At 38.7% G+C, this 72,089-nt stretch overlaps 2 protein-coding genes across 3 annotated transcripts; both read left to right on the forward strand.

Moving 5' to 3' along the window:
- Window positions 1-3,052: 3,052 nt before the first annotated feature.
- Window positions 3,053-14,217, forward strand: LOC149290355 (septin-5-like). Of its 2 annotated transcripts, none has more exons than XM_089489560.1 (11): window positions 3,053-3,151; window positions 5,634-5,730; window positions 7,164-7,250; window positions 8,127-8,250; window positions 8,336-8,470; window positions 8,863-8,980; window positions 9,374-9,475; window positions 9,820-9,916; window positions 10,915-11,050; window positions 13,225-13,327; window positions 14,161-14,217. In XM_089489560.1, exons 1-11 carry the CDS (start codon window positions 3,062-3,064, stop codon window positions 14,215-14,217), a joined length of 1,146 nt encoding a protein of 381 aa, XP_089345686.1. In that variant the 5' UTR covers window positions 3,053-3,061. The 2 variants fall into 2 exon arrangements, with proteins under 2 accessions (XP_089345686.1, XP_089345685.1); XM_089489559.1 differs by having other exon boundaries at window positions 3,062-3,150; window positions 5,600-5,730.
- Window positions 14,218-21,543: 7,326 nt separating this feature from the next.
- LOC149290356 (platelet glycoprotein Ib beta chain-like) lies at window positions 21,544-22,170 on the forward strand. The gene has a single exon (XM_089489505.1). It carries the CDS (start codon window positions 21,544-21,546, stop codon window positions 22,168-22,170), a length of 627 nt encoding a protein of 208 aa, XP_089345631.1.
- The last annotated feature ends 49,919 nt before the right edge of the window (window positions 22,171-72,089 follow it).

The following is a 72,089-nucleotide window of genomic DNA, read 5'->3' on the forward strand; positions in this document are numbered from 1 at the left end:
AATGTTTTTTTCATATTTATCCTCTAATCTTTAAATAGTAGGTTTTGAAACATAGCTGTTCATTCAGTTGTTTGCTGTTCAAGCCTTTGCTGCCCCCTGGTGTACACTTAATATACTTCCATGTTAACATACACCATATGACCAAAAGTATTGGTACACCCCTCCTAATTAATAAGTTTCGATGTTTAAGTCACATCCATTGCTAACAGGTGTATAAAATCAAGCTCATCGGCAGCCACCTCTCTAGATAAACGTTGGCAGTAGAATTGGTCGTACTGAAGAGCTTAATGGCTTCAAACGTGACACTATCATAGCCACAAACCAGTTTGTGAAAGTTCTGCCCTCTCAGATTTGCCTCTATTTACTGCAATCGCTATTATTGTCAAGTGGAATTGTCTATGAGTAACAACATCTCAGCCACAAAATGGTGGGTGACACACACTCACACAAATAGAGTGGGGCCACTGAGTGCTGAAGCACATAAGTGCATAAATATCTACTGTCCTCTGTAGCATCACTTGGTACAGTTTCAAACTACTTCTGAAAACAACATCAGCACAAGCACTCGGGAGCTTCATTAAAAGGATTTCCATGGCCAAGCAGCTTCACACAATCCAAAGATCACTATGAGCAATGACAAGCGTTGGCTAGAGTGGTGAAAACCATATCGCGAGTGGACTCTGGAGCAGTGGAAACACGTTCTCTGGAGTGCTGAATCACACTTCGCTATTTGGAAGTCTGATGGATGAATCTGGGTTTGACGGATGCCAGAAGAACACTACTTACCAGAATGCATAGCTCCTACTGAAACATCTGTTGGAGGGATAATGGTCTGGTTTTTCAGGGTTTGTGCTAGGCCCAATAGTTCCAATAGAGGGTAATATTAATGCTACAACAATTTGCACAACGCTATGCTTCCAATGTTGTGGCACCATTTTGGGGAAGGTCCTTTCCTGTTCCAGCATGACTGTGCCCCAGTTCACCAAGCAAGGTCCATAAAGGCAAGGTTCGACAAGTTTGGTGTGGAGGAAATCGAGTGGCCTGCACAGAGCCCTGACTTCAGCCCGACTAAACACTTATGGGATGAATTGTAACGCCGATTGTGATCCAGACCTTCTTATCCTACATCAGTGGCTGACTTCACAAATGCTCTTTCAAGTGAATTGGCTCAAATTCCCACAGACACACTCCAAAATCTTGAGGCAAGCATTCCATGAAGAGTGGAGGTTGTTATAAGCACTAAGCGGACCAACTAGATATTACGGCTTTTGATGTAATGGGATGTGTGTTCTGTATGTACTATATATGTTATATCCCATGTACTGCAAGGTAACACTTTATGTGCGATGGTCAGCAACATGTGAAATGCATACCTGTCCTGGAAAAAATGGCTTCCGTGACCATCCTAATTACATTGAATTAGCCATTCCACTTAACAAGTAAAACATTATGTGATAAAGGTGGGGGATGCATTTACCAGGTGGTTACAGAGACCCGTCAGATTTTAGAATATTCCTTATTGTTTTATAATGCTAATTGATTTTGAATTCATTTTTTACTTTAGCATGAACTAAATTATGTTGTCTAGCTCTGTATGTAAGAGCTGCCATCTTCCTGCAGCACCGCACATTTTTAATTAGTGTTTCTCCCTAAAATATTTCTGGAAACAGCTTTACAGAGGCACTACAGAGTCGTCACCAATCTCTTACACTAAAGGTACTAACATAATGACAGTAGAACAGAGGGAGCTACCTGCTTCAATGGGGAATAGTGGGACATGAAGATAAAGTGCGTAATACAATTGTGTCATGTATCAATTATGGTATTATTATTAATATGTTGTTTCTTTTGGATGCTGGTCTTTCCAATATCCAGAATCGACATAATTCTGCTGGGATTGATAAAAAGATCCATGGCAACAGATAAAAAGATCCATGGCAACATTTCTAATCTATGGAATGGAAGATACTGAATTTCTGGTACATTTATCTGAGGTACAAGAATCCAGCCATGGACTTGCGGCAAAGCTGAATGCTGCAAGGTTTTCCTTTATCTACAGTGTTGCTAAATGTGATGTGAACTTGCCACTCTGTATTTAAACATGGACGTATCTAGGCCTATTGTTTTTGGAAGCTCTGGAGCTCCAATCTGAGACTGTGCAGTTAATAGCTGTACTATGTGTATGTGACTTGGTTCTAAATCGCGGTGGAATTTTATGAATGAGGATTACAAATTGCCAACTGTCTTAAAAATAGCATTTCCCTGATATAGCTGTGTTCCAGAGCAGCTGTGTCTGTGGCTTTGTTACTGCGACCAAAATGGCGTTTTCCCGAAATAATTGCCTTTCCCACAGGCCTGTAAGAGGGTTTTGTAAATAATGCATTTTCAACCCACAGCTCAAGTATATCTATTAAGCAATATTTATTATAGTAACGTCACATATATCAATAATTAATAATGCTGAATATAAAATTACCATCGTGGCAACACAAGATCATTTCTGTAAAGTTCCCTTCTTTTGGGACCCAAGTATTTGCTCATGCTCAGCATGGCAGTGGTGGGTCTCAAGAAAAAAAAAAATTCTGGGCCCCGCCTATACAGTAAGTTAAAGCAAACATCCAGAATTCTTATCATGAGGGTTTTGTTATTCATTATTATAGGCCCACACCGGCAAGTTATATATATAAAAATGTATGCGTGATTGTCACTGAGTTATAGTAAAATATAGCAGACCTTTCTTCTATTGAAAAAAAATTAACTCTTTCAGAAGTGGAGTGTGGCTGGCACATCAGGCTGCACAGAGTTAATGACTTCCTTCCTACTCACTCTATCTCTCTGATTATCCCTCTCATATAAACTGAGATTTCTTTCCAAGGGGGAACTACAGGAAATTCCAGAGTAGTGGCCGGGGAGGGCAGTAAAACATACTCCAGCACACACACACACACACACACACACAGACAGACAGATATATGGATGTGGTCAACTGTGGGAAGGGGAGGGATATGCGTGTGTGTGTTTGGTGAGTCTACTCCTGTGCTAACAGCCGTTGCTTGTGGGTATGGATGCCATCATAATTCAGGAACTTTTGGCTGAGAGACTGCTGTCTCCTACTACTCTGACTCAGAGAACGTACCCTATGAAACTAAAGGTAAGAAGCGGGACAGGGGGTATCGGAGGGAGATGTAGGAGACAGGAAGGGGAAACGTAAACAGCCTTCCATTAAAATTCTAATGTTATATAAAAAATTTGATAGAATGTTGTTTTGTGTTATTTTGCTTCCTGCATTTCCTCCTGGCTCTGAAGCACTAAGTTGAGATGACACCTAGTGAGACATTACACTTAATGAGACCTCTTAGAGAGGACAAAGGTTTACATAGTACAGTGACACTATGCAGGGTTAACAAACAACCAAGAGGGGAGGGGTGATCTAGCAATGGAGGCAAAAGCCAGGAAGAAGGGGAAGCGGCAAGAGATACAGACTGTATAGAATGAGAGGGTCTCCAGCTGCTGTGGATTCCTCCTAACAACTTTTATGCTAAATGGTTTGCTTAGGAACTAAAGACCAAGATGATTTGCATGTTCCTCTTCAGTTATATAGAAATGACAAGGGAAAATGGCAGGGGATAAATTGCACTGGATAGCCCGCAGATTGAACATTAAGCCTGTAACGGAGCAGAGTCGTAGCTAACAATGCTTGTAATTTTGCTGGGCACTCTTGCCGGTCAGACTTTACATGGAGCTTTGTCCAAGATATAATCAGGGGACTTGATGTAGTTGGTGGGAACAAATGTGTTTCATGAAAGGGCTGGAAGTGTGGCATAGTGCCCTTCACTTCTGTGATTTGGATCACCACCAGTTTTTTTTTTACTAGGCCATTTTTGTTTAGGTATGCGTGTGTGTTTGACTACCAAATGTGTTTTGGGCTTCCTGTACTATTTTACAACATTTGGCCCCAACGGCTCAAAGTTGCCACTCCGCCACTCTGTAGTTGTACACGCGCACCTCAGGAATACCCTACTTATAACACCCCTTTATATGGCTGGTAATAAAAAGGAATCTTAGATACTCATTATTTAGTGGCAGTATAAAAAAATAAAATAAAGCGGTGGTGTTCTTTCCCAGAGATCACCTAAAGGTAATTGGTAATTTTGCTCACAGAATCATATAACTATATATCAGTATGTTTGGACAGGACTGACTAAATGATACAATTAACAAAAAAATCTTAACTATCTCTGGTGGGGGAGATCAACATATATATAATACAATCCTCGGTGCAGAAAGTGTATCTAATAAAAAGTAACATTGGCTACATGAAGGACAGCCTGTTGAGGAAAATAAGCAAGTATCACAAGATATATCAAGTTATGGAAACCTTGATAAATATCCAAAGTTATAGTTGAAGTGTCCCAGAGTTGTCAAAGCGGGCCTTGGGACCAGGGTTGTCCCACTCATAAGGGCCACATTTATGAAAACCGCTTCACTCTGAGGAAAATACTGGATACCAACTAAACACTATTGCAACCATCTAGTAAACACCCATGCAACCATCAAAAGTCTATTTTATGTCATTTGTAGTAAAGGCTAAATGTGTGGCACGGCTATGGACCTTGCATGCCTCTAGGGATGCCATAGCTTAAAGTGACCAAAATTTGTTTTGTAAAAAAACACCACTTCCAATCAGCCCTATATTAGGCTCTTTGATCGCCCATTATTAATGCAGACGCAGTACAGTCAAGCAGAACAGTCATCTCTATGGTTGCCCATCAATATTAAATAAGTATTACTATTGCAACAATTTACACAGCATTTGATACAGTAAATCTATTGTGAAACAACCTCAGATTGACAGATAATACATCTGGCCTCAAAGACACTGCTTGCAAACCCACGGTCTGCTATGTATGAGCTCATAACTGCTTGAGTGATCTACTTCTCTCGTATGGGTAAGTGGTTACCAGGGGAGCATGAGGTCTGTGCTTCCTCTAACTTGTCATAGGAGATCGAGACCTCAAGTGGTTTTCTGTATACAGAGTTGGTTTTGGGAGAGCCGTTGCTGACAGGTCAGTCAACCCCTGTCTCATATATAAGTTCTGTGGTGCTTGGATTACGTAGTTTTGGAGAAGAAAGGAACCTGTTTGTATCAATCTTGTAATCTTGTAATGAGTGGCTAGACCTCGAACACTAAAAGAGGGGTAGGGTGTCGTGTGATGAGACAGTTAAAAATTGATGGGAAGGGTTGGAAGGAATTTTGTTCCGGAAATTATTTTATTAGAGGGATAGTTTTCGGTGGGATGTATTTTTATAACAGACGTCTGATAAATAAAAGTGGTAAGTTGTAATAACATTTGTACAATTAATTTGCTAATCACTGAAATTCCTGCAAAACAAAGCAGGATTAGCTATATATGCCGGAAGTGATGATTGTTGTGTCTGTATGTAAGGGCACCCAACTAAACATGATAAAATATGAAGAATATTGATGTTAAATGTCATCTCAGCGCATTGTCTTTTTCTAGGTCAGGAAATATGTGATTATGGGTTTATAACAATACACTTTTACTGTACTGTCTTGGTTATATCTGTACTTGGTATCATCCTGTTACTTTCTCCTTGTGTTTCCCTGACAGGATCAAGAGAAGCAATATGTTGGCTTTGCTACATTACCTAATCAAGTTCACCGGAAGTCTGTGAAGAAGGGATTCGACTTTACTCTTATGGTTGCTGGTGAGAGAAATAGTAACAAGTCATTGTAAAAGAGGTTGGGATTGTGTTAATGAATGAGACGAATGTATACATACAGTACCATACAACCACTTAAAGCAGTTGTGAACAAAAATGCAAAGTAAGAATGCTTTCAAAAATAGAAAAGTTTATTTTTATCATTTAACAAAATGCAAAGCAGCGAAAAGAAGAAAAATCTAAATCAAATCAATATTTGGTGTGCCAAAACATCATCAAGTCTTCTTCCTTGCACAAAGTCAGAGATTTTTTAGGCATTTATCATGATTACACAATTATACCAAACAGATGCTAATAATCAACAGCTGTGTGTGAGGAAAAAAACTGGTTGAGGAACAACAAAACTCACTAACAAGGTGAGGTTTCTGAAGACAGTTTACTGTCAAAAGTCATTGTTAACTTGTTGATGCAGTATAATTACGCAAGGCAGTTATACTACATCAACAAGTTATATCCCAGGCAGGAATGTCAAGGCAGATAGGGGTTTCTGGATGTTCTGTGCAAGCTCTTTTAAAGAGACACAAAGAAACAGGCAAAGTTGAAGACCATAGACATGGTGGTCGGCCAAGGAAAGCGCAGAAGATGAAAGACACTTCATGCTTACTTCCCTTTGCCATCGGAAGATGTCCAGCAGTGTCAGCATTGTGATCAGCTGAGCATTGGCAGAAAACAGGGGGACCCTGTTACAATCATCTAGTGTCGGAAAAAGTCCGATGTAGAAACAAGGCCAAGTGACTCAACTATTCACAAAAGCACAGGAACTGGGATGCAGAAAAACGGCAGCAGGTGGACAAATTTTTAAATGTTTGTCTGTAGCGGAAGGCAGTTCGTTCACCGAAGGGCTGGAGAGCGGTACAAGACCGAGTGGTTATCGGCAACAGTGAAGCATGGTGGAGTTTCTTTAGCGTTTCTGTTAATGGAGTTTGGTCAGAATTAATACAAGTACAAGTAGATACTTATCCATCGTTATTACCATCAAGGAGGCATCTGATTGACCCCCAAATGTATTCTGCAGCATGATAACGACCCAAACATACAGCCAAGGTCATTAAGAACTATCTTCAACGTAAAGAAGAACAAGTCCACAGATGAACTGTGGTTCTCCAAGATGCTTGAACAACCTACTTTCTGAGTTCCTTAAAAAACTAGGTGGAAGTATACCTAGAAGAACTGATGCTGTTTTGAAGGCAAAGGGTGGTCACACCAAATATTCATTTGATTTAGATTTGTCTTCTTGTCAACTTTACATTTTGTTAAATGATAAAAATAAACTATAAGCATGTCTATTTTTGAAAGCATTCTCACTTTACAGCATTTTTTTCTCATTTGCCTAAACTTTTTGCACATATACACACACACACACACTTTGAAAAATACTATGATTTTTGTCAATTAATACGATTTATCTTCTATCTCAGGAGAATCTGGCCTAGGAAAATCTACCTTAGTGAACAGTCTGTTTCTAACAGATCTCTACAAAGAGAGGAAGTTACTCAATGCAGAAGGTATATGATTTCCCCTCCTCTTTTATGCATATCAGAATGTGAATCACAAAAGTTAAAGCTGATTTACTAAATGCTATCCTACCACTTATATTTGTTTTTCTCATTTACTAGTTCCTGTCCTGGTATATATTATGTTAAATTATCCACAAATTATCCATAAATCAAGGACTTTACCTGCTTATATGTCTATATATTTAAATTATGCATATATTTAATACATACATATATATTATTATTTATTGTTTTATATAGCGCCATCGTATTCTGCAATGCTGTACAATTGAAAACAGGACATAACAAGTAGTATATAACATAAGCCGTAAGAAGGGCCCCAAGCTAGAGGATATGCATATATAAACATTATCTATGTAAAAGGCTACAGCAATTATTCAGAATAATTTAGTTTTAATACAATATCTTGACATTTTTATGAATGAGTGAGATCATGGGAATATTTTTGTATGCGTTTTCTGTAATAGCGACTGATTTATGAGTTCCTATATTGCATGATATATTTCATGTTATAGAAAAAAAGCCAACCTAGAATGATGTGATAATATGATCTGGCTTTACATGGACAGGACTAGTTGGGACTGGTGAAAAGCGTAATATACCCTTTGGTATTTATATATATTTTTTCAATCAGGTTCCACTATTTTTGTCATTATTTTGACTGTATATATTTGCCTGCACCCGTGTTTGTATCCCATATTTCTATAATATTATTATATTACTGATTGCTTCATGCACTAGTGGCTCTATATGAAAAGGTTTTGGCACGTAATGATATTAGAGGGAATATTCAAAAGGGTCTTTTTAACACAGATATCGAGCTGATGTTGTCGCTTGTCTAATGTTCCATTTGTCCCATCTTAGAAAGAATTAGTCAGACGGTGGAAATCCTGAAACATACAGTAGACATAGAGGAGAAGGGAGTGAAATTGAAGCTGACCATAGTAGACACGCCAGGGTTTGGAGATGCAGTCAATAACACTGAGTGGTAAGCCAAGTTGTGGTGTCCTGTATATATACTTTCTGAGTGGTATTAATGCAATGCAACGAAAACACTGTTCCTTTCACTACAGCTGGAAGCCCATTACTGACTACATAGACCAGCAGTTTGAACAGTATTTCCGCGATGAGAGTGGACTGAACCGGAAAAACATCCAAGATAACAGGGTGCATTGCTGCTTGTACTTCATACCACCTTTTGGACACGGGTGAGAGATACAAATTCAGCCATGCATAATGTGTTATCTCTGCTATGTCTTTCTACTGCGTGAGGCCATTAGTGACTTCTACAGCAGTGCTAGGTCCATGTGTAGGTTTGTCTTGCCCAGCAAAGAGTCTCCCCACTGTACTCAAGATTCCTAGAACAAACTCAAGATTTCTAGTGCCCTATATTCTAAAAATAAACAGTTTTTGCATGTATTCTAACAAACAACATTAAATGCCCCACAAACAAATACACTTATGTATGTAAATGTAACTCAAAACCCAAGACAATACATCAAGGGCTTAATAAACTTCATAAGCCACTTATTGCTATATGTGTATTGTTCCTCCCTGTACTTGCATCTGGTCACATCTGGTCATTTGTTGTCTGTTATAGGCTCCGGCCTGTGGATGTGGCATTTATGAAAGCTCTACATGAGAAGGTGAACATTGTTCCTCTGATTGCCAAGGCTGACTGCCTGATACCAAGTGAAATACGCAAACTGAAGGAGCGGGTGAGTCTTCCAGGATATAACCTTATTTTCTCTGCCAATTTTTTCATGTCACCCTCAGTCGCCTTCCAGCCTGTGCACCATAAACGTATAGTTAATAAAAACACAAGTCAATAGAGATCTCCATATGCTGTTACATTACATTTCCATATACCTCCACTAGCCACTTACCATCTCTATGGCCAGCAGATGCTTGTGGGAGTTGTAGCTTCAAGAAACTGGAGACCAGACTTTGCTTAGTCAGCAACATTAAGTTTTTTTTTTATAGTATTTTTATTACTTCCATTTGATCTGTTTTATTCATCTTTGCATCCCCTGCCACATACTTGCCCCATTTCCTCTTTTATAAGTATATGTTTGTTTCCCCCTCCATGCCCCTTTTGCCCGTCTCTTCAGATCAGAGAAGAGATAGAAAAATTTGGAATTAAGGTGTATCAGTTCCCAGAGTGTGACTCTGATGAAGATGATGACTTCAAGCAACAGGACAGAGAGCTAAAGGTATACACAGTTCCAAGTAATCCATCTGCTCTGCCCTATCAGTCTGTACTGTGTGTGTCCTTTATCCATTGCCGCTAACTACCTCCAACACAGTGGATGTTTTGTTCAATCACTTTTATGTGGCTCCAGGTCTAAACAAGGATTAATCAACCTTTATTGATCCTCAGACATATGACTGTATGTGTCCTTTAAATAATTTACAAAGAGTTTTTTATTCAGTGGCATTTCATCTATTGGTAAATCTTGGCACTTTCATGCAAACTCTTTAAATCACGGGAAAGAGTCTTTTGAGGTCCTGTCTGACTTGCCGTGGATTTTACCCACACTCTCTTTCTGTGCTGCAGGAGAGTGCCCCTTTTGCAGTCATTGGTAGTAACACAGTAGTAGAAGCCAAAGGTCAAAGGGTACGAGGTCGTCTATACCCATGGGGCATTGTGGAAGGTGAGTTTTCAGTGAAACAAAGAATTTTCCTCTTCTTACTTCATTAACAAAATATCTGCATTTCAAATAAATAAGGCAGTTCAGATATTAAAACCATGAAATTGTCTAGAACTCCTAAAACAGTAAAACTACACTAGGTTCTATTATAGCCGCTGAGTGACTTTTAAAATATCTTTCTTTCTCTGTAGAGTGGCATTCTTTAAATAATGCTTCTTTTTAATGGGTATTCGTGTGGCTTTTGGTGTATTTAACTTATTGTCAGTGTGGTTTGTCAAGGTTCTGTCAGCCTTCAGGAGAGGAGGACTAGCGACTTGGCAGTCCGGGGGCTAGCCTGGACCAGTGACCCAGTAAATATAGAGGCTTGAAAAAAAAGGCAATGCACAATACACATTTACCCTATGATGTTGAAGACATTTAAAAAAAAGAACAAGCGTTTTGTAGTGGCCAAAATCTTCAAATAAGAGCAGACCAGCCGATAGCTGCTCCTCTATCCCCCTTGCCAGAGACCCCCTTTAATATGACTCCCCATAAAACTGATAAGTTACCTTCTCAAGGGGTAACCTTGCTAGCACATCCACCTTATTTTAATACAAAACATTCCTTCCTAATTATTCTGCCATTTTTGTTGTCAACTCTGCTCATAGACCAATGAGTTTTGAGTAAGTTGCTGGGAGATAAAGAGTTTAATCCCGGGAAACTTTCCTGCAAGAAAAGGTCCTGCACAATATATATATATATATATATATATATATATATATATATAGTTAAATCTTTGAATTTCCCCCTTTTATCTGTGCATTTTGCAGAGCTAGCTATGTCTTTTTACAAGAAACTTACCACTGCCTACCCTTCATAATTTTGGTTCACACTCTTAGGTAAACATTTTCCTCCTACCAAATTCACTCCAAATCCAGGAGTAATGTGCACCGCTTTTGCTGGTTGTAAGTTGCGCCAGTGGTTGGTGTTGACACTCATTAGTGTTCCCTGTCTGTACGCAGTGGAGAACCAGTCTCATTGTGATTTTGTGAAACTGAGGAACATGCTGATCAGGACACACATGCACGACTTGAAGGATGTCACGTGTGATGTACATTATGAAAACTACAGAGCGCAATGTATCCAGCAGATGACCAGGTTAGTGCCTTAACATTGCTGCACTATTATACTCGCTTTTCTTAAGGTCCCAAGAAATTCAACCTTGTGGAAATATACCTTATCATTCAACAGGTAGGAAAATGTTTGGAATGCTTGCCCAACGCCTGCATCTCGCTTGTTTCTCCATAACCAACTTGACTAATTTATCGCAAGGCTAATTGTCTAGTAATCATATGCACTAATAAACACCAAAACAAACTGATCTTGATAATAACCATATTTACTAATAAACCAACACGCTTACAGCCATGTTCTCTAGTCACCAAGCCTAACAATAATCACTGTTACTAATAATAATTCGTGTGATTTACAAGCATCATCAAATGGAAAAATGTTAATAAAAGATTAAAGAAAACATTATTTCAGCATTAATTAGTAGAAAAGTCATTTTTATACTACAAAGAATAAGTAGGGCCAAAACTCTTTATTAAATGTTCAGATTTCAAGTTCCTTCGGAAGCAGACAGTATCAACAGGAATTTAATCAACAGGAAATCAACAGATGTTAAGAAAAAAATAAATATTCAGTGTTTCAGGGGTAATCTCACCACAAAATAAATAATTTACTTTTTCCAGTGTTAAGGTCCAAGGGTAAATCCCCTTCACAACTTTGCCTCTTCCAAAGTAATGTTACATCGACACAAAGTTACTAATACGCCACCACTAATACTATTAACCCTTCCTATCCTAGATAGTTATTCTTTGTAATTATTCTTTGTAACTGAGTGATGATACTTGTCACTTTTTTGTCTTTTTAAAGGTACGAAGAAATACAGAACACTGCACCAAGGTTAGGGTCATCTCTACGCTAAATACCAATAGTGTGAAAACTCATGCCTATTACATTTGGAACTGGGAAATGATAATAGAATCCCCCATGGCCGCCACATGCACCTCTGGATGTGTAGTCCTCTAATCAGGGCCGGCCTGACAATGGAGCCGAGTGGGGCAACCGCTCCAGGCGGCACTTTTGAAGGGGTGGCACTTTGCCGCCCCAAGCCCTTTTTTATTTTATTTTTAAAGCGAAAGAGAGAGAAAGGGGCGCCGAGTGGTTTTCGCTTACCAAGCTGTCAGTACCCGCTCGGTGCCCCTCTCTCTCTCCTCTGCGGCGAGTCTTCCTGTTCGGTCTCGGTGCCGGCTTGTAATGCTGAGTGCCGGAAGATTTCCTCATTTCCGGCACTCGGCATTACAATCCGGCACTGAGACCGAACAGGGAGACTCGCCGCAGGACTGCTGAAAGGTAAGTACAAGGGGGGGGGATAGGAAGGGTAGATAATGGGGGGGAGGGCGGCATTTTGCCTTGGGCCGGCCCTGCCTCTAATATAATATTTACTCTTATCCCTCACACAATCTTTAATCTTTCTAAATGTAAAAGTGTCACACCGTCATATACTAAGTAATAGCTTCCCAATTATTTAATTTATAATTCTATTCTTGAGTAAAGGAAATCCACGACTGTTTGCCTCATAACAAAGATTTTATACACTCTTTCTTTTTTAAGATTTTTTAAAGCCAATCAATAAATGAAGGTATACAAATAACCTATAAAATCATCTAATCTGATTTCCATTTTTTGCTAGTCCAGGGTTACAATTTTTTTTAGAGCTAGAGAAGTAACACTTGTCAAAACAATTGCCCTCCAATCAAAAAGCCAAATAAATCTACCAATATAACAAATCTACTAGTATCACAAATGATTGTACAAGATGTGAGTCTCCAGAGGTCTAGCTTTTGTGTTGTGTATGGTTATTTCTTATCCTGGTCCTGGAGATAAGCAACTGTGCTGATATTTTCATCTAGGAATTCTTCTAAAAGCTCGTCTGGGGGTTACATGAGAATTGAATATTTCAACTCCCTAATGTCACTAGGTATTATCAAGGTCAATAGGCTTAGGTGTGCGAACACTCGGCCGAAAGGTGCAGAAAGGGTAAAGGAGTGCAGAAGGGAATGAATGTGTGAGCATCAGTGTCTATGGATAAGTGTATGTGAGCACGGATATCTATGTATACGTTTATGGGCCAGATGCATTTCCCTGATAAGACAATAGCCATACGCACAGAATATTATTGATACGCTTCAGCTTCTTCCCAAAACGTAAATATAATTTGTATTGTAAATAAATAATGCTAAGATCTTGGTCTGTCTCATTTACAGCAAACTAACTCAGGATAACAGGATAGAGAGCCCAATCCCAATTCTGCCATTGCCAACACCTGACGCCGAGACAGAGAAACTGATAAAAATGAAGGATGAAGAGGTGAGTGTTATTTGGTTCCCAAACTCAACACTCGACAAGCCGCATCTGTTTTTTCTCTTTTTCTTTATGTCAGCAGTAGACATATTTCTAGCAGATAATAACAGATTTTTACCCCTGGACTATAATTGACGTGCCATATCACGAAAAAAGGACAGTTAATGACATTTGATGTGCCTGGCGTGTCATGACTGTATACAGGTGAAGAAAGTGATCTACTGGTGGTAGAATTAGTACATGGAAACAGTTAAAATACTAGCATTTGAAATACCCTGGGGTCTCCCGTTTTCAAAAATATATGGTTTGATGGGATACCTTGGATTGGACAGATTCAAAGATGTTCCAAATAGCAAAAAATGGTTTTGAAATAGTTATATTTAGCTATATTTAGCAGTTTTTTTCATGAGATTTTATAGATGAGTAAAAGATTGAAAGTATAAATCAGAAAAGTAATTTTTTCGCAATTTTTCACCATATTTTATTGTAGATGATATGATACAATCAAAATAATGATATCTAAAGATGTATATAGTATATAGTCATTCTCTCTTTATGTTATATGTTAATGTTGCACTAAAAAGTCTTTAGAATTGAGCGAGCCTTCTATTGGGGGAGCACACAGAGGTGGATGCGCTGTGTCATCTCATAAAGGTTTTTGAATATTTACATTTTCTTTCAGAAAACAAATGCATATTAAAGTACTTACAAAGTACTTTGCCGGGGCCAATGGAGCATCTATTTAATGATGTTGTTACTGTTCTATTTTGTTAGCATAATAAGTGTTTCTTTTTTCCTCCTTATCTTATCTCTTAAGTATTTATTTCTTCTTTCCACAGCTGAGGCGGATGCAGGAAATGTTGCAGAAAATGCAGCAACAGATACAAGAGCAGTGAGCATCATATCACAACGGCACTTACCCTTCACGGTTCCCACGCCCCAAAATCCGTCACCACTAGGACCAGTACTGAGATGGACGTGATATCTTTGGACTCATCTCTGTATATTATTTATTGTTCTAAGCACCCGTCCAATATGAACTCCTCCCTATGTATACCGACCTCTCCCATTCCTCTTCTAACATCTCACTATAATGGAGCCAAGCACTTCACAATAAGGCTTACCCCCCCCCAACACAATACGGTTTTCATCTTAAAAGGACCTGTAGAAACATAATATGAATAAGTAAGAAGAATTTTGGGAAACAAGCAGGACAACTCCACGACGTGATGAAAATAAGAGCATATTCTGTTCCGAACCACAAACTCTTAAATATTGATTTTTAACAAAAAATATCATCTTTTCTTTCACCAAGGTCTGTCCTTAAAGTAGAAGGAGTTTTATGTACAGGGTGAGAGCTGAAATATTTGTTTTGTTCCTGCGCGCTTTACCTTGCTATAAGAAAAGCTTGTGCTATTTTGTATTTGTACATTGTTGAAGTTTGTTGGACTCAGGATTTTTTTTTTTTTTGGTTTTTCGATGTTTACTCACAGTAAGTGTTACTCTACGAGTAACCCACTAATTATTACTGTACACAAGGAAGGAGGCGGTGCCTCAAGGGGGCAGACAGGGACAGGTCAGTGCGAAGGGTCCCATAGTGGTGGCATTAGCTCAGAGATTATTCAGCCATATACAGAGCACAACTGGGGAGACATACGAAAAGCAACTTTTTAGAAACGGCCTCGAAGGATTAAAAGGTGCAATTAAAAAAATATGTACCGCTAATAAATTAGATCACCTAACAGAGCTGAAACCACCCCTATCCCTATTATTAATACAACAATATAACAATATTTGTGTTCCTTTTAAACTTGCTTCTGTTAAAGTAACAAAGTAGGGGCAGGTGGGGACGGACAACGCCTGCCATCCTCTACAACCTCTGTTGTCTGTCCCAGAGTCATGGAGTTTGGCAGCATTCGGTAGTGACCTCTGTATTTAAAATTGGTAAAAACAAATAGCAGTTATGCCACTCGGTCAGCGTATTCACCATTCTACTTATTCCATAGTGGGAATCGCTGTTTTGTGGAAGTGGACGGGGACCCCACTGTTACCTAAGGGACCAAAATATCATCAGGTTGGGGCCTGACTGTGTAAAGTTAGATTAAACCCAGACTGGAAGCAGCCATGTATGATGCAAGGTTAATTGCTAATTTTGGTGCATATCGCAGAAAAATACACTGTTAATTACCCTGGCAGCAACACAGATAAAAAAAAAAAATTATGCCCACCAGGTAGAACAGAACAAAATATAATTTCTCATTTTGTTACTCTCAGCACTAAGAGGACTGTGCAATGTGTCCTCCACCCTACTGGTATGTATAGGGTTAACCAATTAATAATATTTAAAGCTTATAGCTTGATGTTACATTGTTATCCATATGTTCTATGGCTATGTCAGGTACATTCGGCAGACTGTGTACACATACACGACATGATTACATGAGCCAGTCTGAGTATACGACATCTTTACATGTTAGGTTTTCACTTCTGCAATGCTCTGTGTAGACTGAACCTATATCTCCCTGCCCTGCTGTGTATCACACACACACACACACACACACACACACACACACACTGTTCTGTATATAATGTTTCTACTCTTATTTAGGCTTAGTAACCACTGTAACATTATTTAATGGTGTGAACCATCTTCTACCTGGTGAGGAAATTCTTAAAATAAAGTTTGTGCTCTTGGTTCTTCTGAATTCAAGAATCTGGGTTTAGTATCCAAATAGCCATGCATTGGTACTCCATGATTGAAGGTGGCCCTGCAGTGTATTGGTGGTCCTGAATAGTATCAGTTTGAAAAAAATAAATGGGTTAATCTGCCAATGAATCCTGTGCCTATGTGACCTTACAGTTAAGGTGTAACCCTCAGTCTAACAGTAACCCACCTCCTACAGTGCATATCCTCTCTGTGAATATCTCTTATATTGATTGTTGCTGTAATTAATGTTTACAACCTGAGACTCCTAATAAACCTTTAAAATGACCCGCATTGGTATGTTTTTGCGCAATACCCTACTTATAGCATAGATTCAGAGATTAATTAACAGTGAAGCAGGTACCAAGGCGAATCTATAACAGATATTCACTTTTTAGGTGACATAGTTTTGGTTATTATGGATATAATGGTCACAAACACTGCTCTGTTTATAATGCCAAATATTTACGATGTTTGTCTATTATATAGATGCTAATAGCAATAAAATACAGTAAATACAGATACTCATATAAAATATAATGTAGATTTAGTTCTGGTGCTGCATAAAACAGGCACGCAGGCCATCCTGGAACTCATAAATAGAACTTGTACTGGAAGGGACTAGCCATTCAGTTATAGGGTCCCTAATTAAGGCCCCACCGAAAAAAGTGAAGCTTATATAATTTTTTGGAATAATCACACTTTTCTCTAAGATTCTTTTTTGGGTATCAGTACAGATTATAATGCAGCCAAAAATTAATTTTAGAGACCACACACTTAACATGCAACATCCAGTCCCTCCCCAACTGAAAATTACAAAATTGAATTCAAAGAAATCCCTTAAATTAGAATAGAAGTTATCTAGCCATCATATAAGTGCTGTATAATGTGCTTTTTACTTTAATCACCCCAGTAGCTGTATGTGGAATTGCAACTAAAGAAATGTTTTAAATCACAACAGCCCCAACTTGCCAAAGTCCTCTGTATCTATATTGCTTATTTTGAGTACTGAGGAATTTCCTGGACTGGCAAGGAACATAAGGGGGGGGGTCATGTATAAGAGCATTTCAAATATAAAGAGGTAACAGTGAAATAATTTTAATTGACCAATATGTTTCCTAATTCTAGCCACATTACCGAGGCTTTTAAGGTTTCTGAACACTGTCATACGCCCATACCTGTGAAAACATTCTTGGGTGGAGGCATACCTACCAAGTTGCTGTAATGCAGCAATAGCATGGTGGATATACTTAAGCAAACATATGGAGTGTTACTATTTTCTTCTGCATTGATTTATAAGTAGTGGTGGATCAGCAACACAGGCAGTATACTCAGCACCCGGGATAGAAGTTATTTCGACATTGGTGAGTACTCCGATTTTGGTATAGATATAGCAATAAAATATCATGTAGTCCCGAAGAGATTGCAGTGCTATTTAGTGGGCACTAGGTGTCACCACAAACACAAGACTTATGCTAGGAAAGCAGATGTCTACTCTTATTGATTATTCCTTTATGTTTTTTCACTGCATGATGTTGCTGAACACTATGATATGACATCATATCCTAGAACCAATCCTCAGGAAGCACACAAACCGCAATGGAGGAATAATTAGTGTAGAGCTCTGTGCCAGTGGCTACACAGACCTCCAGTGCACTATACTACCAGTGGGTACAGCCGCGCTGGAGGGCTCAAAAAGGTAGAATTGTAATGAGCCACATTGTTTACTTATTCTACAGTGCTGTACAATGGGTTACCAGGTAATAACAAATACTACATCACATAACAATACTTACAGAAACAGAAAAGATGAGGAGGGCCCTGCCTAAATGAGCTTACAATGTAGATGAGCTATTGGGTATATTACGCAAGAGATGAATGCAATAGTGCAAATGTTTGAGGTAGACCAGCTACACAACTGTAGCTCAGTGTAAACACTTTTAAATATATAATATTACTAGACATTTGTAAAGCAGAAGAGCATATGGTGGGAGACATGGCAGGAGCGCAGCTAGGAAAGGCGAGGAGGTGTTAGGTGGGAGATGGGGAGTAAATCTGTTGGTTCATAGGCTTCACTGAATGTCTTTAGATATTTTTTAAGGACTGGCAACTAGTGAATAGTCTGATAAGAGGGGTTAGAGCATTTAAGAAGCCTTGCATAACAGCATAAGATGTGGGAATTAAAGCAGGGGATTCAAAGATCAACAGACAAGAGGTGAGATCAGGTAAGCAGGTAGAGATCAATGAGATGTAGGTAGTTCAAACTCATGTGAAGAGCTTTATAAGTGAAATTCTGGATTTTAAATGGAGTGTTGAAGTCTATAGGTAGCTGAGGATACACTGAGAGTGGGGAGAGGTGTTAGCATAGAAGTAGGTGTCATTCCAATACAGACACCGCTCTGTGTATTATGCAGATACAGGCACTGACTGTGTATAATACAGACACACGAAATGCACTTTAAACAGTATTACACAGCATCGCTCATCTTTCTGGAAGAAAAACACCCCTCTACCTATAATACAATGTACACAGGGCCCTGGTCTGTGAGAAATATAAATTCTTTATCCTATTCTACCTCCGATACCCACTCACACATCGAGTTGTATTTTCTGGCTGCTGTGTGATTCCACAGAGGATGTGGTCAGTTGATGTGGCGGCTCTATCAACATCAGTTGAATCCAGCACTTGTTTTGGCTTCCTACCACACACCACAACAGTCTGTCACATGTGATAGACAAGGAGTATACATTATATAGTAAATGGCCAACTTGCGTCTTTTATTAAAATATCCATATTTACTCGCACTGAAGTGGAAGACTTAGGTATAATATTTGTCAACATGGTAACAATTAATTTGAATGCCTGAGCTATAGAGTGACATATACTTATATTGGGTCACAGTTACTAGTGATTATGCTGTGCTGCTTGGGAGTGGGAGTGACCTGTGCCGGAAGCTGCATCCTACATGGGGCTCCTTTAAATGTGCTGTCGTCTTATCTATTTTGGACACCCTGCTGTTGTCATTAAGCTTAGGTTTGGCAGTGTCATCACCAACGCAGTGAGTCTCTCTGGCTACAGGGAAATCTGCATTGAACGTGGTAAGCATCTTCGACATTTTATTTTACATATTTGGGGGGCACCTTCATTAACCAACTTGAACTTGGGATGTCAGGAGGCAGTAGATTGGGAGCAGTCAACAAGTAGATTTACAGTTGCTTTAAAAATTTCAACTCACATGTTGCCCTGACAGCTATAGACTCACTCATTTGGAGACCTAACCTCTGGCTGTAGAGTGATCCTTTTTAGTATATTATAAATTAGAAATGCCAAAATGCTCAAAGGTTTTGAACAATGTGGATCCAATAGAAAGCCAAAGAGAATATTTGGTCTCTAGATCTGTCCATTTAGGGTCTTGAACAGGCCAATGATTTCAGTAATTTCCATCCGTCACTCTCTATTTCTGACAGATCTACCTGGGCCAATAAAGAATCAGCCTTGTCTTCTGCATAAATGAGAGAACAAATGATTATTATGTTACATACATCAGGAAGCAGAATAATCTTTGATTAACAAGTATTTCAAAAAGCTTTGAATACTAGACTAGGCTCTCCTAATAATATCAGCATAAAATGTCCTGGTTTCAGTTTTTTCATCCATAGCTGTTATTTTGACTATTAAACCTCCAAAGTTTAGAGTATATCTTATTGTTTTAGGGTACAGTTCTTTAAAGATATGTTTGTTGTACTCCATGTCTATAGATTAAACCCTATCTTTTATCCTATTATCTATATATTAACAAACAAAATCTGTATTGTTAATTATTGTCAAATTAATTTGTTTTAATGATATAAAAGGAAGTTCTAGGATATGAAAACCTCATATCTGCACTTTGGGAATGTTGACATTGTTTTTGTTAAAAATTCACAACAATCCAAAATATATATATACACCCCAAAACATGCTCTACATGTTAAAGATCAGGGATATGACCGAGAATGACTTACAGAAAGAGTGAATTCAATTAATGAGGTTAATATATAAAAAGTTACTGTGGGAATAAAATCAGTATTTGTAATGATTTTAGATTAAAAGAAACTTGAAGAAATACTGTTATAAAGTGCTTTGTTCCAAAGATTTCATAAGGCCAAAAGTATGTGCAAATGCTCTTCAGGACCTAATTAAAAACAATCTCAATGTATTCTTCCTGGAAAAATATAATGTATCCTGTTACACCCTGGGCAAAATCCTTATGTAACACAGAAATGGTGATAAAAAACCCACAAAAGCTAAAGCAAACTAAACTAATTGCAGACCCTGTCTACTAGAATAACGATAAAAACATACCCAAACCCAATATTTCCATATGTTTTTGAATATCTATTAATGGAAAGCTTATATACAACCAGTAATAAATCCTTAATTATATTTGAATTAAGAAACAATTTTGAAGTATATACTTCATGTGTGTGCATTCTGTTTACAGGCCTCCCACAACTCCCCCACGCACTCTCACACCAGCGTTCACTCTTCCACCGCCTTTCCCATTACAATACCTCCTCCTTCATCACAGACTATTTTCTCAATCTCTCCCTCTATCTCAATCCTCTTTTAGTTTTATGATTGCTCCCTCTAAATTAGTTTGGTACATATGTCATGTTTGGGTCCAAGGCACCTGCCCCTTTTGCTCTCTCTTACAGACGTCCCCACAGCCCCGGATGGTTGGTATCCTCGTTTTGTCTTTTCAACTAAGATCCTCAGTTACCCTCAGTTGCCTTTTCCTTTTCTAACAGAAAATTAGCTGGTCTGTTTTTCATGAAGAAAAAACCCAGTCCTAAACCCATGGGATGCCATTTGGCAGGGACTTCTTGGTAAAGACAAGCCTTATTGTTTGCAACTACAAGTCAAGATGAGTAAACACTTCATTTGAAATTAGATAAGAACCAACTGACTAGTGTTCTCTCCTAATTCCCTATCTAAAAAATTCAGGGCTGTTTAATCTCATTTCCTACGACTGCTCTTTTTATAGTCTATTTGACCACTAACAGCATGCTTTGCCTCAGCCTACTACTGCATAGCATAATTCACATTGGCTTGCATTGCATAAAGCCACAGACCAGACTTTTACAACCACCTTTTTTAGAAAAATACAATAGAACCTGGATAATGACCTGTAAAACAATCATTCACCTCTGTTACAATTTCATTTTTTTTTTGGTTTACAAAAACACAAAAGGTACATTTACAAAAAATGTAAAAAAGCCTCACCAATATAACAAAGCTTGAGAAAAAAATAATATATGCAATAGTTTTCCTAGATTTAGAAACAGAAAAACACTGAATATAGCATTTAAGTTTGGAATAAAAAACTTTGACCCTTTGATTTCTTTCTAGAAGTTGTACCATGGCTATTGAATGCAGCTTAAATAATACAAAAATGATTGTTGAACCAGTATGAGAGGTTATTTAAAGTATATTATTCTCCATAAAAAATAACATTGATAAATTGCCTTTACAGATATGAAGATGAGGAATTGGACCTGGCTAATGCCCATGCTGCTCCTCCTGCCCACTGTGGCTCCCTATTGCCCCTCTTTGTGTAGCTGTGGCTCTGGCATTGTGGATTGCTCTGGTAGAGGCCTCAGCAACAAGGTTCTGCCAGCATCCTTCCCTACGTCCACTCGAGTGATCCGTCTTAACCAGAACAATTTAGACTCCATACCCAATGGTCTTCTTGACCGTCTTCCTGAGTTGCGAGAAGTATACCTACAACAAAACCCATGGCACTGTGACTGTAACATTTTATACCTCCGCAGCTGGCTTCAAGGGCAGCAGAATAAGGCCATGTATCGTGATGTCATCTGCACATCCCCAGAGCCGCTGAAGGGTAGAGTCATCATGTTCTTGACAGAGGATGAACTTATGACCACCTGTCAATATTGGTACTGTAATTTGGCACTGATTAGCCAGCTTTGCCTATTCATCTTTATTGCTGTACAGGGTATCCTGCTAATTTTTGTTATTCTCTCCCTCCGTCGATTCCAGAGGATTGCTAGGGAGGCTCGGCGCACAGCCAAAGAACTGCAGCAGAACTCAGAATCATATGCATATGACAACATTCCTTTGTATAACTATGACAGAACATGAGACTGCACACAAAAATACAACTCACCAAGCAATAGTTTTTAAAATATATGGAAAATACCTAACTTATTCAATAAAATCTTTCCTATTGACAATACTCTTCTATGCTTCCTGTGTAATAAATGTATCTGTATTCAACTACCCACATGATTTGGTTCTATATGGGCCCTAAGATACAAATATCAATTCAAGAACCTTAGTAATGAAAAAGATAAATTTAGCAGTGGCAAGTTATGTTGATCATAAACAAATCTGAACATCAAAAATTGTATCTCATTATTTAGCTACATTTGAGACTGTGCTGGTATAGGCACTCCTTTGTTCTTTAGGTTAGATCACAGTTTCCTAAATATACTCTACCCAATGTTCTTGTACATCATATGATCAGGTTTTGAATTTAAATCAGCTCAGAATATTTTTGGCATTGAGGAAGATGGCTTAATTTCCATGGCTGCCACAGAATATGTGGCTCTTCCACCAGAAAGATTCAATAGATTGCATTGGAGACCCCATCTCCACAAACATGTAGACATTATGGAGACAGTTCAGAGAAGTGCTACTAAAATGATGAAAGCCTAAGGGAATATGTATTGCTTGGAGGATGGAAAAGGGCGAGTGGATGTGCTTTTCCCCATAAATGGATTTAGCAAAGAAATGTTAGAAATGGCAAAGGATAAGATAACTTAAAAGAGGTCATTCACAAAAAGCTCTCTTTAAGAAGAGATATGGCCTGAATTACTGGGAAGATTATAGCACTATTGCCACATCACAAGGTTTCTCTGTTATATGGAGACACATTCGTTGATGTGGTTGTTAAACACAAAAAGTGGCCTAATCTTTTGGTGTTCGGAGTGAAGGAGTGGAAGACTGTCTTGCATTCTACAATTTAATTGCGGTATTATTGCAATATTTTTCCCAAACCATTTAATGGCACAGTCCTTACAGATGCATCCCCGGAAGGCTGGGTAGCATTTACTACAGAGAAAGCAATAAAGGGAAATTAGTTTCAAAAGCTCACAGCAGCTACGCTGGCTGTCCAGAGCCTGGTCTCTCCAAAGCTACCGGAGAACTAAGTCTTTGTTTAGATGGACAACATAACAGCTGTAGTTTATAGAAATCACTCAGGATATAGGCTCTAGAGCTTTAGACTTGGGCCTTAAGCAACAATATTGTTGTAATGGCAGGTTATACTTTCCAAAGCACTTGACACTGGCAAAAGTCAAAAACATCTAGTTTTTACGAAATGCATTGACAGGGCACAGCCCATCTAAGTACTGCTTGTCCAATTTCTTATTCCCTATGTCTCCCCTACATCTGCTCTGACATTGCCAGACTGTATTCTTGCACTCATATTTCATGCTAGCCATAAGCCTTTCTTAAAAGCTAAAATGTAGATGAACAATTAACAATAATATGATAACATTTGGAACTTATAAACAGTAAATGTTACCTACCAATGACTGCAGGGTACCAGTTTACCAGCAGAGGTCGCCAAAACAGACGCTACTAATAATACATATCTAATCTCCTCTTACAAACGTGTCTGTTATTGTGGATGCTTGTATAGTAAACATATTTATATAATATGTAACATACATAATATACATGTTTACATAATGCTGGCCTTACATTCAATATTACTAACAAATCACACCAGGCGTTGGACTCAGTGGCAACACTTTAGGTGGAACATTGAGACTTGCAAATCAATTAAAAAAATCTATAAATACTACAAGAACCAAGCGAAACACATTATTACAAGTTTAAACTCTGCTACAGATACTGCAAGCAAAGGGGACCTCAGTATAAGATCCTTGAAGTTTATGTTATAACCTTACATAGTAAAATAATGAGATAATGTTGAAGAATTCAATGGGCTCCCGCTTTAGGGGCTCCTAGAAGATCAGGCCCTCCCTTGACTGGTCTGGGAAGGAAGGGATGGCTGCAGCCCTAGAAGAAGATTGGGGACCTGGTGGGATCACCCATAGGCTTCTCTTTACTAGAACAAATAAATGAAATATAACTAAATATTCCTCAAAGCTGAAATCCTCCAACCCCCTTATTAATGTTTTCCTTACATTTCTCTGTTTAATGCATGCTGGTATTTATGCCTTATAAGGTTGATATTGCATATGTTTTCAAGGTTTAGAGTCAAATAATACCTTTGATTGTGGGTGTGAATACCCACTTCTAGGTGACTAATATCAACATTGAAAACCAAGGGGCCTAGAACAGCTACCCTTCTTTCAATAGTAACATCATCAGAAATACAAACAGCCTGGTGCTACTGCCTGCCCTCAGCTAGAAATCTATCCGTTCTGAGGTTGTGGCAGATTAAACGCAGAACCTGAGATCAGAAGCAGTCTTACCACTAGCATAGCAGGTGCAAGACACCATCTAAAGTTCTGTAGGATGTAGGACGTAAAATGTGTATGCATGCACCATGCTCCAGCATATAAGAGTGTGTGTAAATGTTGTTTGCATACAATATGTTTATGTGTATCGGAGTATGTGTGAGTGTTTGCATACAATATGTTTGTGTGTATCAGTGGGGGTAAGTGTTTGCATATGATATATATCTGTGTGTACATTTGATACGGGCCGGACTGTCCCTGTCACCTTAGCACACTCCCTTCCAATAGTTATCCTGCCTGTCCTGTCATTTAGGGCACTCCACAGCTGACGTGCCTGCAGGATGCTCCTGTCCCATCTGACAGTTGCTTTGTCCTCTGGTGATAAATGGTTTTCCAGCCTTACTCTGTCCATTGTCCCCTGGCCTGTGGCTCTAACCTCTGAGATCCTTATCTCCCCAAAGACCACGAAGGCACATTGTAGCTTGCAAAAAAGGTCTTCAGCGTGCACCTCAAAACTGGGACTTGAGTAGGTGGAGCAGACCCTGTTTACTGATAACTGCAGCATTCTGCCTTTATCACTAAGCAAATAGAACAAGTAAGGAACCCATTCACAAAGTGCCATGTAAAAGGTGTCCTGTTCTTGCCCTAACCAAGCTTTTAGCTTGTATATCAACAATCCATCAAAACCAAGAGCAGTATTGTTCTGTCACTCATTGGACAAAACCATACGTACATTGCTACACTTGTTGCGTGTGTATAGGAGGCATGACACAGTGAAAGGCTCCTTTTTCACCTCTCCTTCCTTCCCTGCCATTTTTTTGAGGTCTATCAAACCATTGTCCGGATTATAGGTGCACAGAAGGTCATGCAGTTCACAGAGTTTCTTTGTCACTGAAAATCTGTGGTTAAAAAAATAAATAAAAAGCATGATATTCTTTAATTAAAAATCCATGTTGCTAGTTGCAGTGCTGGGCCATCTAGCACAAGCAGACTCATACACTATGTAATATGGAACATATAGAAACCACGAAAGGCTACTTGTGTTATAAGGAACCCTTCACACGCTCAACCTAAACTGTAATAAAAATAATTACTAGAAATCAAAACAAATACCTTACAGCCTGTGACATAATCTGGCCTAGGTCAATTAGGCCTAGGAGGGGCAGTATAGGAAGGGGAAACTACCTTAATGCTGCGCTACCGGGGCAGATTGTCCTATTGGCAATTCGGGCTCCCTGGTGCACTGCAGCTGAATAGGTCATTTTGGGTGATCTCAGATCTCTCTTGTAAGCATCTCTTTTAAACTATGGTGGTCTGTCCAGTGTGTGTCTTACCCTACGTTTCTTGAGCAGAGCAATGGGATATTATATCATGCCCCGAGCTGACCATGGCCTTGAATTGCTTGTGTAAAAAATGGAAGGATGGAGTATGGAAACTAATCAAATTTTAAAACATTTTTTTTATACTATAAATTGTATTTAATAAATCCTGACTTCTATCATTCATTAACCAATAGCTACTAAGATTCCAAAGGCAGACGTAAGCAGGCATTTTCTCTAGGTATACACATTGCCGGGTTTAATAGTGTGCCCCAAAGTTAAGAGTATTACTGCAATAATATTTTTACAAAATAGTAGGAAGTAATGGAACTAATCCACTTTCTTCTGCTTACTGCACCAAATCCCTGTTGGTGTAATGGTCAGGTGTCCCAATACTTTTGCCCATGTAATATATATATATATATATATATATATATATAATATATAAAGCACTGGGCTACTTTAAACAGAAGAGAAGGCCAGCGCCAAGTAGGTTTTAAATATGACATTAAGTCCACCTCAGTACAGATGGACTTGATGGCTGTTACATGGTATGACCCAGGTTTTATAAGGATGGCATATATGTTGAAGACATTTATAAAGATAATTTGTATCTGTTCTGACATCTACGGGGACCGTGCCCTTATGATGACCTCTGCATGAGGTCCATTTCACTCGCAGTCACTGGTCCCCTGTGTGACCTGGTCACCTTTATTGATACCAGGCTTGAGGTGGCTTCCTCTTATGGGGGCAATGAACCAGGAGATCCCTCATCCACTAAAAGAAAAACCCCTTCCCAGCTCACTACATCTGAATAGGAGAAGGAGGGACAGTATGTGTTTATTTTGCAGGCTAATCTTTCTAGTCTTGATTTATGGCCTGAGGCCAGCAAGACTAATTGAGGAGTAGTCAGAAAAAATACACCTGCAAAGTAGGAGCAAAAATGGTATTCTGAGTTTGACAGTTTGAATGGAGACGCAACCACAGCACAAAGAAGCAGCCATTATAAAATTCCTTCTGTGCATAAGAATGCAACATATTGGATGTTCATTGAGCTCAGTTCTTAAATTGTTGGGTTGTGCACATTGCTGGTATTTTTACTGGCAGAAGCGAAGACAAAATCAAACCCATGATTTTATGCCCCATGAATTAGCAGTAAAGCAGCCACAGGGTATTAGAGCATTAATTGTGGAGTCCCAGATATAGCACAAAATTAGTAATAAACATAGAAACATAGAAAGTGACGGCAGATAAGAACCAGTAGGCCCATCCAGTCTGTCCAACCGCTGAGTACTTTCCTTTAGTACTTGCCCTTATCCTATATCTAGCTTGGCCTTATGCCTATCCCATGCTTGCTTAAATGACTTCTACTTGTATTAACATCTACCACTACCCTTTCCGTAAAGTAATATTTTCTGATGTTACCATTAAACCTTTGCCCCTCTAGTTTATGCTTGTGTCCTCTTGTTGTGGTAGTATTTCTCCTTTTAAATAAACTCTCTTCCTTTACCTTGTTGATTCCCTTTAAGTATTTAAATGTATTTAAATATCATATCCCCCCGTCCCATCTTTTTTCCAGGCTATATAGGTTAAGATCCTTTAACCTGTCCTGGTAAGGTTTATCTTGTAATCCATAAACCATTTTAGTAGCCCTTCTCTGCACTTTCTCCAACATTTCTATATCCTTCTGGGGATACGGTCTCCAGTACTGTACAACGGCATGAGCTCTTCCCTCTTTCTACTGCTAATACCTCTCGCTATACAACCAAGCATTCTGCTAGCATCTCCTGCTGCTCTACTGCATTGTCTGCCTACCTTTAAATCCTCAGAAATAATTACCCCTAAATCCCTTTCCTCACACGTTGAGGTTAGGACAGTACCAAATATTCTATACTCTGCCCTTGGGTTTTTATGCCCCAGGTGCATTACTTTGCATTTATCTACATTAAATGCCAATTGCCACAGCTCTGACCATTTTTCCAGTTTTCCTAGATCGTTTGCCATTTTGCTTCTTTCTCCAGGAACATCAACCCTGTTGCAAATTTTTGTGTCGTCAGCAAATAAACATACCTTTCCATCAAGTCCATCTGCAATATCACTAATAAAAATATTAAAGAGAATGGGTCCAAGTACAGACCCCTGATGTATCCCACTGTAACAAGACCTTGTTCTAAATATACGCCATTCACTACAACCCTCTGTTGTCTGTCACTCAGCCACTCCTTAATCCATTCAACAACATTGGGATCTAAACCCAGAGATTGCAGTTTATTGATAAGTCTTCTATGTGGCACAGTGTCAAAGGCCTTAGTGAAATCCAGATACGCAATGTCTACTGCACCACCTTGATCAATTACTTTAGTCTCCCAATCAAAAAAATCAATAAGATTTGTTTGGCATGATCTTCCTGAGGTAAACCTATGTTGTTTTTGATCTTGAAACCCATGTGACTTCAGATGTTCAACAATCCTTTCCTTTAACATTGTTTCCATTAATTTCCCCCCTACAGATGTAAGACTAACTGGCCTGTAGTGGCCCAACTCCTCCCTACTGCCTTTTTTGTGAATAGGCACAACATTTGCTACTTTCCAATCCCCTGGGACGACTCCCGTTACCAATGATTCGTTAAATAAATCAGTTAACGGTTTTGCTAGTACACCCCGAAGCTCTTTTAATAACTTGGGGTGTATCCTATCAGGCCCCATCAGGGGAGGGCTGGCAGCCTAAGGCCTGGGAGGCAAGTCTAGTCAACTGGCCCATTGCACCATCAAAGCGGCTGCGAGCGACATTGAAAGCGGCCGTCGTGCGGCAGTCACTCCACCAGCGCCTAATGAAATTAAAGTGGCCGGCGTGCACACACCGCATGCCTCAGCTCTTCATCACACCCCTTTTAAGACTTGGGAAGAGGAGCTGAGGCATGGCCGTTGGGTCTGACAGCCGCATGATGCAGGGGCGTACCTAGAGTATTTGGTACCTGTGGCAGATCCTGTATGTGGCACCCCCCCCCCCACACACACACACTTTAAAACTGAATAGTTTCTATGATTAGGCAAACATTGACAGGGGTACAGCAAAATTGTTATCATTATATACTTAGGGATTATGCGGTACCACCGTCAATGTGTGCCTATACATTGAGCCAGACACTGACAACCCCTATCACTATATACTAAGCCAAACATTGATATGGTGTAGGCTTACCACTTTAGTGACTGGCATAGTATATAGTAGGGATGCACCGAAATGAAAATTCTGGACTGAAACTGAAAATTCAGCATTCACTTGGCCAAAACTGAAAAAAACAACAAAAAAAACCCTTTAAAATACTTTATTAAAAGTAGCACCAAAATTAGACAAAAAAATCAATAACAATATTAACATATATATATATATATATATATACACTGACTTAGCATGATAGGAGTGTGATTGCTGTTTGCAATTATATATATATATATATATATATATTAATACTGTCATTGAATTATTCTGTCCAATAAAAGTGTTAACACACCAAAGTTGGACCAAAAAATAATTTATAACAGCAATCACACTCCTATCATGCCTAGGCAGCCACAACATGCTGGAATCTGGGCATGAAAGGAATGTGATTATGGACTCCCTATGCCAAGCTATCCCCCAACACTTACACATCCATGCTATCTGAAACCCTCATTCACAAACATTCAGCATAACACCCATCACTCTCACACACTTACATTCAGCATAACACCCATCACTCTCACACACTTACTAATCCACTCTCCCTGAATCTTGTCCTACCTTTTCTTCTTTCACTCTCACTTTTCCTCCTCTTCTTCTTCTTCTCCTTCTTCTTCTTCTTTCTGTCCTTCCGGTGTACTGAGGGTGGCTTCAGTGTTGTGCGCCGGGATTTGACATCAAGTCCTGGCGCACAGCCACAGTTGCCGCGCACATCGTTTCTGAAGGCGTGCCGGCATGGTGGCACCCCTCAGATGAGCGGCAGCCGGGGGGGACCGCCACCCCCCCCCCAGGTACGCTACTGGCATGACGGCCGCATTCAATCTTGCTCGCGGCCGCTTAGTTTTTAACTTTGCGGCTGCATTGAATGCTCGTCTACCAGTCGTCCGTCCGGCCCACCGGCCCGGATTTAGGGTGGCCTGGGGGACAATTGCCCCCCTGCCCAGCCCGCCCCTGGGCCCCATCGACTTGAAGACAACTGAAGTAGAACCTCCGCCTCGATAAACTCACATATTTCAAATGACTCAGTCTTTTTTCCCAGCTGAGGTCCCATTCCATCATTTTCATCTGTAAAAACTGAACAGAAATATTCATTGAGGCAGTCAGCTAAACCTTTATCCTCTTCTACATATATTCCTTTTGTTTTTAGTCTAACTAATCCTTGTTTAACTTTCCTTTTCTCATTTATATATCTAAAAAATCTCCATTTTTTACTGAGAGGGCAATTCACTCTTCCGCATGTGATTTGGCAGTTCTTATAACTTTCTTTGCCTCTTTCTGCCTACTTTTATAGATCTGTCTATCTTCCTCACTTTGGGTATTTTTGTATCTACTAAAAGCTAACTTCTCGTCTTTTACGATTTTGGCCACTTCTGCTGAGTACCACAGCGGTTTCTTTAATTTTTTACTCTTACTGACCAGCCTAATACAATTTTCTGTTATCTTCAAGAAAACAGCTTTTACAAAATCCCATTTCTCCTGAACGCCATTTAAATTGTGCCAGTCTGATAATGACTCCTCTATACATTTTCTCATTTTAGAAAAGTCAGCTTTTCTAAAATCTAAAACTTTTGTTTTTGTGTGGTGTGACTCACTGTTCGTATATTAAACCACACAGACTGATGATCACTAGATCCCAAACTTTCACCTACAGAAATATCTGTTAACAAATCTCCATTTGTGAACACTAAATCCAATATTGCCTCCTTACGAGTTGGCTCCTCAACTACCTGTTTTAAAGATAATCCCAGTAAAGAGTTTAGAATATCCGCACTCCTGGTACAACCAGCTACTTTCGTTTTCCAGTTTACATCAGGGAGATTAAAGTCACCCATGATTATAACATCCCCTTTCACTGTCATTCTAGCTATGGAGGATTTGTGTCCCCTTTTGCCCTACCCTAATGACTTCCTGGCTGGGAATTGAGTGATTTATTAATAACACGATTTCACTGCAGTACCAGGGGCTCGTGAAAATGATATTCTGCATGCATGTGCCACTACTATATACAAAAGTATCAAAGGGCAGGATGAATAAAAGATACAGCCAACATTAATACCAGGGAAAAATATGTAGTTCTACCTAGTTCATTGAGAATGTTAACCTCTTAGCTCCGATAGTGACCATCAATGGATACATGAAGTCTTACAGTCACATGCTACTTATACTCACCCCTGACACAAAGGGTTAAGAGTCACAGGCCAGAGGCTAATAAAGGTAAGGTGCTTTTCCTCCACATACCTTACATTAAAGTTCCTTTTTTGTAACTATGTGGAAACCTAGTCACCTGTGTGGCAGCTTCATACCTGGAACTGTCATCACCTCCTGTAATGGAGACCTGCTTCGGCCAGCCATTGACTCTTAACACAAGGGGGTTTTCAGCACTAAGATGGGTCTGTTCCCAGCCCATCCTCTCTTCCAGCTTTTAACTTCAGCACCTGGGGAACAACTTCAAATAGTAGCAATTTGCATAAAGATATGTAGAGAAGGAACACATAAACAGAGATCAGGCTGATGGAAACATGTCTGTCAATGTGTCATTGTAATGGTGGGACAAAATGGCCTTCTTGTTCCTGTCTAGGACACCAATCTGTCAGTGAGCAGTTGGAAGCAGGACTGGGAAAATGGAATCCTGCTGTGGGGACCACCATTTCAAGGCTAGATGTAGCTCTAATGAAAAGCAATATTTATTTATTGACACATTGTTGTCGAAGGTCATGAAAGCAAAGCGGTGTAAAGTGTGGTTTAAGAATCTGAGTAATAATAGCCCAGGTCATGGTAATGAGAATGAAGGGCTATGCAGGTAGATTTCTATTCCACATGTGCTTTCTATGCCACCCATAGAGGTAGTGTCAGACCTCTTCTAACAGAAAATTGTAAATATCTCTTAGCATAGTCATTTACTACTGTTTTTGGTCTAACTACAAAGCTGCTCTGTGATCCTTAATCTTCTAAGACAAGGGACGTGTGATACAAAGCACAATGTTTACTGTCAGTACCTCATCCCACTTTTTAAGGAATCCATATTTTAGATCTATAATGACAATGTTATACAACTACAGATGTCTTTATGACTTTAGGGGTGGCCATACTACTCTCCCGCTGACTGGATCATTCCAATGGTTGCCATCAAAAGACTACTTTTCAAACTTTGCACCAAAGAAATGTTTTATACATAACCCCATTGTATTTTGAAACAGGTTTAATATGGGTTAGAGAGGCTATGTAGTAAAACTACTGAAATAATAATGCTTCAAGCCACTGATTTACCACGAACCTGTTACTGTGCAGCCAACCATCAACTCATAAACCTTAATGGGCAAATTCTTTTGATGGTAAAGGGAATTTTGTAAGATCATTGCTTTCATATAGGCTTATGTATCTGAAAGTTCCAGCCTAAAACTTAAAAATTGGAAAACTATTGGCTTATATAGCAGGAAGTGGGCTCGTAGGTACATCATACAAAGTGTGTGTACACCATACATGTATATATACTGAATATATATTCACACACAGAGGGAGAGGGTGCATTTTTATATGCTTATTTTAAATATATTACATGTATTGGGCACTGCAGAACAGAGGGTAGATCGAACTAAATAAAATTTGTGATTAACATAAATGCAATATTGAAGGTAAGAGTAATAAGTTCCCAGTAATAGGAGTGGATATCACCAAATAGACTGATTAATCACAAATACACTATGAATACCTATTAATTAAGTTAGAAATATCTTTATAATGTTCTTGCAAAACAGTTTGACCAGAGCTAACCTCAATGCCCAGGGAGATTTTCTTAATTAATAGGGTAGTGGGTGCAAGGACACGGCTTCTAGTTCGGGCAATGGGTTAATACAATAAAAGAATTCAAAGGTCTACATCCAATGCATCAAAATGACAGCAAAAGGAAGTCACTCAGGTTCTTATCACACTGCCAACATAAGGCCCTTCCCTTTCCAAACTTGTGCACCACCAACTTTTCTTTAGCTACTTTGCTCTAATCAGGTCCCTGTCTTGTTTTTATCAGTTAGCTCATCATAGTTCAAATAAGTTGACTACTTTTCACCTTTGCTTGGACATGGTTTGAACTTTTGGTGACAGGGACACTTACTAAGGAAGGTGTCATCAGATAATCACAAGATCTCTTCCACATTAAGGCTCAGAACAAACAGAATGGCCTTGGGGCTCAGCCATATCCCTTGTAGCCTTTGTAAGCAGCCGGGGACAAACAAGGGCTCACCCTACCTGAGTAAGAGGGTCTCTCACTGGAAAATCCACAAACTTGGTTTCCTGGCACTGCCCCAAGCCCTATCTTGTCCTTGTGTCACCTTGTATCATTTACAAACTGTCACTTACAGGTACAACTGCCTTGAAGACTAAATAAACATTTAAAGTATTACTCTTTGTGGATGTTATGTATCCCTGAAGTTACCAAACTTTGGATTTATAACACACATTCCGAAAAAGTGCATTTGGAAATTCATTAGAATTGGTGCAAAAAAATTAAATTTCGTTTATAGAGCACCAGCGGTTTCTGTAGAAACTATTTGTGATGAAAATTAACAATAGCGTTAAAATTGACTGTAGCAAGGGTGATGTGGAAGTTAGGGAAAACAGGTGGTTTGTTTTTCAGAACTGAGGTTTTTGGAATTCTAAGGTAAGATGGTATGATTATCAGATAAGTTTCAAAATGCAGCTACATATTTCTGCTAGATCAAGTGAAACAAAATTAAATGAATAGAATTATCTTTATTTAATTGTTGTAATAATGTCTGGTAACTATACTCACCACTATACCACAGAAACTCTCAAGAAAAAAAACAGTGTTTTTCTGGCCAGTTAAAGGGGTGACCTGTTTATCTTAGCCACCAAATGTTCAAAGAACAGCAATGGCTGCAACATTACCAGCGACTCATTTAGAAGGAACATTAGAATACATACAGTGCACCACAACAGGCTTATGTCCAACAGGCTGTGTGTCCATATCTGCAAGGAGATATGGACACACAGATATCAATGAAGAATGGAATGGGGGCTCTTACTGGGAGCAAAACAGGATAGTGGACCCCAGCCCAGTACCTCCAAGCCCCCCAAAAGAATCAATCACCCTGACAATGTTGGTATGTGTGATAATATGCTGGAAACCTGCACTGATAGGGGTCCGGAGTTTGGAAGCACCAACTTTGGGAAAACAAGCAATACATTTGAGACAGAATCCACAAGGCATTGTGTATTGTGATGACAGCTAAACTTGGAAAAGCTAGTAGCTTTGGAAGAGTCAGGTGAGACGCAACACAAAACTACAGAGATCGGTTACAGAACAGAAGAAATGTTGCATGTGGGTATGGGCAGTAGTGATGAGAGACTAAATGTGTATGTGAAGATAGAGATGAAGAGCATTTGTGAGGAGTATATGTGAAGAGATGTGACAACGGTTGCTTTAATACAAGTGTTCCTTCTGTGAAAGGATTCACACTGGCAGAAACAACAAAGTTATTTAAATGGTCACTAACCATGTAAAAGTGTTATAGACCCTAAGTGAGGCCCTCAAATTTCTCAATGTCTGGGAGGTCTCTCTGATCTCTTTGAGCCTTGCTTTGGGCCTTGCTATTTTTATATCTCCAAGGCCTCTCTTTTCATCTAGAGAGGTTCCACTGCATTGGAAGAAAGCAGACATTGGTAGTTTATTTTAAAAAAAAAACAATTACACCTTTGAAATTATAGACCAAGAGACAACTTCTGTAGGATTCGGTTACTGGAAGGTTATGTATTATTTTTTAGTGAAAAAAAAGGCTTCAAATACAATATGTGGACAATTATTGTAAAGTATATGTAAACATTTTCTCATAAGTTTTATCAAATAAAAATATGAAAAAGTACAAATGTTTTTCTTCTGCACAAGGAAAGAACAAAATAGGACATGGAGAAGGTCTGAAAAGGTTTAATATAAAATGTAAGGATATGTGGTAGGGCAGTAAAATATTATTGTAAAGATACATTGTAGGGTTGGATTTGTGAATATGTATGGAACAAAGAGTTAGCAGTAATACGTAATCTTTGAGACAAAGAAACATAGATCTTAATCAGCTCTTGGTCTTCTCTTAGATTTTGGGCGGCTTTATGCCTATTCCATGCATGTTGAAATTCCCTCACTGTATTAGCCTCTACCGCAGAAGCCAGCAAGATTTTAACATTTACATACAGCATTTAACTATATTTTATATGATGTTTTGCCAAAAGAGTTACATTTTGTACAATGGTTTAACCATATGTTAACATAAGAAAGCATGCTAACATAAGTACTAGCATACCAAAGTGCCAGTCACTTAATTTGTCTTTTTCTTTTCATAATATCCGCCAATGATTTAAAAAGCAACTTATCTTTTTCTTTAATTATGTTAGATAATTATTTTGCTTAAAAATTTAAATGTTTCCATGAAAAAAGACCAGTCGAAACCACAGCTTCTAAGGTTAACTTATTAAACAAAGCATGTGTATACATACAGTACCAATCGAAGACAGATGATAACAACAGGATGATGGAACTTAAGTGCTGTCGGCTCTTCTTCTCGAAATGATGGCAGAGAGAGTAGATATGAGGATAGAGGTGGTCTTCTATAGGCTTTTATGACGGTCAGGTTGAAGTGATTATCATTTATGGCAACGACTTATCTAAAATTTGACTATTTCATGATGTTCCATTGATCCTTTTCCAACATAATTACAACACATGTTTCTGTCACATTTGTTTCCTTTATACCTAATGTGAATGTTTACCTAGAAGAAAGAAATCATGGATTTTGTACAAATTAGGTCTGTCCTTAAATACGTTTCATCACTGGACAAAGCCACTTCCAGTGGCGGGACGTACGTGGGGACAGACAGGGGCAACACACTTTCTCTGCAGACCAAACAGTTTATTTCAGCGTTAGGCAGCAGTAGTCCAGCATTGACAGCAGTGTTAGGACAGCAGTCCTTGCACCTGATGCTAGCAGACCCAACTAGTGGGTCGGACAGATAAGCCTTTGCCAGTTTAACATATTACATTATGCTCTCAGGTCCTCTCGTGCTTCGGTTGAGGACCCCACTTCCATCCATAGTGGGCGTTCCTCAAAGAGACAGCATTTTCTGATCCAACGGCCTTCAAGTTAAAACGATGTATTCTACAGTTTCACGCCTAAAGGCAACAGCCGTGGTATTCACTCTACAAAGGATACAGTGTTGCCAGTTAGTACTAGTGGGCAGCATACGATCATACATTTCACTGTTTCCTTGATTATTTTAGAGTGATATTAATAAAAGTTATGTTTTACGTTTAACAAATAGCTACTTCTTCTACATCCCGATTTCATGTGAGCGCAGAAAGCTGAAAGGTTTAAAAAATATTTAGAAAGGTACCCACCTAAAGGTTAAGTTGGGGTTTAAAGGACAGTATGGACGTTTAGTTGGAAATATAACACTTTCAGTGGTGTATTGTGATTTAATTTATCAAAATATATACACTGCCGTTAACAAGTTTGGGGTGACTGTTTTTTAAAAAAGAAAAGCAAATGTTGTCCATTAAAGTAACATGACATGTATCAAAAATACAATGTAGATGTTGTAAATGACTATTGTAGCTGGAAACAGCAGTTTTTTATGGAATATCTTCATAAGACGTGTTCGCAAATCCAAGTTTAAGTTTAAAAGACTAAGTGATCAATAGAAAATCGTTGTAAGCACAGCTAGAAAGGTCCTTGGTTTCCATGAAAACAACTAAGTGGCCCCAAACTTTTGAAAAGTACTCTATATACAGCATACACTGATACTTGATGTTATCAAAGCTTATAATTGGCATGCTTTGTGGACTAATTAACTCACTGTCTATGTTTGCTGTTTGCTTTGGCACTTGCATGTTTATATTCAATAAAGAATAAATTATTTTAGCCCAAAGTGCCTGGTATAATAATAAAGTGAATGTACCAACAAGTGGATATGCAGCCAATAATCTCTCTGTCACTGGCAAACTGGTGTCCCGCTCTTAACAGCAATACCCCCTTTTGTCAGCAGAGGGCATGTGTGTCCTAATAACGCCAAGTATGTTATTTCATTTGGTATGCATCACATAGTTTATCTAGTTGGTGATTTTTATCTTTTTGGAGTGCAAATTTTCATAGTTTTTCAATCAATATTTAGGTATAAACAGTTAATATATTACCTGGGGACACCTATGTAATAATAATAATAGTAACAATATATATATACTATTATATATATATATATATATGTATTTACTCACAAAGTCCATTGCACACCATTCCAAGTTTCCCAAGCCTGGTGCTAGTAACCAGCAGTTTCCATATAAAGCACTTTCAAAAGATGGTCAGCACTCCAGGTCTTTAAATTATCAATTTCTCGTTATTCAAACAAAGTCTATATATATATATGTATATATATATATATATATATATATATATAATTACCTAAACAGTAAAAAAAACATATTGCAAACAGAAAAAAACTTTTTAAATGAGCTTCCCTTAAGACTCTTGAAATATTAACCCTTTTTATAGCCCATCGTGAAGATTCTATGTAAAGACTCGCCAAATGTGTTACCCAAATGGCTCTAATAACCGCTTCTCATGGAAACCTTGACTTGTCATTTTTTAAAGATACAACTGAGTCAAATGCATTCAAGCATGAATATCAACCATAACATACTGGTAGCAAAAGCACCACCTGGGATTCTTATATATGAACCTACCTGTAGAATGGGAAAGAGTCAGAATGTGTGACGCCGAGAACCTGCCTCTTCACTCAGAGACCCTGAGATTGGGGCAAATCCCTGAGACTCAGGGTAAAGCCCTACGAGCTCCCAGGTATGGCAGTGTTTTTATTCATCACCTCTGATATGTCTAAGAGGAACAGCCACATTGATCCCACTTAAATGTGCTTAATTCTACATGGTAATATGCTGAATCCGCCAGCAGGGGGCAATGTTGAACTTTTACAATGGAAAAAGTGTCTCCGGACTATTCACAAGCATTGACATGAAATTATATAAAAACACTGGTGACTTGTAGAGTAGGTGGACAGAGATATTTGAGATTTTTGGAGGAACTAAAACTTTAGGTGGAAAGCCTAACAAAAAAATAAGAGCATAATGAATGATAGCTCTTTATATTTTCAATATTGTTCAGTCTCTGGCATTCTGTAAATCTATCCAGATGACATGATGAGTAAAAAATACAGGAAACTGCATTAATATAAATGCATGTGGACAAAACAGAGCCAGGATGTATGTTTGGAAGAAAAAGGGAAAGAAGTGCCTTTCTAAATTATTTGAAAGCTGGAATAAAATATTGAAATGCTCAAGGACTAGGGGTTCTTGGTTGATTTCCAAGGTACCATTTGGAGGTTTCCATTTTGGTGCAGGTTTTGCAGATAATTACGTATAATACCAGAAATTTACGTTTACGTTTCCATGAATTTCAGGTGTTGTCACTGTAGTCTATATGTACTAAAAGGTTCAGACCAGTAGAAACAATGTCCATATTTACTAAGATGAGGCCCTGGTTAATGAGGATAATGTGGCTTTGTAACACAGAAACATAGCATAGCATAAGAACCAATCTAGTCTACTTCTTGTTACTGCCTTAAAGACTCAAAATAGCACATTTAAATCCCCTCACTGCATTAGCCTCTCATACTTCTGTTGGGAGGCTGTTCTACTTATCTAGCGCCATCTCAGTAAAGGAACACTTCCTTACATTACATGTAAACTTCTGACCCTCTAGTTTGAGATTATGAACTATTGTTCTAACATCACTCCTCCCTTCCAAGAATCTTCCCTCCTGTGCCTTGTTCAATACCTTTAATTATGTCACCTCTCTTCTCTCTCCTACAAGCTATACATATTGAGATCCCAATAGTCTTTATGGATAGTTTTTAGTAGGTGGGATATAGTCAGAAAATGTTGAAACACAGGCTGAGTTGCCAGTAGAATGTTTAAAATGAGTGGAATGTGGTCACAAAAGCAGAGCCTAGACAGCAGTAGGTAGATCACAAGTGAGCAGAGCTGCCACCAAGCTTCTCCTATTTGTTGCCTGACAGGTCCCCTAAAAAAGTATTTTAGTCTGTCTAACAGAGAATCCCGAAAATGCAAGATATCATCTTTCCATAAGTACTACAAGTACAGCAGCCACAATGGTATTGGGCAACCAGACATTAGGAGAAGTGTTGACCTGTTGGGACTGCATTGACAATATTGTGATCGTTGACAAGTATACATTGTCTGTTATGATCGTATGGAAACAGCACACCAGAGATATGAAACATTGTGTTTTCATATGTCACATTGTGTATCATTTTAATTCATGTTAACAATAATGCCTATATTTATAATTGCAGTCGTTCTGTGCGTTCTGGAAAACACTAATATTTCATGGTTATTTATTTGGTTAGGCCAAAGAATCACAACAATGGCTTTCACGCTTTACATTGTCTTTGGCTCATTTCCCTTCCAGCCTAAGGATTCTGTGATAAAGATATACCTTATGTTTTACCAGATCCAAAACAAAACCAGTAAACAGACAACAAATACACAAAGAAACAATTCAATATCAAAGATGAATTTGCTTGTTTATCACCATATGCCTTCGTATCACCATGTAAGCAATTGAAAGAAAAAGAGAGGAACTTTCCTAGGGGTAGGAAACCAGACACTAATGAGTCTGTACATACCAACGATCATATCACCCAACCTGTCTAGCAGTCCACGCTTCCTAGACCTCTGTGTATGTCTTTTATGTGTTTGTCACTGTAGGAAACGTTTACCAGTGTTACACCATCAACCTTTCGGCAGCCAATAGTCTGTACCCAATCACTTTAATCACCTTAGCAGGGGTTTCATCTGGTGGACTGTCCTATTGTGAGAAATATCATGAAAGAATCCCATCCAGGGATGTTCATGGGTATTTCCAACATTAATGCTGTGCATTTTTGCTTACAACACAATATAAGAACACAGGCCCAAACTAGCCATCGGACACACTGGGCAGATGCCCCAGGGCCCGCTGTCCAAAATCACCTCCCACCACCAAAAGAGTAGCGTGCGGCTCCACACTTGTTTTTTACCGGCAGCCTGGCTGAAAATGGATACTCTTACTCGCTTTAGAAAAGCGATTTAATGACAAAAATGTACAATTAATTGCATACAAATATAGGCTAGGGGATGGTATAAAGGAAACTGTTCAGGCTAATGTTTTTAGACTGACTTAAGAAACATGCCTTTAATTTATTGAAAATAATTATTATTAGTATCATTATTATTATCATCATTCTTGATATCACTTAAACAGCTATTTTATGCCTAAACATATCCTGAAACACAAACTTAAGAGTCTAGCCTTGCAATAGGGACAAACAAAATGATCTTCCCTGATGTGAAATTGTAGTCTGCCTCAAGGTCAGAGGTCAGCCAGTGTTTGACCTCCACTATTTAAAAGCCAAAGGTTATCTTGATCTCATTACAGTTGCAAAAACTCTTGAGCATTTTAGTATTTTAGCTTGGACTGACACAAAAAAGGGACTCCCTTAGTAATCTCAAGGGGGTGTTGTTTATACTCTTACTAAGCTACCTATAGAAAAGTACGAATGAGATAAATAATGCAAAATGTCTGCAACTGAGTAGTTTTAATGGGGGGTAATTTACGAAACTGTAAAAAAGGCTCTTTTGCGGCATAACATAGGAGCTATGGGGAATTCTTTCAATGTCCTATATATCCTTTTTCTAGTTTATTTCCTGGCGTAACACATTAGCTTTAATCAAACCCAAAGGCCAGAACATTTATTATAAACATATATTTAGTAAAAAATTATAAACAGCTATATGTATATTTGGAGGGGTGGCTATGAGGATTGGGTATATAACTCACTAATAAGTCAATAATTTTGAATCTTTTAGCTATTTAGCTAAAAAAACTAATTGAAAGCATATTTTAAAATATCACATATATGGCTTAGAGAAAGGGTGTATACACAAATACAAAATAATACAACCTCAATTTAAGCTTTTCCTGATGTGTATATTATACCTGAGAGTTTAGAACTTGGTGTAGTGTAAAGACAAAAAAAAGCTATAACACAACTTGATAACACTGTATCTTTAAAGAATAGTTTAAACTGTTGGCGCTATATAAATAAAAGTTAATAATAATAATAAAGAAATCCCTCTAGCCTATCTGTGCCCAGTAGATTATATCTATAAGGTGTTTGCAAGGTTTCTCTCCCTTTGAAGTGGCATGGAGAGATCGATCAGGGCTGATTTAATACCTCAATCAAGCAGCTGGTAAGAATATATAGATAGATAGCTCATAAACTCATGGAGATGACTGACATCAGAAACTAAATTATTGCACTTCACTTTTTAAATTTGTACTTAAAGAAAAGGATAAATGAAGCAAACACAATATCCAGGAGCAGTGGTATGGAGATCAATGCTTGGAAACGCACTGGTCTCTCATTCCCTCATAAGTGGGGCACCAACCACCCCGTCCCCATGGGCAAAGATGGAAACGTTGTTATATTATATATGGTGAGCTTAATAAGAACAAGATGCTGAGTGGTCAGGACTGTGAAAGGAGTCAGTGCAGCTAAGAGGTATGGCACACCTAGCCAAAAAAGATTAGGAGCATCAGTCACTTTGGCATCGACAGGATGTGGAATCAGTGCATGATTGAATACACACCGCCGATGAATCTCCTGACAGTGGTGGGGGTGCAGAGACAAAACACATTTTCACAGCCCCAAATCCCAACAGCAACACTTCTCCACCAGTACAAACAAATGGTAACCCTTTCTGTTCAAAGGGCGGTGAGTGAGAACTGGTTAAACCCTCACTTCATGAGGAAATAAACATTGGTTAATCACAGGGTCTCTCGCAGAATACATGTTTACCCTTTTTACTTACAATGTGGTATTAATCACAAGTAAGTGTTCCGAGTTGCCTTAAAACATATTGTGATGAGAAATTAATTATCATAACATCAGCAACACAATAATTCTGAGTTCACCAACAGGCTTAAAGATTGGCGCTAGTACTGCCTGATGATGAAGAGGATAGAAACTCTGCACAGGAAGTCATAAGGAACAGATGTCATAATCATTTTTGACTGTCCTTTTTAGTGTACGACAACCTAAAGTACCAGGGGGCTGCTGCTAAATGGGCCTTTTACTTAATTAAATATAAATCAAACAAACAAAACAGCAACTCCATTTTCTTTTAAGAAAGGGATTTTGGAGTAGGAGGCAATATTTCTGGAACCCCTTCTCTGTCCAACAAAAAAGTAATAATTATACAAAAAGTGATCATTATTAGATTAACGGATGCATGCACAAGAGCAAAGATCACTATAAAGGTGGTGTTGTAGAAGTTTTTTTTTAGTTGCTATGGCAACTACCTATTACCATTTTGTTTAGCCACATTTATTTTTCACAAACGACAAACAAATTATTTCCAGATGGACATTTTACTCTACTAGGAATGATTTTTCTAATGTTGCACGATTTGCATTCAGTTGAATTTTTGAACTCAGCAGAGTAGGTGAAACAGCAATTTTGAAGAATGGTGAGCCGCTCTAGTGTGTACTAACACATAGGTAGTAAGATTGTAATTTCTGGTGTAAGGTCCATAAACAGACCATTTTTTTGCCCCAAGTGGACGTGAAAAGTGATGTTCTCAGTAGGATGACCACTTTTTTAAATATAGGCCAGGCCAGTCATATAATTTTAACATTTTTTTCACGAAATCCCACAAAAACATTACAAAGTCTCAAAGTAATTTCCTTTAGCTGTAGTAGTCCTGATTGTCAACAGCTAACATAGAAAGACATTCATTTATTACCATGTTATTATCTTTGAATTTGAATTGGTGTAAATAATGCAAATAATGTATCATATACTTTGTGATCTCTGCTCTTCTTAAAACAAACAACTACAACTCACTGCAGCCAACTGGTTGGGCATGATAGGAGTTCCTTCCTATAAATATTTGAGCGTAAACACAGTCTGAAACCAAGTTTGCACATACTACAGGGGTTGTTACCAAGGGGGGTTAACTCAATCAACAACAGCTGGAGAGACTCAAGTTGCCTGCCCCTTATGTTGACATTGTTGGGTTGATATTTATACCACAGTTGATTCCTTGGCATCTGGGGCAACATTTGGCTCTGCTTACCCCGCCAATCATTCTTACCCATGCCCCTTGTGCTGCTAGTGCCACTTCCTATGGTCATCTCCACTGTTCTTGGTTCCCATATGGAGAGGAAGGGGAGATCTCTGTATTACCTATAGTTCCTATAAAATATAATACACATTGATTTACAAAAAAGAACCAGTTATGACTGTGTGGTTTACTGATTGCAGCATAAGTTTATAAATATTTAGTAAATCCCTTTTTTGGACTGGTTTCTGACAATGCTTCTCTACCTCCCGGGGATTATACCAAGGACAAATTGTAGTGAAAGGATTAATTAAGGTGAGAGACTTAAAGGTCCTTTAAAGGACTGTTTTAAAAGACCTTCAGGTTCAGACATCTATGTCACTGAAGGATATCCCTAGCGTTCTTTGGTAGACTGGATATACATTACTTAGCTCATGTGAACGCAAGTTCTTTGCTGTCTTGAAAACAAATTTGAGATCAACACAAACATTAATCACTACTGGCTGTCTTGGACACCTAATAAAGGTTTGTAAAATCCACATGTCTATGTTTGGCAAAGTCCTCCATGCTGCCTCATCCTCCCCATAAATGTAAGAAAGTCCAGTGTCGGAATACAAATGCCTTACATAGGCAGACAAACTAAGGCTGGCACTCAAGCATCCTCCCTCTATGATCACCTGTCTTTAGCATCTCATACTTCATAGCTGGAGCTGCAGGAGACCAGTAGATAATCCAATATTGGGACCCATTTGCTTAGAGTTGAGAGACATGTTGGAAGGATTCCTTTGCAGCCTCTTTCCATGCTGGAAAAATAATTCTCTAACTCTCAGGTCTTAAACACAGTTTCTCCTAATGATCTTTCAGTCGCCCTTTCCCAGGCTAAGTATTCGTAGAATCTCACTCATGTCTCTCTCAGTCCATTACAGCGACCTGCTACTCACTCACCGATCCAACTCCAATTCCCAAATAATGATTACTCTATATAAATGGGTAATAGGCAACCAAACAAACAAGCAGGGGTCAGCTGTACTAAATTAAATTACAGTCTTATTAATGATTTCTTACTGGAGTAGAGAATCTGTAAATGGCGCTCATCACTTCCAGCATCTGCAACTGCATCTGTCCTGATATTGGCATACTATGTGAGTTTAGACAGGAGAAAGGGATCAGAACTCTGCTTTCTATCCCAAACATGGGACAGGAATGGTTTGTGTAGGGAAAAATAGCATGTTTCATCACTCAATGTACTGGTTATTAAATGTGCTTTTTTATTGGGTATATTAGGTATATTAGATATTGGGCATAGTTTGCATGTGTGAGAAAAACATTAATTATGTATATTAATTTGCTTTGCTAGCAAAGTCCAATCACTTTTTTCTACCAAGACAAATGTAATTAGTAATTCCTGTGATTTTTGCTGCAAATGCATTATCAGTGGTGCCACCGTTTGTGTGTTCAAAATGCGCAGCATTCCCTGTGAGGCAACAGATCTAAATCTGGGACCTCATTTGGGACCTCATTCTGGTTTCACAGAGCAGAAATGGTAGTAGAACACAAAGGAACTGCCACTGATGTGTTTATTCACCGGCCAGGTGATGGATTTGACTTCCATGCTAGACTGCATTCACAAACTAGCAAAAGCAAGGGCACACAGTACAGTGGACAAAAGGTATAATCAATAACTCCAATAGACCTCATGAAAAGTTTAGTGAGAATTGAAAGCTTGTAATTACAACTATATGCTGGTCAATGAAGGATATCGGGTTACATTTCCTTACCTTTACATGACTTCAGTGACAGAACCATTAATATGCCCACAAATAATACACCATTACAAAAATGTAACATTGACACTCAAAAAATATTTATTTTTTTGATCTTATTCTTGGAGCAAAATGTCTAATTTTTTTCTAATCAGGAATGGGGTGAACCTCTGTTTTTGGGTCCACATGAATATATAGTTGTATATTTGACATATTTAGAGGAACGTTACATGGCCACATGATCACATAAAACTTTGTATAAAAATATCTTCAACGTATATGCAGCCGGCCTGTTTGGTCCTTGGTCTTGTCTTATATTCAGGATAACCTTATGCCTATTTAATGCATGTTTATATCCCTTGCATCACCCCTAACACTTCTGTTGTAAGGTTGTTGTAAAATTTGGCAGAAAATTTATTCTGGGCTCATAGAGCGAGGCCACTCTTATTTCAACATGCCGCAGACGGCAGGTTATCAGCAGGGGTTCATGCCGTTAAATTAGTTCTTCCAAACCCGATACTGTTGACCCACCATAAGTGTTTCCATACAGTAACAGAAAACAGTGCAGCCATACTGCATGACATTTATACTGTCACTAATATCAAGATAGGACTGCATAGCTCATACACAGCATTAATCAATGGATTATCAGCAAGTACTGCAGCTTAAACAAGCATATGTGCAAATATAAATAGAAAACAAACAATAACTATCATATAAGCGATATGACACAGCTGCGCTTAATTTTTTAGGTAATAATTATATATTAAGTATGGATTTTCAATTAATTAAGCTATGCAGTGACCAATGTGGCTATAGACCATCCTTGAAATTTTTAAGTATTTTATTTTAAGTGAGGACATGTGAAAATCCTTAATAGAAGACATCCTCTACAGGAATATAATATTCTGAGAATTTGATATCAGTGATTGCTAATTATTTAAATAAAATGAATACATGAAGGATGCAGTAGATTTTTACTATAATACTGCTATATTATTGGTATTCTCCATGGTCCTTATTTAGTCTGCCTATCAGCCCTATAAAGCCTCTTCAAACTGGACAAGAGCTGATTGGGGAAATGGTATTACATGTTTTGGAGTTATTTACCCAAAAGCTTTACTGTTCCATATAACATTAGGATTCCTAGTTAGAAGTGTACCACGCGTTATAGCTTTAAGCTTCAGAAATAAGTTTTATTAGCTGTAGTCACCTTTTCTAGCAGTCTCTAAGCCACTTGAGAACAGGGCCAAACTAGTCTACTGGGCGACTGGGAAATTTCACAGTGGGCTGTCCCGCTACTGCTCTCACATGCACAGTGAGCAACCTCTCGTCCACCGCCAAGGGATAACAAGGACCCTATCCTGCATGCTGTTTGGGGGGAAACTGGCACAGACAAGCTGCTTGGGGAACAGATGGTACATACTGTTTGGGAGCAAAGGTGGCACAGACAAGCTGTTTGAGGGCAAAGGTGGGACTGTTGCTTGTGAAGTCAGGGGTACTTATTTGGGCTGTTTAACACTTTTGGTTCCAGGGATTTTATTGTGATATTCTGTTATCATTAAGGAACAATTTTATATAAATGTAAAAATTATTATTTTTAATTATTTATAGTATGTATAAGGGGTGTGGTGTGTGGGCATAAGAGCTCAACCACAAGATAAAATATATAGGGCTGGTGTCCAAAATATTTCCAGGGCTACTTTTCATTCCAAGTACTGCCCTGTGAAAAAACATTTTTAGGGATACATACTTGGCCTACAAATTTGGGGCAACTGGTCACATACAATCGACCATGTGCTATTTTTTTCCATTTAAAGTCAATTAGATTTACTAACAAAATGTTGCAGTGTATAGTACCTTTGCATTCAGTGCCCTATACTAGACTGTAATGCTATTCCATGGTCTGGTGGTGTTATGTAGTAGTGCAGCTCTGTTTCATACAAATACATCAAGGTCTTCAGCCATCTTCATGGTTTCTGAAATGAGACAAAAGACATCTGTTATATGATTTTACAGGCACTAGGTAGCAAAACCTTTGTAGTCCCTTCTTCCTTTCCAATGATAGACAGGTCTAGCAAAGACTAAGACAATATCCTAATCTCCTCCTCACCAAGACTGACAGGACAAAACATCTGTGTCACTCATTCCCTGCTTGCCATGATGTCACTGGAGTTGATGTGGCTGGAAAAATACATGTACGCATGACATTTCGCCTTCTGGTTCGTTTCACTTGTGAGGCTTTGGATACTTACAAGGGTGATTGCATTGAAGTATAAAGGTGAAACTTATGAACAGAAGAGAGTATCGTGACCTCTAAGGTAATCACGGCTTCCTCTGTGTATGCGTGAGGTGTTGAACAGGCTTCGGAATTTATTTTGGCCAACAAAAATCCTGATTAAGTGCATCTGCTATCTATATTTTAACCATATGTGGTAATTTTACATACATTTTTTCAAATGTTTGATATGAAATAAAAGAAATGCAGTGGTACTTCGAAAAATAACTTCATACCATATGTGTTCTGTGCATAAGCTCCTTGTGATATAAATTCATTAGGATCGTTTGTCTATCTTGAAAAAGTCTGATATACTGCAATTTGTCCCTTAGTTCTTCAAATACCAAATTTTCTAAAACATCCAATGGATGGGTGGCAGAAAAGACACCATTTCTCCGAAAAATGAATGAAATAGTCTTGTGCTAAAAGGCCTAGCTTTCAGACAAGGACGGACTGGCAAAGATGAGTCGGCCCTGGTACTTAGAATGTAGGTCTGGCCGACGGTTGGTACGCTACGTATTTTGGTTCACTTAGTATGCGCTCAGGCATATACAGCCTCTGGCTGTGGCAGTGTTTGGTGCTGTCAGCCACCGAGCCAATAGGCATTTGCCCAGTGTGCCAGATGGCCAGTCCACGCCTGTTTTCTGAGCAATAAATATGTAAGAAAAAGCTGAGAACACTTTACTAAATCCAGCAGCCTTATGGAGTAAAACATGCAATTGAGTTCTCAGCGTATCCCATTGAACCGTACAAACAAAATGCCTCCATCAATCATATTTTGAGCAAACGTTTTTATTTGCTAACTGGACAATGAATGAAAGAGTTAAGTCAGCATATACTGTATCAGCACAGCATAAAGATCATGCAGCACTCACTCATACTGTGTGTGGTTTGAGCCCTGAAGGGCCCATACCTTATATTAGAGCCTGCTAACCCCTTTGCAATGTTTCCGATGGGAAAATACGCAAGATGGTCATAAATCATGGTACCCATCCATTCTGTGTCACACCCTGCCTCTCTATCACTGTTACAAGTCCGGGCAGTGAGATATGACACTAATGCTAACTTTGCATTACCTGCTACACCTCTTGTGTCGAACATTTAGGGTTTACTCTAGGGATCCAAAATATCTTTAAGGGGACCTGGTTAGGAAATAACTGGAGCAAATTTTAATATAAATAGTATTTTTTATAATACTGCTATTTTTCTGGAATATGCTGCTGTCTAAAGTCAAAACACAGAATGGTAATTTTAAAGACTTTATGATTATTGCCTTATGCCTATGCTTTTAATTTAATTTAAATTTCTTTAATTTTATTGTCGTTTTATTGTTTGTTTTTTTTTGGATAATGGTAATGAATGCAGTAATTGGATCAAAATGTTAAGTAGAAGATAAGATTTAAAAAAAAACAACAAAAGAAAACAAAAACCCTATAGTAGTTCTAATCTGAAAGTAAGCATCTGCTTTGTATGTTATCTGATGTGGTACACTTCTTACAAGCCTGCATGATAAAACAAGTTCTAGAGCCCTTTGCAAGTCTCTGGGTAATAGATAAGCAAGAAGGTAATTTTCAAATGTTTTTTTAAGAGTCCAATGTTATAATTTCATTTTATATCAATTCTAAAATAAATTAATGCATTTTGTAAGTAAGCTAGTTTTGAGCAGGGCCCTGTTGTTTCTGTAAGTCAAATTGTTATGTTATTTATTACTTGTTATGTCCTGTTTACGTGTTGTACAGCACTGTGGAATATGATGGTGCTATATAAAATAATAAATAATAATAAAATCATGAAATTTAGGCTAACTTTACAATGAAGAAACACTTGATTAAAGCTAAATATATACCTTGGGGTATCAATGATCCCTAAAGAGGAAATCTTTACACCATCTTTACATCCACCAGCTGGATACAGATAGACACATGCTGCATGGGTATGAAAAAACGGTACACGTGGCCACCATAACTGGGAACTTCTGGGCCCGGCTACCCGGAGCTTTTCCTTGTGGGACGCAGCCAGGACTGCACACTGACGTCAGTGGGTGGTCCCTGCTGACGTCGGGGGGCAGTCTCGCTGATGTCGGTGAGCGGTCTCGCTGACACCGGTGGGCGGTCCCGCTGATGTCAGTGGGCGGTCCCTGCTGACGTCGGTGGGCAGTCTCGCTGATGTCGTTGGGCGGTCTCGCTGACACCGGTGGCCGGTCCCACTGACGGCAGTGGGCGGTCCCTGCTGACGTCGGTGGGAAGTCTAGCTGATGTCGGTGGGCGGTCTCGCTGACACCGGTGGGTGGGCGGTCTTGCTGATGTCGGTGGGCGGTCCCTCTGATGTCGTTGGAGCGGTCCCACTGAGGCAGCAGGAAACACCCCCATTTAAAGGAAAATGGATTTGGAGGATTCGGGTCTTGAACCGGAGAAGCAGTGCTTCACCCGGCAATCTCTCGGGACAAACCCGGAGAGTTCCCAGGTATGGTGGCCACTGGTATGCATCTGGCGCCTGCTGGTCTTAAACTGCCAAGGCCATCTAGTCATCACAGGATCTAATAAATACTAATGCAAAACTTTATGTAAGTTTCCTGATCTCCTGCTTCAAGTAACAAAAACTTAGTGATGCAATCTATTCATATACATGAATTACCGAAAAAGTAGTATGATCCCATCAGAACCAGTTAACAATTTTTAGGTTAGCGTATTAATAAACCACCCTTCTGTGTAAATGTAGACATTTAGCTGACATGTTATTGAACTAACAGTCTGTTATAGAGGAGTTAGACGGTATTTGCTAATTGTAGCACGGTTTGGTGCAAAACCAACAGTTCTAGGGAGTGGTAAATAGAAGTTTAGACAGACAAAGTTCCAGGTTTTTAATCTCTGAAAAAACTGTCATTCTTTTGTCTGAAACTCCACCTTCATTTTAATAGTTGTTTTTCCATCCCCCCCAAAAAATCTATTTCACTATATGGTACATTTTTGGAAGCTTGTTTTAACCCCTTCATATCTGCTCAAAATTTTTAGAACACATCTAGTGTTGCAAAATGTCCACCTGGAGCGAAAACCTACAGACTCATTGTGTCCTAATTATGTTTTTGGCTTCTCTGTTTCCAGGGAGCCGGCAGATACAAGACTTACTTCTCTTATGTGTGTATAATCATTGAATGCGTGTATGTGTAACCTACCATGCCAACATCTGATGGCAAAGAGATAACTTTTTATATATACATTATACACCTTATAACATATCACAATTTCCAATGAATAATATGCCAACTGGAGATTCCTATGTTACTATATTTGTATGGTAATTAGCGGCTTATTAATACTATGGTTATTATTCTTTTTTTTTCGTAGCAGTGTTGGACATAGAACAGATTCCCTGACATTATGTGTCGTAGGACAAATCAAGGTCAGATTTACATTTACGGTAAATACATGATTTCCATAGTGTTTTAATGAATCAACATAAAACCTTAAAGTACACATAAGGGTATACCTGGACTGGCCCTGTGATAGCCGCCAGCTGGATATGTTGGCTTAAAGTACCAAGCCTGCCTTGTCAGTTCCCTGGATTTTGGGGGCTGCATGTATCTAACACAACATATGAAATGACTATGCCAAACAATATAAAATTAGAAAAATTGTTGCCTGTTCATCACTTTCAAAATAGGATTCAAATATAGGACTTGGGGGAAAATATGGACAGTAAATAGAAAAACAGAATGCAATTACACAATACATAATGCAGGTCTGCATTGTATTGTGTCTCCTGGAAGAAAAATGGTATCTGACAGAAGCAGAAAGGTTCAATTGTCTAGAACTACCTCCCCACTACCTGTTACCTACATGCCAGACACCGTGAACCAGAACATAAACAAAACTTCCAATTTCTCTCAGTTACTGTACCCACAAGGCTTATAACTGACAAAGCTGCAAAACAGGAATTTTGTTACAGTGACACACAAAGTGACAGCCCCACTAAGTTTCATTAAAAAGGTGGAAGACATTTACATAGTTAGTGGCCATGATTAATGACCACCAATGTTTATATACTGAGATTATGTCTGGGGAACAGACAACCCAGGTGCTCAGTGTCTACACTTGTATTATCCTGAAAGCACTCACCTGTGTGATACCATGGACAACAGTGTTAAAGCGTTAGGCATTAGACCTTTGCATTCAGATTTGTACGAATTGCAAATGTAAAGAATTGTGGTAAATTTGACGATTTGTACAAAGCCCCGAAAACCAGGCCAGACCCCCATGAATTGGACAAAACAAAGCAAAAAGCTTGTAATGGTCATGCACAATTTGTTGGTCCACATTCACTCACACTCTCTCATACTTGCATTCTCATTCACAGCCTCACACTCTCTAAATGTTTCACTGCAAGCGCCCCATATTGCCCTCAGTTCACATGAAAATTAGGGAATTCTCTTAAATGGCACTAAACTATAACTGAGTATAGCACTGAAAGCCATGTATATTATGGAATTAATATTTTTATTTAATGTACTATTACGGTTGATGTACTGTTTATAATTTCAGGTATGATCAGGCATCTCAACACAAATATCTATTAAAAGAACTACCCATTTTGCATGGACTCAATTTGTCTCTAATGAAACAAGTAAACATTAGTATGTTGCAAACATCATACATGTCATTGAATGCTGCTCAGCTCACTTTGACTAGAATGAGAATTTTACTTACAATGTGCAACTGAGGTATGCTCCTTGCCTTCACTAGAGGTAGCTGGGGTGGGGCTAAGTGAGTCAGAAGTGTAATTTTCTAACTCCAAAAAAAATTTAAGAATACAATTCAAAATTGCCTTCAATATGCATGAAACATGAAAATAGGGCTGAAGTGCTCCTTTAATTTATCTTGATTACCTTGATTCCTCAGTAAAGAAAGCTTTAGCATTAACTAATATGTTTTGTGTAAGCATAAGAATTGGGCCCATGGTTAATCTAAAATATGTCACCCCACAAAGTAAAAGTTAAAATAAAAGCCTTTGCTGCCCACTAACCCAAAATTATTAATTGGGTTCGTTTTTTTAGAAGTGGCACCTATTCTGTGTAAGAAATAATAAGCATTATTGCTAAGTGTACGTGAAAGGTTTTAAATTATTCCCACATGAATTTCCAAATAATGTTCTACTTGTTCTGAAAACGATATATACTATGTGGACAAAAGTATTGGGACACCCCACTTAATTATTGAATTCTGGTGTTTTAATCAAACCCATTGTTTTTAAATATTAATGCTTACCATACCAAGACATTTTGGGGAATGCTATGCTTCTAACTCTGTGGGAACAATTTGGGGGAGGCCCTTTTCTATTCCAGCATGACTTTGCCCCAGTGCACAAAGCAAGATCCATAAAGACATGGTTGAATGAGTTTGGTGTGGAAGAACTTGACTGGCCTGTACAGAGCCCTGACCTCAACCCCATCCAACACCTTTGGGATGAACTGGAATAGAGATTGCAAGCCAACATCTCGTCCAACATCAGTGCCTGACCTCACAAATGGTCTACTGGATAAATGAATAGGACAAATTCTCATAAAACACTCAGAGTAGAAGCTGTTATAGCTGCTAGGGGGCAGGGGGCAACTACATATTAATGTCTATGTATTTAGTATGCAATGTCATAAAAGTCCCTGCTGGCGTAATGGTTAGGTGTCCCAATACTTTTTTCCACATTGTGTGGCTGTGTACCCCTTTCTCAAGTCTTCCCATGGTGTGGACCTCCATTTTTTTCAGCCATTCTCTAAAGGATGGAAGGGTGCAACACACCTAGTGTGGTGGAGTAGTAGCAAAATGAAGGGACAATGGAGTGAATGTTACAGTCTTCCTGATGAGTGGGTGGGCACTAACCCAGTAGTAGCATCGAAATGCCTTAAATGCTTGCAAATATGTGAAAGTCTGAATAGACTTTGACAGGGTAAACTCTTTCTCATAGCCTTTTTTTTTTTTCCTTCTAATTATACGGGATATTCACTCTCCCTTTTTCAACATACACTACTTCAACATGACACATAGATTTACAACAAATATAACACAAAACTCTGGTTCGAACCTGCTGACAGTGCTGGTGTATGAATATTGGAAAACAGTAACATTCATGTTATCATCCACAGTACAGACCTGAATGTGGATTATTAAAGAAAAAAGAAAAAAGCTTTGTCTACATTAATTGTATCATGTACTGAGAAACATTTATACTGCTTACATTCATAAATAAACACCACATCCTATCTGACTGGATAAAGCATTTCGTTTGAAAAATAACGTTGGGCCTTATTAATAAAACAAGGCATGTCTGAACATTTGATGAATACACCCAGTACAGTTTGTTTTCACTGTGTAGTCAGGCAGCCATTGGATCCTTCTGTCCACTCATGAACATTTCACACCTTTTACTGGTTACTTTAATCTATCTACACTCGCTTCCCACTCTTTATGGCAACACTTATTTCCAACCACAAGGCCTGCGGAATTCTCCTCACCCACAAAATGCAGAGACAGGACGACAGAGATTAACCATTTCCCTGGAGGAACATTTACCATTTCCCCTGCCAGACAGAGAAATACAGAGTGATGGCTACCACCAAAGCCTAGGGAGCGCTAAAGTAATTAATCCTTGTCCTGTCAAGAATAAAGAATATTGATTAACTTTTTTGCTGCCAGAAAGACAAACAAAGATGAGATTCCTGCCTTCTCATACAATAAAAGATATGGAAGTAATTTAACCATTTTATACGAACTAAAAACAAGCCACAATTAATCTCACAACTAACAATATAACTATTAACCCATTGCATTTCTTCTGAAAAGAGAAGAGTGATATTAGACACACATGCATGATTAAAATAGAATCTGCAGTTTATATCTATGTTTATAAAGAGTATAAAAATGATCTGTTCATTGTGGTAGATTAAAAAGAAAATGTATAGGTCGAAAGAAAGTTGGTGACATGGTGAGAAGTGGGGTCTTGAGTGTGGTTTTACCAGTGATGGCTAAAATGTCTGGGGAGAGGTGAGGCAAGAGATAAAAGAGAGGCGTAAAAGGAGAAAGGAGAGGAGGGAACGGTTGGAGAGAGAAAAGAGAAGAGACAGGAGAGAAACAGTTAGGAGAGGACATGGTAGAAAAGGTGTTAGAGAGAGGGAGAAACAGAAATAAAGAAGAAAAATAGAGGGAAAAAGTGCAATAGGGTAGAAAAGAGAAGGAAGTTCAAAGAGCAAAATGAGATAAGAGAAGATACGGGAAAGCAGTAAAAGAAAAGATAGTGAAAAGGTGAGAAGGGACAAGATGTAAAAGAGATGAGGGAAAGTGGAGGAAATATATAGGAGAAAGAAGAGAGAAGTGATGGCACTTGGACATTCATAAGCTGCATCAGTAAAGACAGAAAAAAACATATTGCATCTGAAATAGAGGCAAACCCTGCAGCGCCCACTTCCTTCCATGAAATCTGCACTGACTAGACAGTGAGTTGTCTTGTTAGTTTACAAATCTCCAGCATGTACATGCCTCCATACTGTAACTCTTCTTGCGCATGAGTGCAAGCATGCACAGCATGGCAACTCCATTCCAGGCTCTGCTAAGTAACCCACTATGTGCCACTCTTAATCATCCAAAGGTTGTGGAGCCCACCACCCCACTCGCTCCTCAACTGCCCACCACAAAATACAAGGTAACATTGGCCCAGCATTTTTCCTGCCCTTTAGGTTCTGCAAAAGTCGGAGGGAGAAGGAAGTGTTCATTATTCTGGCCTCTTGGCTAGAATTTTTTATTCCGCAAAAAGGCGGAGCCACCAGGACAGCCTCTCCCTCCAATCGGACAGGGGGTATTGCCCCACATGCCCCGGGAGGCCTCGTTCATGGAGAAGCGCATGAAGAAAGAAGACAAAAGAAAAAGAAGAGTCAAGACGTGGAGCTGCAGTAAAGAAGGTAGGGAGACATTGAGAGAGCATGACATAGTGTGAGAGAGTATAGATGAGTGTGAGAGACAGTGTGAGAGAGTTTGAATAAGTGTGAGTGAGAGAAAAAAAACAACATGCAAGTGAAAATTTAGAGCTCTCTGCTTCGATTTTGTTTGGGGTCCCTCCTTGTTTTCTGACAATCGCACAAATAACATTTAAATTCAAACGAATCCGAATGCACACGTCTACTTTCCACCCTTTCAACATGCCAGAGGTGTATCAGGACATGGCGTACTATCTTTACACAGAACTCATACAGGCATATATTTTGTCGTGTACAGTAGAAGTTTATTCTGCAGTGAACCATATTCTTCTTGCGCTGGAAGAGATGAAACATGTAATAATGCTATCCCAAACACAAACAAGGTGGCACAAACTAGAGAAAAATACACAGGTTTTTTTTCTAGAAAATCAATACCCTTGATCTAGGTAGCACAGAAATTCGGTGTAATATAGTACAGAAAAGATATTAGGTATATTATGTATGAAACTACATTTTATTTATAGAGCGCCAGCAGATTCTGCACTGTTACAAAAATGAAATAAAAAAACCAAAAACATTAAAACTGACAATATACAAAATGGACAATAATATTAACACATGGTAACATATACTGGTACAGATAGGGATGAGAGCCCTGTTAATTTTAATGTTTGTTACCTTACAGACATTATAAGTAAAACTGGTGGCTAGTTTGTGGTACCAAGTTACGCATCTGCTGCCTCAAACTTATAAAAGACTGTATTAAAAAAAGACAAAGAATGAGCTTATAGAGCCATACATTTTAACCTAGAATACAAAAGAATATTTAATGCTCATTGATGATAATTCATTGTAAATAATTTGATATTCTGTCCTTCACTGTATCCCTTACTCGCAGTATGTCTTTGGGATGAAAGGGGTTACTCTGTCTACAGGTAGAGGGCTGGTTGGATCATTTAGGAGCACCCCACTGATAGCAGGTGCCCAGGAGCTACAGATATCCAATCTTACTTTAAGGCTATTGTTCTTTGAAACAGTATCTCTGCTTAGCACCCATGTTCACATAATAGTTCTATAACAGGACCTGTCATCATACAGCACATAACCCTGGCTGAGGTCCTCTATACCTTAATTGTTGGTAAATAGCTCTATTTGTACTGCCTGAAAAGCTCCAGTGAATGAAAGAGCAGAAAAGAAAATAAAAAAAGACCTGTCCGTTTTACCAGTGATTGTTCTGTGAACGTCAAAATTGAAACAATTTCCGAAGGAAAACCACAAGCAAGGTAAATACCAGCTCTTAACGCGATGATGCCCAAAGGGAAGCGAGTGTATAACCCAAATGTTTTAGTTGCAAACACAAGTCAGGTCATGAATACTGTACGTGGAAATACAACATCGAACAACAACAAAAAGACTACTTAGACTAATTTTACTAACACAGCTAGTGTGGAAATATCACAGTATTTTGTCACAACCTGCTTTTTAACTTTTAGGACAGTAGAACACTGTGATACACTCATACATCCATACATTCTGAGCTTTTAGAAAAGAGAGACATCAGAGGAGAAACAGAAAAGACAGAGGGAATTAGGTCCCAAAAAAGAACTATCACTCCCAAAATGGGTAAGTGTACAGGGCTGGCCCTACCATACAGCTCACCATAAAGCTAATGTATGCATGTGAGGCATGTGAAGAAATAAGGGTTGCGGGCACGTGTGTGTGTGTGTGTGGTAGGCCTGAGTCTTACGAAAACAGCAGTACGATGCTGTAGGTAGGCTTGTGGGCAGTAAAGTCACTGCTATGCTAGAAAGAAGAGGATGATGGCACTGAAATGTATAGTGGCAGCATAGGAATCATTGTTTGCTTAGGGTTAGTCCTGTGTATGTAGTAATACTCCTGTAAAAAAAATCTATGACTTCAATTATCTTCTTATCAGAACAATAGACAATCTTTCCATTTTTGTATTATGGATCCAAAGTGTGTATTTAGCTCAGACCAGTTGTTTACAATTCCAGGGGTCTGATCACTTGTAGAAGCTCCTTTACCCCCAGGGAATCTGCAGTTCTCTACAGCTGTTAACTGGGTGATGGAAGCTGTGATAGAACCAAATTGTGATTCAACACAGGATCTTACCTTGAAACTTCCCAGGATAGGCTACCAGAGCTCTCCTTCTTCTGAGGGTGGCTAGCTTAATGAAGGGTGCAACTAGCCCCTTGACATGGCCAGATTCCACTCTACCACAGGAGGAAAAACTGACCAGGAGACGTGGGGAAGCACCCTAGCAATAGCACTACACAGTGGTACTATACATGGGAAAGTCTCACAGATAGAGGCAGCTGATCCTAGACATTTTAAGATTTGTCTAGGAAATCTGAACCTTCTCCAAAACATGTGTCATTCAGAATATTGGCATTAAATGTACTCTAAAAATAAAGAAATGTTTCTTATACAGACATTTAGTTTTCCAAATGGGTTTTATGTTCTCATATCCGTATTACATTCCTAATTATAACTTTTTTAAGTGCAAGATAGGTGTTTCATGCATTGTAATCAAGGGGTTAAATTGCAGGGTTTCTGCGCTACTTGATAGTATATTCCATGTAAAGCATCTTGCCAGAGACAGCAAGTCTCCAAAGCAGATGACCTCCCTAGCCCACACTCATCATGGCAAAAGAATAAAGGCTAAGGATGCCATTGTCTCATGCATATACTACACTTTAAAGCATAATGAGAAAAAAATACAAATAGAGGTGTTCAGTAAACAAATATATTTTTGTAAGCCATGCGTAAACTTATAACTATACATTTCCTTTTTGCAGGTTTTACACTCATTGAGAAAATACATAATTTACAAATAAGATAAAAACAATGACGATTCCATCTACAATTCTGTTGAAATAAATAGATGTTAGCTGTGGAAGCAACCAATATATTTGGACTAAACAAGGCTTGGTTCTTTGGCGTTTTTTGTGCACTTCTGATGGGTTAGCTGTTTGAAAAATGGTCCGCTTTTGGCTCGTACATTCATGAAGGCAGCTGCAGGCTGACACTCATTCACTCTCGCCGCTGAAAAAAAAGCCTCGGAGATTAAATAAAAAAGCAATGAAAGATGGCAGCAGGTGAGAGGGAACAAGGCAGATCGGTCCCCCCTCTCCTCTTTCCTTACTTTGCAACCCTCCGCTAAATGCCTACCAAAACCCAATTATCATAAAGGTGCTTCTGCTATCCATATTTTTCTGTTCAGCTAATCATTCCCCTTGAAGATGTATCTCCCTTGAGATTCTACTCCCTTCCAAATAATTTAAATGAAAAAGGGATCTGCTAGATGCATGGTTTGCAGAGCTTGTTGGCAGGTGTGCACTCTCGGTGAAGAGTTCCACACGTTTGAAGGAAAAGTGTAAATATTGTGTTTGAATTGATTACAGTTTCCATATGCCGGAAAACACAGAGAAACTCCGACCTTTCAACAGGAATTATTTGTTAAAAAGAATAAACAGTCTCAACAGTTTATTAATATTTTTTATGTTTCTTTCTTTTAATTCGTGATACACAAATACATGAATGCCTCGTTCAGAGAGGGGGAGACAGCTTTAGCTTGGAAAGCATACCATTTGAAACTTTCAAAAATAGACATGTTAATGTTTATTTTCATCATTTAACACAATACAAAGTGAATGAATAGAGGAAAAATCTAAATAAACTCAATATTACATCAAATCTACTGTTTAGTTGCTTTTGTTACTCCTCGACACCTCCCCATTCACAATAATAGCACTTGGTGGACCATGGGCAGATCTAGCAGGGCAGACATTTCACAAACCGGCTTGTGGCCAAGGTGGCATCCTGTGACAGTGCCACGTTTGAAGTCACTGAGCTCTTAGTATGACCCATTCTACTACTCTCTTCTATAGAGATGGCTGCCTATGTGCTTGATTTTATATGCCTGTTGGCAATGGATGTGGCTGAAATATATATTATATATCTAATTAATTAGGAGGGGTGGTCATACAGATATATACTACTGCTATATTTATATATACTGTTAAACGGAATGTTAGATTTCAGCTATGGAAATGTTAATTATGCCATGCTTTATTTCAGATTACATTCTACTGGTGTATGACACTTTTTTAGGTTTCTTAACTGTAAAAGTTATGTTCACATGGTTATAGGCAGACATCATAATCATTCAAGAATACCAAAACTGACAAGTCAGATACTTGTAAGGGAATGACAATACATTTGCATCTACCTCATCATATGTACCTGTACACATTTCTTTTTATCACAAAAAAAAACTTCTATTTTTTTTTAACAAAGCCAAAATCATCACGCCGCATGCACAACTAACAATTATGAGGATACAGGAAGGATATCCCTCTTCTTTGCTTGTACAATACAGAACAAAGGTGTAACGAGAAAAAACTTCCCAGCCTATGCCCTTTCCCCAAACATATCAATACAACCTATATAACCAGTCATCCTACCAGTGCCTAGTCACCACAGTCCTCTTACCTCCTTCCACCATTATCTTAGCAGACAACTGAATATGGAACAGCTGCAATTTAAATACTATTTGTTGTATTTAAATGTGTTACATATTGCAGGAATAACCAGCTCTAAGGATCTTAATGTGCGGTCCCTAAACCCATTGAAAACAATGCATTTTAAGCCCATACATGTACAGGCTTTGTCATTAAGGGGTTAAGGATGCTTGCGAGTAAGTACATAGTAACAGTGCAACCATTCCCCTGTTTACGTACACTCAATTCGCGAGAATGGACACATAACAGCATTTCGCATTTTGCGGTGGAAATGACCTGACGATCGCAGTGCAGTTACATACATTGAAAAGTGAATATAGTGCTTCACTTTAAGCACATTTTTATTTTACATACATGCTCAGGACCCATTGTTTATATTAATGTGTTGTATGCATGTATTTTCACAGTGTGATGATGTGTGTTAAAAGACTAATGCCATTTTTTTTTAAGTTTTTAAAAAAGTTTCTATATTCAGCTTTCTTTTTCACCAGCCCATTCTGAAAATATTAAATTGTTCTGACAAAACAAGGTACGGAACACTCAGGAATCCATTGCTGAAGAATGGAATTCTTTGCTGCTACAAACATACGGGCAATAACATCAAGTTCTTTGTATTTTTAACCCCTTAATGACAAAACCCGTACATGTACTGGCTCAAAATGCATTGTTTTCAATGGGTTTAGGGACCACCCATTGTCCTTAAGGGGTTCATTTCCACACTTACTATTCAGAAGCATTGATCTATAGGAATCAAATACGTCATTCTCTCTAAATTACAGTAGGAAAACTTGACTGTACATGGTGATTACATGCCGGAATGGAGGACACACGCTTGTCTGCACTAGGCATGGCAGCAGATGGTAGTGGGGCTTGGGAAGAATGCTTAGAAAGGGTTGTCTAATTTAGTGTTAACAAATCTGAACTAATTGAACTTATCCTACTCATGCATCAGAAGGTATGCTGACAAGTCATGCTTCATTTTTATGTGACAGTAACTTTTAATAGAAGAATAGAAAGATATTTGTTACATAAAATTACCATCAAGCAACAAAACACCTTGTCATTTCAAGTTAGAAGTTTATGACCAATAAAAATTCATCTCAGCCTTAACGGTGGATTCAAACATCCATTAATGGAATACATTTAAATCACTAGAAGGCAGACTCATTCTCAGGAATGCCGCCCTCTTCAATGAAAGACAGTTGAAGTTACAAGTTTGCAACTCCAGCAGAAAAGAAGATTAACAATAACGCCATAAGCAGCTTAAGATGGTTAACACAGGGATATCATATGCTACTGCGCATGACCATAATGACCCAATTCACAAAATACAAAGAATACTATTAATTTCCTTTGGGGGTAGTGAAGGTGGTTTATGAAATCATTTGTAAAGATTCAATGTGCTTCATTTCTGAACCATTTCACCGTGATCCAGACAGAACAATGTCTCAGAGTAAATAAATCCAACTAAACTTTATCCACAAAAAGACCCAGAGGCTCAGAGCCTCCAATAGAGCTTGAATTCGTTGCTGCTTAGGATCACTCCAGTATGGAACGGAAAGACCTCATCAAGTGTGGCATAGCTGCATGATATTGCTTATTTACAATGCGTTCAATTGTGTTCTTTAGTTTCTATATAATTACACAAATCACTTAATTCATTATTATTTTTTTGTCGTGTTGTGGGTCCATTTAAACCTAGAGATGTCCATTATATGTATTAAAAGCCAGCAGACAAAGCGGGAAGTCAGTTTTACAGGAAATAATTTAATTGACTGTAATCATACAAACTGGAAAACATTATCACTCACTAAGTGGAAGTAAACTGGTGAGAATACCATTGTTGTTGATTTTGTTAATGGAAATGTCATGTAGTCAGAACAGAAAAGGTATATTGTCACCAATTAGTCAGAAGTGACATTTACTAGGAAGAGGGTGCTTGCTTAGCACCTTGTTTGTTGACACTGTTGTACTGGAAGTAAAGAGGAAAGATGTTTCAGGACCTTATCTCAGACCAGGCTGTGGATGTTTGAGTGATTTACAGCCTTTTAACAGAGGAGCAGGGAACATCCTAAAGTGTTAGCTGCATGTCAAAGAGGGTAAAAGGATTAGAGTCCATGAAGCCATACATTTTATTTTATTTCAAAGCACTGTGCCTCAAGGTAGGTTTTCAACACCCAAGCAATGAAAAACTCAGTAGTGTATTTAAAGACAATAACAACAAATGCAGTGTATTACTTATCTTCTTCTAACTTGTCATTGTGTCATATGTATGTAAAGCTAAATACAAATAAGGAATATTTCCAGATAAATAGGGGAGGGTGCCCTGGCTGGTCCAAATTCCTTAAACGGAGTCGGTCCCACTTGGCTTACACACTCACAGAGATGGGAGCGCAATGGGGTCATGAAAAGCAACATTATACAGAAATTGTATGGGAGATCGTCTGTGAGCGGGTCTGACAATAATTTCTGCGCAAGGTAAGTGTGTAGCTGTGTGATACAGTAAATATACGTGAGAGTGAATGTGTGTGTTAGTTATGGATACTCTCCCTGAGCCAGTAGGCGCCAGCCCTCCCCTGCAGATACATAACTTGACCATAATTGGAATACAAATATAGAGCTAAACAAGTACACAATCTAAAACACAGGTCAACGTTTGCCACGGTTAGCTTTGTGGAAAGAAAAGAGTGATATTCAGCGCTTAAAATAAAAATGCCAGATATCTGGTGTAATGACACAACTTAAACAAGTATAATACCTTGGTGCTGCAGAACCAACACACAGACCACAGGTGTGTAAAAGATAATACACAAAACGGTTAGCTTTGTGGCTACTGTTGAGTAGCTCAACTGACCAGCACAATATGTCTAAAGGAGTGTGTGGTTTATGTTTTTGATCTAGTAGATGCACTAGATCAACGTAGACAAATACAGATATTTAACATGAGAAACCCTAAAACAAAAAAATGAATGAAATGTTTAAAATCTATCTTTAATCAAAGATGCTACTTTTTGAATGCATTTTTATAGTAGTTCCTGAATCCTTTTATTAATCAGAAATAGCTCTTAAATGAAAATTCAGAGATCCTTGTTCGAAAGGATTGTGCACTGAATACTCTATTCATTCAACATGTAGTATAGGCTATGAACATATATTAATTTATAGCACCTGCATACTGGGAAGGTCCATCAATATGACAATGGGGATTTGTATTCCTGGAAAGGAAAGGTGATTTTAATATTACTTTGGACTTTACACTGATCTGTCACAATAAAGTGTAGTCTCTGTTTTATTTACATTAATAATTATGTAGAGAGAACCTTAAACGATGGAATACCCATGCTAGTCCAAAGGAAATTAAAGGAATGGACGTGCATTTTTTATTTACTTTAAATGCATTAAAATGTGTAAACTCCATATACCACTGCATAGAGTATTGTACTAAATGACCATAGCACAAAATGTAATCACATATCTAAAATGTGCATTTAATCCAAAAGACTGCACTAAAGGTTCGTTTCATTTAACAAATCAGGACCTACTCTTGTGTCAAGTGGAACAGCGCCTTTAGTAAACTGCAAACAGTATGCAGTTATGTCTACTGATATTGTGTGTGTGTTTTTTAGTAAATGACATGAACCTCTAATCTGTCCTTACACTAGCATAAAGAGGGTGCTACTAAGTTCAATATTGCGGCTGGGTGAAGGAAAATGTTCTTTAAAAAAAATAAAAGAAGCCTATTTGTAACATGTGATGAATTGAAAACATGCAATATCTTTACAAAAATCAGTTCAGTGCTGCTGACGCTTCAAACGGTTAATGTCTTTGGAAATGTCAGGGTAATCACAGGCCTGCAGTTCATATGACAACTTGGTAATTATATTCTAGTCTTTTCCATCCCTTGGAGCAGACGGGTGAAGAGCATCCCAGACTATGGTTTGAGGGCATAGCTGTCATTCCAGTAAGCTTGGCGGGGCCTGCGTTAAAGCGTGTCATACAAATTGAGGGGATCTCGCCTATTGACAGACGGATATATAGCATGTAATTGTTCAGAAAATGCAGCGCACAAGCTTTGAGGGCATGGAAGTACGGCAGGATTTTCAGCTTGTGAGATCCCAACTCATGATGGCTTTTGTACATGATTCTGCCACTACCAACCACAAGTGAGCTCCATGACAACAGGTGGCATCGCGAAGCACAGATACATCACCCCAGGCCCTCTGCAGAGACACGTCCTACGACAGGGAGCCAGGCTCAGAGGGGATCCATTACATGCTTCTCTAATTCTTCGCAGAGTGGTGCATACAAGGCATCTCCTTACACCCCCTATACAGTCTATTTATTCACCTCTGTACTTTACATTGTCAATTCAGTTAGGCCGCAAAAATGTAGTCCTGACTCCTTTGGGGATTTAAAACCTTAAACATATTTTAAATTCTTTAAATTCTAAAAATATGCATTTGCTTTGCCCAAATTTACCCCTTAATTTTATGTTTGGCACTTTGTGGCCCTGTCACTTTAATGTTGCACTGGATTATAATATTAAATATGGGGTCGCCCAATATTTCAGATGTCCACCTATGTTTTGGGATGTGACAAGAAGCATGGAGGGCCCAGAGGTGGCCACAGTGGGGTCCCGGAAGCGATTGGATGGGAGGCTTGGTTCCCATCACCTTACCCCAATAGCAAAGTCGGACTTGCAATATTGGTCTATGCTGTGAAAACCAGGACTTTTTAGATGTACGGCTAAGTAACAGTATATACACATTAACTGGGGTACTCTAAGAGAGAGAACCAGTAAACAGTAATGGGACTATTCTTAACCAGCAGTTAACAAAATTGATGTGTCAAGTGGAATTTGAAGGAAGAGCAGCAGTGATGTGTGATTAGGCATGTAACACAAAAAAGACATGAAACTTTAAAGGAGTTGCAAGCAAATGCATAGATCAAGAGATCTCCCATTAATGTCATTAAAGCTTGGTACCATATTGGAATAAACTATAGATTAATAGATAGAATAATTTAAAAAAATATGCAAAGTTTAATGATTTATTGTGCTACCCCAATATAGAATCTGTTCACAATGTAAACACCATTCAGGCTCCTGAGTCCTTTTAATCATTTCCTATGAAAATATCTTTTACCAAACAAGAGCTTGTTAAAACTCATTACATAGCTTTTGGATGAATTAGTGAATTAGCGGAGTGGGTCCAAAGAATCCAGGCAGGTAAACTACTTATCACTGAAACATATAGTAAACCAAATAATCACTGTCCTTTATCTTCAAGGAATAGCAATAAGCCATTCTGCCTTATTAGCACTGCTATCTGTCAGCAGTGGGATTTTGCAATGGGACAGTCTTAATTCTGCTGCTTTTTGTACAGGATTCTCAGGACGAGCTGTGTGGGGATAGATATGACGAGGGGAGAGGTGGAGAGCTGGAACATAGTGACTGGCAGTTACAGGCTCAGTTTGACATGCTTAATGGAAGTCTACATGGTGAAATGCACCACTAAGAAACTCAATTCGTACCTAATCATGGATATCATAGAGAGTACGTGCCAAAGCTTATAGAATTTTTGAGAATTAGCAGTCTTAGTTTTAAACTTGGATTAGCGCCCATTGGAACACAGGAGTGATGGGAGTGATAAAAGATATTTCATCAAGAATCTGTTCTCAGCTACCATAGTCATTTACAGCATTAACAACATCTGCGCTGTATTTCTGATCAATTTCATGTTGTTTTAATGGCCAAAATTGCTTTTCTTTCAAAAACAAGGACATTTCTAAGTAAACCCAAATGTTTAAATGGTAGTGTAGGTGTGATGGTCAGGTGTCTGTATACTTTTGGTTATAAGGTGTTTTTACTCTTTTCAAGAAATCCCCAATTGCCTTGATCTAGATGAAGCTTAAAAAACATTTCAATAAATATCTGTACCCATGTTACTGTGATGTATTTTACCAGCCGTCGTCCTTACCCTGAGTGTCCGGATATAGCCCTATGCCTCAAGATTGTAAGCTTGCAAGCAGGGCTCCCTCCACCTAATGTATCGCTTTGTCTTAGTCTGTCAATTCTAGTCTTGTCACATACCCCTTGAATATATGTATTGCATGAAACGCTGCATAAATTGCTGGCGCTATATAAATAAAGGATAATAATAATAATACTATTCCTATGCTCTGTCTATGATGAAGCTTGGCACCCAGGGAACAGCATGTTATGGAGGCTCTGCCAGCTCAGCACAGTCATCTATAGTGTAAATGTTCAGCAGTGTAACAAAAGCAAAGCCCCTTTTTGGTGCCGCCGATCTATTTCTCAGGTTTTGATTAACTGGCTTCAGGTATCATACCGACTCTGAAGGTAATGGAGTAATGAAGCATGTTATGCAAATTAAATTAAATACAAAGTGGAAAGCAATAATAAATAACTGTAAATGTATTTAGATATTTTACATAAATGTATATGTTAATTTATGTATAAAAAAGTGCATGTTTGATTGTGTTTGTAATCTTAATAAAGTGGTTTTATATTAGTGTTTTAGTGCTTGATGCGCAACTAAAATTTAATAAAACGCCTGATCGTTTTGTAACGTGTTTTTCACTCTTAATTATGTCTTAATTACAGGAAACTTATTATTACAATCAATAATAATTAATTCTGTTATAGTTTCTTGTGAATGTGTCATGTATATCATGTGAGATGCACCCTGTGATGTATATCTCAGGTTCCTGGCACACCTGCTGCTTATTCACTAATCAAAGGACTGTGCATGTGCATTACACAGAAGTCTATGACGCTACATATCCTGTAGATAGAGGCTATCTGGACTATCAAGACCTGTAATTCTCCTATATATCTATACTGGATGTAGTAGTTAAATTACATTGTGTTTTAATTGGATTCAATTAATTGTATTGATTAGGGGGAGATGTGTTCTTTGTGGCTGCCCAGAGCAATAAGATCAGCTCTTTATTAACATCGGACCTGCCATGAAGCAGAGTATTGATCCCATGTTGAAGAAGCAGCCAGAGAAGGATGAAGCAGACATCAGCTGCTAACAAGCTGCACCCAATCCCAGCAACAAAAGAATACGTGTATCTGAAATATTATCCATATACCCTAATTCTGGGCTGTTAGGAGCATGTATATGTTGTGCAATATCTTATCATTTTTGTATTATATGCTTTAAACCAGTTTGGGGAAGGTCCTTTTCTGGTCCACCATGACTGCACCCCCATGCACAAAGCAAGGTCTTAAATACATGGTTGGATGAGTTTGATGCTAAAGAACTTGACTAGACACACACAGAGCCCTGACCTAAACCCCATCAAACACATTTGGGATGAACTGGAACAGAGGTTGCAAGCCAGGACTTCTTGTTCAACATCAGTGCCTGACCTCACAAATAATTTTTTGGCACAACGGGAACAAAGTCCTACACACACACACTCCTAAATCTTCTGCAAAGCCTTCCCAGAGGAGTGGATGTTTTTATAGCCGAAAAACAACTACATATTAATGCCCATGATTTTGTAACAGGATGTCCAACAAGCTTATATAAACTATTGTTCAAAAGTTTGGGGTCACTTTTAAATGGAGAACAAGGACATTTCTAGTTGAAACATAATTGCAAAAGGGTTTTCTACCGATCAATTAGCCTTTTACACTTAAATTAGCGAAAACAACGTGCCATTGGAACACAGGAGTTATGGGAGTGATAAAAGGCCTCTCTACACCTATGAAGATATTCCATTACAAATCAGCTGAACCAGTCATTCACAACATTAACAATGTTTGCGCTGTATTTCTGATCCATTTCATGGGAAAAATTTAATTTTCTTTCAAAAACAAGGACATTTCCTACTGACTCCAATTTGAACATTGGTCTATCTATCTATCTATCTATCTATCTATCTATCTATCTATCTATCATTTATTCTGCAGTAAGCACTAAGATTCAATGGGGAGTCACCTACGATGGGAAGCAAGTGTACCAGGGCAGTCCTCATCTTATAACTTAGTTTCCCCATCCTGTATAGTCTATCTAGAGTCCCTTGAATAATGTAATCAATATGACACCACCAAGGACATGACACTGGAATTGTCTTAAAACAGCCTTTCCAATACATAATATATTTGTAATGATGTGCCTTTCAGAAAAAGGCTAAAAATCAGATCCCCTGCAGTACAAGTTTTAGTTAGTTAGTTATTGCTATGCCTGCTTTACTTACAAAACTCAGTTTGTTACAAAAAATACATCATTCGGTTTATAAATCATGCCACAAAAGCTGAATTATAGGACATCTGCTTAAAAAATATTGATATTGCTTATATATGATGTATCTATTATTTCAGTTGCAAATTACTTGTGTTGAATTTCCATTAGTGCAGTCTTCACCTTTGGCTCCCCTTGCTTCAATTCCTAGTGTAAAGGATTTAAATGGGAGGAACTGCATAGGTATGAGGTGGGTCTAAAGACAACCTCTTAAGGCATATCAACTGGGAATCAGGAGCATCATTGGTAAATAAATAGAACTCCCAGGCATGAAAGTACACAAGTTCCAAAATCTTGTACATACTCCCCGCTCCAAAGGTAAAAAAAAATATTCCAGTCCACTTGCCAAAGTGGGAATGCAGCCCTGCAGTCAAAGCAAGGTAAGTGGTGTGGGGAGGGAGAGAGTGAGAGCGTAAGATAGTGAGGCAGGCATGTGTGTTCTGGTGTGTATTAGTGTGTGTATGTTTGTAGCATGAGTGTGTATGTGTCAGTATGAGAGTGTGTAAAATGTGTGCCAGTATCTATGTTAGTTTCAGAGGAGGGGTAGTGGCAAGGGGCCGATGGGGCCACTTGGCTTTATCTGCCCTGACCATAATGTTCCATTTTGAGCCATATAACATGAGCCGAACAATGTTGCTGAGTTGTGAGTCCTCTGTCCTTTGTACCTGGATTAAGTCCTGTGATTTGAAAGACACAATGTCTATTCTGTAAACTGAATTGGAAGGTTCAGAAGGACACAATGTTCACCATGATGTCTCCCTTCCAAACAAGACATAGAGCCTCACACAATGACACCAAGCATAACAGTCATATTCTGGCACCAAAAGTGAACGGCTTTATTGTAACATCTAGATGTGTGAACAGGATAGCCTGGTCTCCATCAATGTGGCCGGAACAGTGCCACATTCCATTTGGCCGTGTATGTGTCAATATCTGTGTGTGTGTGTTAGAGTTAGTGTGTCTATTAGTATGTCTGTATGTGTCTGCATTAGGTTTGTGTGTTGTGTGAGTGTCTGGGTGTGTGTTGGTGTTTGTATGAGTGTCTCTGTGTTTGTCTTTCTCTCTATTCTGTCTTTTTCTCTTTCCTTCTTTCTTCCCTTGTTTTTACTCATGTAAATATTTGACAAACCCAACATATTTATTACAGTAGTTCTGCAAAAGAATACAGAGATGGGGATGCCAGGGGTATTAAATGTACAGGATTAAATGTACTTCCTTCGAGCTACAAATATCAATAACAAGAGAGAAGATGACTAAGGCCCCATTATTTACATTTGTCATTGAGTACTGCTCATTGAGGTCAAACCACTTTTGTAATTTAACGCTTTCTTAAGGCACTGAGAACCAGAAACATTACAATAACCTGTTTCAACTAAATAATAAAAAGTCCAAAGCAAAATTACAAGTGTCATCTACAGATCACTGTTGTACATGATGCTTTGCCTTGTACAATGTTCAAAATCAGGAAAGCAAACACTTATAGCAGAAATTCCTATGTGGTAGCCCAACTAGACACAATATTCATGTGTCTCTCTCTCTCTATTTATTTTCCATGTTTTCAGCCATATTGGCTGGATGGAGGTTAATGGGGCTCCAACCAGCCTCCCGCGCTCACCATTAAGCACCTTTATCCCATATAACAGTATATAGGTTCAATAAATATAAATATAAGGACCTTGTGTGCTCTGCAGTTATAGAGAGCACATCGATTACTAACTGCAGAATAATAATGTTTAGAATTGCTTGTGGAGTGGTGGAAACTAATTTATATTTTTACACAAGGTTTCTAAGGACAACTCTGATAAACATCATGTCTCACTAAAGCCTGGCAGGGCTATGCAAATCGGGCATATTCAACTCATTTCTGGTATCACCTGCACCAATAATTCCTATTCAAATTAGGTAGCTAAAAACTCGGGGAGATTGGCTGCACTCCAGCTGAACTTAGCACATGCAAAAAATATTCAACAAGTCGCTGAAAATCTATTCACTAATGATTAAATTGGCCTGAGAATAGCCTCAGTTTGAGGGAATGTTCATCCCAATGTGAACTTCTTGTTCCGAAAGTCTCATTGAAGCCATAACTATGTTACATTTTTATAGTAATGCCTAAATTATTTTGACATTAGTGATATTGCATATATTGATATTACCGTATTTGCTCGATTATAAGACGACCCTGATTATAAGACGACCCCCCAAAATCTGAATATTAACTTAGGAAAAAAAGAAAAAGCCTGAATATAAGACGACCCTAAAGGAAAAAAGTTTTACCAGTAAATGTTAATTCATGTAAACTATTTTTTTTAATAAAAGCTATGATTGAGAAAAATATTTTTTTTGTTTTTATTTCTTGTATTTTCCAACCTGTCCCCCAGTTACGCACATCTGCCCCCAGGCTTGCCACTCCAATATGGCACTGTGGCCCATGATATGCCTTTTAACCCTCTATATGCCACTGTGCCCCATGGTATGCCTTTTGACCCCCTATGTGCCACTCTGCCTCCAGAAATGCCTTATACCCCTATATGCCACTCTGCCTCCAGAAATGCCTTATACCCCTATATCCCATTCTGGCATTTAGGGGGTTAAAATGCATATTATGGGGCAGAGTGGCATATAGGGAGGTATAAGGCATTTCAGGAGGCAGAGTGGCATTAAGGGAGTTAAAAGGCATTGTATAGAGCACTCTGCCTCCAGAAATGCCTTATACCCCTATATGCCACTCTGGCATTTAGGGGGTTAAAATGCATATTATGGGGCAGAGTGGCATATAGGTGTATAAGGCATTTCAGGAGGCAGAGTGCTCTATTAAATGCCCCCTTAACGCCACTCCAGAAATGCCCTATGCCCCCATTTAACACACACACACACACACACACACACACACACACCTTATACCCCCATTTAACTAACACACACACACACACACACTCTCCCCTCCCCTCCCCTCTCAGCCCTCTCTTACCGGTGCTTCCAGCCGGGGCAGCGGGTTGACGTCGCCTTCTGCTGCAGCCGGAAGGAGGTGGAGTTGGCAGCGGGGGTTTGTATCCGTCCGTCGCGTATACTTTCCCCGGCTGTCAGAGATCAGAGTTCCCCGCACCGGTGCGGGGAACTCTGATCTCTGACAGTCGGGGAAGGTTTGCGCGACGGACGCAGACAACCCCCGCTGCTAGCCACACCTCCTTCCGGCTGCAGCGGACGTTGTCTACGCGGATCGCGTAGACGTCAACCCGCTGCCCCGGCAATACAGCAGGAAGCACCGGTAAGTGTGTGTATGATGGGGGGGGGGGGTGAGACAGGAGGATCCAGGTCCCCTGCAGCGGTGCGGGGGATCTGGATCTTAGTCTCCTAATTAGACTCTATTTGAGGTCTGATTAGAAGACGACCCCGATTAGAAGACGAGGGGTATTTTTCAGAGCATTTGCTCTGAAAAAAACCTCGTCTTATAATCGAGCAAATACGGTAGTAGGGCAAACAGTACTTGGAGAATTTTTGGAGGTCATGCCAAGAAAATGGATTCTATGCAGCGTTAGAAACTCTAATGCTGACTTTGAAAATTATGACAATGTTGCTGGGGGTTGAAACTGCTTATAAGAAATGTCAACATTTCTATAAAGGTGAATAAAATATCATTGGCCTATACCCTTAATGCAAATAATGTATTCTTATTTCATATAGAGGTAATGTGGAAAGGATCCATTCACATTAACAACCCTTAGCGCAACATTCTAATTCTCTACTCTAATTATTTTCAAGGCTCTGAACCAACTATCTCCGAAATTCTAATTTAACATACCCTGTTTTACAGAATATAAAGGCACCTTATTGTATGGTACACCGAAGTGTTTTCAATAGGTATTTGGGGAAAAAAGTACATATGTAAGGAATGAAAGATGCAAGAAATTTGGTAGGCAGTCTCATCACAAAAAAACCACAAAAAACCCAAACAACGCAAGCCTTGTATTTGACAACATACAGTGATACTTTAAGACCCAAAGTTAATCTTGAC

Source organism: Sceloporus occidentalis, unplaced genomic scaffold (assembly GCF_023333645.1).
Source record: "Sceloporus occidentalis isolate IW3139 unplaced genomic scaffold, rSceOcc1.0.p SCAF_40, whole genome shotgun sequence".
NCBI classification, from domain to species: domain Eukaryota; kingdom Metazoa; phylum Chordata; class Lepidosauria; order Squamata; family Phrynosomatidae; genus Sceloporus; species Sceloporus occidentalis.

Bases quoted from the DNA above. Each gene is read 5' to 3' on its own strand.
- LOC149290356 (XM_089489505.1), top strand. From the start codon at position 21,544: ATGAAGATGAGGAATTGGACCTGGCTAATGCCCATGCTGCTCCTCCTG.
- LOC149290355 (XM_089489560.1), top strand. From the start codon at position 3,062: ATGGATGCCATCATAATTCAGGAACTTTTGGCTGAGAGACTGCTGTCT. The intron at 8,251-8,335 runs GTAAGCCAAGTT...CTTTCACTACAG, and splicing joins GCAGTCAATAACACTGAGTG to CTGGAAGCCCATTACTGACT. The intron at 9,917-10,914 runs GTGAGTTTTCAG...GTCTGTACGCAG, and splicing joins CCCATGGGGCATTGTGGAAG to TGGAGAACCAGTCTCATTGT.